The sequence below is a fragment of the Chenopodium quinoa genome, unplaced genomic scaffold (assembly GCF_001683475.1).
Source record: "Chenopodium quinoa cultivar QQ74 unplaced genomic scaffold, ASM168347v1, whole genome shotgun sequence".
In the NCBI taxonomy this organism is placed as follows: domain Eukaryota; kingdom Viridiplantae; phylum Streptophyta; class Magnoliopsida; order Caryophyllales; family Amaranthaceae; genus Chenopodium; species Chenopodium quinoa.
This window is the reverse complement of record NW_018745533.1, coordinates 2,115,003-2,187,091: the sequence shown is the minus strand read 5'-3', so window position 1 is coordinate 2,187,091 and position 72,089 is coordinate 2,115,003. Positions and strand designations below refer to the sequence as shown.

General features: G+C 34.4%; 5 protein-coding genes across 5 annotated transcripts; 1 reads left to right on the top strand and 4 right to left on the bottom strand.

Annotated features, from left to right (window-relative positions):
* Positions 1-25,532: 25,532 nt before the first annotated feature.
* LOC110715901 lies at positions 25,533-27,347 on the bottom strand. Its single transcript, XM_021894522.1, has one exon. The coding sequence runs from the start codon at positions 27,345-27,347 to the stop codon at positions 25,533-25,535; it is 1,815 nt and encodes a 604-aa protein (XP_021750214.1).
* Positions 27,348-30,775: 3,428 nt separating this feature from the next.
* LOC110715751 (putative invertase inhibitor) lies at positions 30,776-31,878 on the bottom strand. Its single transcript, XM_021894359.1, has one exon. It carries the CDS (start codon positions 31,459-31,461, stop codon positions 30,916-30,918), a length of 546 nt encoding a protein of 181 aa, XP_021750051.1. The 5' UTR covers positions 31,462-31,878; the 3' UTR covers positions 30,776-30,915.
* A 3,384-nt stretch (positions 31,879-35,262) lies between these two features.
* On the bottom strand, positions 35,263-35,703 carry LOC110715900 (putative invertase inhibitor). Its single transcript, XM_021894521.1, has one exon. It carries the CDS (start codon positions 35,701-35,703, stop codon positions 35,263-35,265), a length of 441 nt encoding a protein of 146 aa, XP_021750213.1.
* A 6,522-nt stretch (positions 35,704-42,225) lies between these two features.
* LOC110715712 (oligouridylate-binding protein 1-like) lies at positions 42,226-50,847 on the top strand. Its single transcript, XM_021894307.1, has 12 exons — positions 42,226-42,597; positions 43,561-43,622; positions 43,995-44,097; positions 44,214-44,290; positions 44,379-44,440; positions 44,535-44,622; positions 44,723-44,798; positions 44,903-44,933; positions 45,072-45,191; positions 48,059-48,144; positions 48,860-49,033; positions 50,249-50,847. Exons 1-12 carry the CDS (start codon positions 42,484-42,486, stop codon positions 50,519-50,521), a joined length of 1,266 nt encoding a protein of 421 aa, XP_021749999.1. The 5' UTR covers positions 42,226-42,483; the 3' UTR covers positions 50,522-50,847.
* A 1,804-nt stretch (positions 50,848-52,651) lies between these two features.
* On the bottom strand, positions 52,652-54,268 carry LOC110715710. The gene is made up of 2 exons (XM_021894304.1): positions 53,457-54,268; positions 52,652-53,253 (listed from the first exon to the last, which is right to left on the bottom strand). Exons 1-2 carry the CDS (start codon positions 54,074-54,076, stop codon positions 53,085-53,087), a joined length of 789 nt encoding a protein of 262 aa, XP_021749996.1. The 5' UTR covers positions 54,077-54,268; the 3' UTR covers positions 52,652-53,084.
* Positions 54,269-72,089: the final 17,821 nt, after the last annotated feature.

Sequence of the window (72,089 nt, the reverse complement as noted above, 5' to 3'; positions counted from 1 at the left end):
ATAAACTGGTCGACTCAACAGCCGGCCATGCTTTGATGAGCTTTATGGACGCCTACTCTGGTTTCCATCAAATTCCTTTATGGAAAAAAGATCAGGAAAAGACGGCCTTCGTCACTGATCAGGGGTTATACTGTTACACGGTCATGCCGTTTGGTCTTAAGAATGCCCCGGCCACTTTCCAGCGAATGATAAACACTGTGTTCTTTGATCAAATTGGGAGAAATGTCGAGGCATATATTGATGATATGATTGTCAAGTCTAAACTTCAGAAAGATCATCATTCGGACCTCCGAGAAACTTTCGCCACACTCAGGCGGCACCATGTCATGCTCAATCCCAAGAAATGTGTCTTTGGAGTTAAGTCTGGGAAATTTCTCGGATTCCTTATCAATCAGAGAGGAATAGAGGCGAACCCTGAGAAGGTGCAGGCGGTCATTGACATGCAGTCGCCTCGTACCATCCGAGAGGTTCAGAAGTTAACAGGTTGTCTGGCGGCCTTGGGAAGATTTCTAAGCCGATTAGGCGACAAATGCCTATACTTTTTCCAGGCAATTAAGAAAAAGGCAAGGTTTGAATGGGGGCCGGATGCTGAGGCGGCCTTCCAGAAATTGAAAGTTCACTTGCATTCCTTGCCGAGGCTGGTCAGCCCTTTGCCCAAAGAAGTACTCTACATGTACCTGGCCGTCTCTAATCATGTGTTAAGCGCTGTTCTCCTTGCTGAAAGAGACGGCTGTGAGCTCCCGGTCTACTTTGTCAGTCATGTACTGAAAAATGCCGAGTTGAGGTATCCCTTAGTGGAGAAATTTGGTCTTGCACTCTTCATGGCTGTTAAAAAATTGAAGCCCTACTTTTTGGAACATGCAATCGTCGTGTATACAGACCAACCTATCAAGCGGCCACTGACCATCATGGAGTCGTTAGGACGAATGATCAAATGGGCCATAGAAATACAGAGCCTCGAAGTTACTTTCGAGCCTAGAAAAGCAGTGAAGGGGCAAGCCTTTGCTGACTTTATTGTTGAGATGACTCGTCCTCCGGACTCTCAAGATACAGACCAAGTCTGGAAGGTATATGTGGACGGAAGCTCTACTTCAAATGGTTGTGGAGCAGGAGTCATATGTCAGTCGCCAGAAGGCGACAGGTACGAGTATGCTTTACGCTTCAGTTTTCAGGCCTCAAACAATGAGGCAGAATATGAAGCTTTACTAGCCGGAATCCGCATGTGCAAGGCGGCAGGAGTAAGAAAAATAGACGCCTGTTCCGATTCACATTTGATAGTGAGTCAGTACAATGGCGAATACGAAGCAACCCATCTGGCCATGATCAAGTATTTACAGGCGGTCCGACAAGCAGTCGGCTCCCTTGAGGATTTCCATCTGACCCAAGTGCCGAGATCAGAAAATAACCAGGCGGATGCACTTTCAAAATTAGCATCATCCGCCTCCTGTGATACTCCTCGAACTGTTTTTTGGGAAATAATGGAGAGGAAAAACATTGAGGAAGAACCTATTGGAATCTTAGACAGAAGCTCAACCTGGATGGATCCAATCAGGGCATATCTGGCAAATGGTACCCTGCCGGATGATCATCAACAGGCGGCAACACTGAAAAAACGAGCAACCAGTTTTGAAATAATAAAGGGAGAACTTCACAAAAGGGGGTACCTTCAACCCTTCTTAAAGTGTGTTACTCCAGAAAAGGGGCGAGAGATACTGGACGATCTTCACTCTGGTTACTGTGCTTCCCATATAGGCGGTAGGACGCTTGCTCAACGGGCAAGGCGGCAGGGCTACTTTTGGCCTACTTTAGAAGCATATGCGATGGTGATGGTGAAAAAATGTGACAAGTGCCAAAGGTTTGGCAAACTAATTCACCGTCCGGCTACTGACCTCACTACCATTCATAGCCCACTACCGTTTGCTAAGTGGGGCATGGATATTCTGGGTCCATATACGCCTGCTACAGGCGGAAGGAGGTACATACTTGTTGCCGTCGACTACTTCACTAAATGGGTAGAGGCGGAGGTTGTAAAGGGAATCAAGACGAAGGATGTAATTTCATTCATTTGGAAAAATGTCATCACTCGGTTCGGGGTTCCCATGTCTATGGTTTTTGATAATGGTCCCCAATTTGAGACGCCTGTTCTCAAAAGCTGGTTGGGTGACCAAGGAATTGCACACTACTTTGCATCTGTCGGCCGTCCACAGGCAAACGGCCAGGTAGAAGCCTTTAATAAAATCATCTCAGACGGTCTCAAGAAAAAGATTGAACGTGTAGGCGGCCTATGGGCGGATGAATTACCACATGTTCTCTGGGCCATTAGGACGACTGAAAAAGGGGCGACTGGAGAAACTCCATTCCTCCTAACTTATGGTGCGGAAGTTGTTCTTCCAATAGAACACTACGAGCCGACTCTTCGAGTAATGCTATATGACGAAGAGGCAAACTGGGAAGCCATGCGCGTGGAATTAGACTCACTTCCTGAAAGGAGGGGCAATGCTGTCTTGCGCCATGAAATTTACCGCCTGAGAATGACTAGATCATACAACAAAAAAGTACACAGGCGTCCATTCAAAGTGGGGGACTTTGTACTTAGAAAAATGGAAGCAGTTGGTAGGGCTAATGAGTCTGGCAAACTAACTCCCAACTGGGAAGGACCCTACCGAATCTGTGAAGAGGTCAGGGACGGTACCTACCGTCTGGGAACACCAGACGGACAACCGTTGCCTCGAACTTGGAATGTAGATAATCTTAAGAAATATTTCTTTTGAATGATGTAAATAGTCAAGGGCTACTTAATAAAAGTTTGCATACTTAATATTCAATTTTGTACTAAGAGGGGCACGCCTACTAACAAACAGTCGGCTACTCTCCATACTCAGTTTTTATTCTTACTTAAGAGGGGCATTCCTGCTGAGAAACAGTCGGCTACTCTCCATTGAGTATTTTACTCTATCTTCAGAGGGGCATGCCGTCTGTACCTTTACAGTCGGCTACTCTCCATTTAGTATTTTACTCTATCTTCAGAGGGGCATGCCGCCTGTACCTTTATAGTCGGCTACTCTCCATTGAATATTTTACTCTATCACCATAGGGGCATGCCGTCTGGACATATAGTCGGCTACTCTCCATAGAAGAGGGCCGACTGGTTCCAAACACACATCCACCCCCCTTATACTTAACTAAAAATGATCAGGGCCTGGCCGACCCTGTGCCTAAACAGGCGGCTACCCTCCTTTTAATTAGCACCTACGTTCACCAAGAACTAACCAAGGCCACAGGCCGAATGATCAGACCAGGCGCCAAGCCAACTGATCCAATCTTCATTACTAATACGACCTGTCCCAACATCATAGCAGGCGTCCGGCGGCATCCCTCCGGATGAAATCCGTCGCAGAGAGCCGCTCCCTTTTGGGTGGAACATTGCTCTATAAACTAATTACACGGCACCTATACGACTGCCCCCAAGGGCAACCACGTAGCCGTTTTTGAGACAAGGATAACTCTATCACTAACCAAACCAGTGGTAGCAGTTGGCATCTGAGTCAGATGACCTCCTGTATTACTTGGGATAAATGCAGGGGGTACCTCTTGAGTTAATAGCCAACAAACATTGGCGAATCAAAAGGTTCAGCCGGCCTCCGCCGCCTGGTACCTTTACTACTCAAGCAGGAGTGACGGCGACTGAGTAACTCCAAAGTTAACTCATAGTCACTCTCTCAAACTTAGTATGGAGCCTAAAAGGTATGAGTCGTCCGCCTGTTTTTAGCAAACAGGGGCTCTCAACCACTACTCCTGCTAGGTTAACAACTTATGAGTTAAAAGCCAACAAACATTGGCGAATAAAGGGGAACAATCGGTATCCACCGCTTGATACCTCTACTACTCAGTTACTTGGCGACTAGGTAACAATCATGTTTACTTGGTCACTCCTTAAAAATTTTAGTATGAAACTAAAAAGGTGTTCATACAGCACCTGTTCACACTAGATTAAATATGGCGGGAAACAGTCGGCCTAGACGGCCTAAAGTCTCTAGCCTAAAAGCATGACAAGTAGGAAACAACTTTCCTACTTGGTTAATTTTACAAATGACAGGACCGCCTGCCTAAAGGGGATCCAGTCTTTAAAATGGTTCGAATACCGATTGGATAAATGGCCGACTGATCGTCTAGCCTGGAAACAGACAACCAGTCGTCCAGGGGCATAGGCGGCGTGACTAACTATTCGTACCTGTCTGCAATTATCGGCCATGTAAAACGGTCGGTATAGTGTACAATTGGATATCAGAATATTCAATACTTAAACAAATTTGAAGCAAAACAAAAAAATTCATTAAAAAGAAGCCGGTCATTAAAGACCGGCAAAATATTCAGAGCCCCGGCCCCCTGGCCGGGTAAATACAAACAAACGGCACGCAGGCCGTGGGAAGAAGACATAAAGCTTAAGAAGGGGGCAGATCTTCAATATCAGCAGCTGCCGCCTGGTCAACACTCTTCTTGCTGGACTCGGCTTCATCTGCATCCTTCTTTGATGCATTACCCCCAAGCGGCACAAGCGCCACTACCGGCTGCTCCTCCTCCTCCAACGCCTCCTCCTCAGCAGCCACCAGGATCTCTTCATTATATCTATCAGAACACTAGCGGTACGTTTTTTCCCATGAGGAAAAGTCGGCATTGGGGAAGAGGCGGCCCCAAGTCATGCGCTGGATTTGAGCAGAGTCTTCCATCATCTCCCGGACCAGCTCTTTCTTTTCTTGCTCGGCCTTTTCCGAGAGCTCCTAAGTAAGACTCTTCTCCTGGGTCACCAGGCGTACCTTTACGCTCGCCAAGGATTTCTCCAAGGTTTCGTATGAGGACATCTTTTGGCGAAGAGGTCTCAGCTCGGCCTTGAGGTTGTTGATGGTCGCCTCCAGCTCGCTATTCCTCTTCTGGGACGCCTCTAACTGAGCCCGGATAGCGGCGGTAGCCTGCGCCTGATAATAAAGAATATCAATGGTCAGAACTTCATTTTGGGCAATTTGAAACATTGCCTTATCACAGTCAGAGGCGGCCATAGCTTTTGCAGCCTTTACCTCTTTGTTCTTCCAGTCAAGCGGCTTGCGAAGGCCGTTCACTCGGAGCAGGGCCTAAGTAAAAAGGGGAACATGCGTCAGTTTCCAAACAAAAAGAAAACAGGCGTCCTGGAATTCAAATACTCAAAAATATGCTAAGTATACCTCAGCAAGGACCCCTGCAATCCCGTCTAGGTCAAGGGTGCCGACACCCCTGACCGCCTCCCTTTCAGCTGGAGGAACGACCTTGATCATAGACTTGGCCACCTCGACCAAGTCAGGCTCCTGAGGGCCGGCTGCATCAAGCATAAACAAACGGATTAGACCTAGTAAAGAAGGGAGCAAGTCTAAAATTTACAAGGACAATTTCATACTTCTAGGTGGCCCAGCTGGAGTTTTAGAAGAAGTGGCCGGCTGTTTCTCAGCCGCCGCATGTTTCCTGGCAGAACCAGGAGAGCTCGCAACAGTCGTCCTCCGGGCCTTGGGGTCCGGCTATTGGGAAGAAGAAGCTCTTGGAGCGCCCGTCTAAAAAAGAAGAAAAGAGTCAGTATATGCATAAACACAACTCCAAAAAGAGGGTGAAAGGTTCGAAGCCCACCAAGGGTGCCCTTTTGTTGGGGGAGTCGGTTGAAGACTGTTGCATGATGGAGGCCCGCAACATGGCCGCCGCAGTCTTGGAGGCGGTAATTTTGCTCATGGCGTCCGCTGCAAAAACAAATAGCAAAGTTAATAAAAGTCATAACAAGAAATGCACGGAACAACAGAGTATTTGACAGGCCGGCTACCTCTTGAGCACCGACTGCTGAGGCCACAGGCGGCCAAAAAGTACTCGTCGTAGAGCCATTTGAAGCTCGGAACGCAGTGCAGGGGTACTTGCTCTCGTACCCCTGAAGTAGAGTTCACCTTCGACTCTACTTTGAAGAGTCCTTTATCTAGGATCTCTTTCTTAGCCTTGGGGGGAACAGGCGGCATGCTGCGGCCGCCTGCAAGAAGGGGCGGATTCCTGTTCCACCTGTTAAAGTGCTTGTTCAGCTCTGTGTCTGAACTCTCAATGATAAGGAAGGTGCTCCGCCAGTCCTTCCATTTGTTTTCTTTACCTCTCGTCATGAGGTAGCCCCTGTGGCTCGTCAATTGATACCAGCCGGTACCGCCTGCCTTAGGGGTCCGGCTGAGGTAGTTCATGTGGGAGAAAGCCTCGAAGCTCGGCTCCACCCCGTGCAGTTCGCACCCGGCCACATAGCCGAGTACGTTGACCTAGGAGTTCGGGGCTAACTGCCATAACCCCAACTCATACCCATCCAAGATCCGCTGAACAGCTGGATGTAGTGGGAAGCGCAACCCAGCCTTGATGGCCGCCTCGTAGCAGCCAAAGCAGGCGCCATCATAACTGGTACCAGCCGGCCATACGACTGTGTCTTCTGGATCCGGCACCAACACTAAAAAGCCGGGGCCCATTGTGTGGTTTGCGATAAAGCTCTCCACTTTCTCTTGCATGGCCGTGATCCGGCCCCGAGGTACCGTGCAGTAGTAGGGGGTATTTTGCTCTCGGTGAGAGGCGGATGGCTCCGCCCAATCGTCCCCCTTCTCAACTACGTGAGAAAGCCTCGCCTCTTGTAGGCGACTGTTTTTCTCTTCTGTGTCCAGGGAAGCATGGCCAGAAGAGCTAGACTCGGAATCGTCCTCTGACGAGTCCGAAGAGGACGACTCTTCCCCTCTCCCGGAGGGGCCCGCCTCCTCTCCTTTAAAAGGAGCAGGAGAGAATGTAGAATTGTCAACTGTAAAATGGGAAGGGGTCACTTTGACTCCTCCCTCAGAACTGCCGGCTTTCAAGCCGCTTTGTTTCACTTCCACATCTGGCGCCTGGTCAGATGTTTCACTAATCGGCACCCTGTGGGAGGAGCCGTCTGAGTTTGAGATCCTGGCAGTCTTTTTTGTTCTGGCCATCATGCTCTGCATAGACACAGATACAGTCGGACTTTGTATAAAGGGCAAAGATGGGTCCAGAAAAGGGCAGGCGGCACTCCTAGTCCTAGATTCAGCCGTCCCCGGTGACCGGCTGATCACTAACCTAGGTCGTGTCGTGTGCTTCCGTGGTGCCATTTCCAAAAAGAATAAAGTAAAGAGAAAATTAAGAGTAAGAGAACCGACGGTTACCTGAACGAGTGACGATTGATGAAGTTCTGAAAATCCTTTGCAGTCGGCTTGTCAGAGCAGGCGGTAGGCAGAAAGGGTGAAGTTCTGAAAATCCTTTGCAGTCGGCTTGTTAGAGCAGGCGGTAGGCAGAAAGGGTCCAAAATGTCAGAGCAAGTTCAGGGGTCCGAATGTTCTCTCACAAAGTTTTCAAGTGTGAAAATGACCGAAGTCAACACTCCTTTATATAGGCAAAGTGAGAAGGCGAAGGGTCACTTCCAGAATTCAAAATTTTGGCGGGAGAATCTCTCGGCCTCTCGCCGAGTGACACCTGTAGCAGGTCGTCGCCTGTTACAGGGCGATACCTGTCACAGGTAACACGTGACCAGTCACGTGCCACCTGTGAGGGGCAAATGATTAGGGGATTTTTCCCCACCAATCACCATCTGACAAGTGGACCAATCAGGTTCCGCCATGTGTCCGTCACATGGGCCAATAGGAGCCTGCCACGTGTCAAGCAATGATCCGTCCACTATGGACCAATTACGACACGACACGTGTCCTTCCCATGACACCTGGGATAACCGGTCACCTAGGCCCAACTTCCGAGGGAAGCCCAATCAGCCCAAGGTTAACCTAAACCTAGATTGGCACGTTTCCCGAGGTTATAAATACCTCCCTTAATCCTCATTAAGGGGGGGACGCAAAAAAAAACGCAGATTACACACATTAAACACTCTCACCTAGAGAGACCCAATCACTTTAATTTCCGCATTAATTACTCCTTAATCAAGTACTAACTTGACCGTCGGAGGCGGAACTCCAATCATCCGGAGCATCCGTTTGTTTTGCAGGTACAGGCGTCCGGTTCCAGTCTCGGAATTGTAACTCTCCCACAGGACATCAGAAAACCCCGAAACATCAAGACTACCACAAATTTATACGACGATAAGAGATTTCAAGGTATTGTTCATTTTTTCATGTATATTAATGTCGGCTAATATGATTTTTTTTTTTAATGTGTATGATAAATAAAATTTACATATATTTATGTGATTATAATGGCAGATCAGACAATGGATATGTTCAATGTGTAAAGGTGTAGGACACAATTCAAGGACTTGTGCTAAAAAGAAGAGATCTGAAGGGGAGTAATATAGGTATGTAAGAGTGGGTTTTTGTTCAAATTTATAAGCTATATATATATTTATCTTATTACTACGTATTTTAGAGGTATATGCATAATTATTAATACACTATTACCTTCTATTTGCAGCTTGATTTGGATGTCTTTTCTCTTAGAAGAAACTTTGATGTTCGCTATTTCCGGAGCAAATAAAATGATTCTATGGTCTAGAGTTGTATAACTCTAGTTATTTATAATCAAGACTTGATTGGTCCTTTAGACCTTAATATATTTCTATCTTTATGTGTTAAAAAAATAGTTGTATTTTTTTGTTTTTTTTTTCTTTTGTTAAAATGATTCTATGGTCTAGAGTTGTATAACTCTAGTTATTTATAATCAAGACTTGATTGTTCCTTTAGACCTTAATATATTTATATCTTTATGTGTTAAAAAAATAGTTGTTTTTTTTTTCTTTTGTTGATTGGAAGTTTGGATCAATTTTTTGGGTAGTTTATTTTGTGTAATTTTTTTAAAAATTGAGAATTGCTGCATATATATTATGTTAATTGTTATTGTTCAAATTAATAGGATATTTTAAACTATGGCATTAGAATTTTAATAAAACCAAAAAAAAAAAAATAAGCAACTAATTCTTTTTAAATAAAAACCAAAAAAAAAAGAGAAAGAAAGAAGGTGAACCGAACCGGTTCAATGGAAATAATAAGAAATAAATAATATCCTTTCAAATCAATAAATTTAGCTAGTTTGGGAATTAAATTTTATAATTAGCCGTTTTGGTAATACTTTTGTCAAACTAGCCGTTTTGGTAAAAGATCCCAATATCTTTAATTGTGTAATTATAAACTTTTAAAAACATTATTCATTTTGCCATTTTTGAAAATGTATATTGAGAATAACATAACAAAACTTTATAATACTCTTTAGTAAAGGTAGCCAAGCATAATATATGTAGTAATATGTCTCCTATAAATTAGAATGAGACTTAAAAAAAAAAAGTTTGGGAGAAGCTTTAAACTTAGAGCTAGGAAATGTTTCTATATTTTCACCTAAAACCAACTCATCTATTGTACAACTAATATAAATTAACACAACATATTACATAACTAAAACCAAGGAGAGGTCAAGGCCCACCCCAACCCTCCTTGGTTCCGCCTTTAGGCCCATGCTACATCCACATTTCAAGTCCTTTCATATGAGAGAACATGATAATAGAGTTGGTCCTTTAGCACTTGATAAAGTTCTTACCTCAGATTTACTGGGGATAGGAATTTCCTTACCCCTCCTCTACTCTCAAAGTCTCAAGAGCCTACCCTGCAAGTATTAGACTAAAATAACTGTGAGATTTTTTTTAACGCAAGGATTGAGATCTGATTAGGGTTCTCACCGATTTAAAAAAAATAAAATATCACGTAAAGTACTTTGTATATTTTAAAGCAAATAATGGAGATTTATATTTGGGGATGTGTATAAGTCTATGATGAGGGCATTTATTATAGGTGTCCATTGCTTACTTTATACGTGTCACTACTATCATGAATTCATGATTGATGATGATTTGAAGATATCTATCGTTTACATTTGAGGGAATGTCATAGAGTAGGATCAACTTTACTTCCTCTGAATTTCAAGGGATTGTTTGGTTAAATTGAGTGAAGAAGAATAAATGAGACATTATATGAACATGTTTATATGATGCACTATTTACTTATATTTATTTGCTTATTGAGTGAAGAAGAATAAATGAGACATTATATGAACATGTTTATATGATGCACTATTTACTTATATTTATTTGCTTTCGTATCGTACTAATGTTTGATTAGTGTTGTGATTGACTATGATCGACTTCATTTTGTATGTCTAGAGCCTGGCTAGGTTGTCTTGTCATATGTTGTTATACATATTTCGTTCTATAAATATTGTAATACTTCATCCGTCCCTAAATTACAATTCTATTTTTAACATTTATTCCTCACATAATAAAAAGAGGTAGGAATGTAATTTAGAGACGCAAAGAAATATATGATTATTCAAGTATATTATTTGACTTTCTATTATAAAGTACTCTGTAGGATTTATAAGGAATTGTTTTAAAATCAAAATCAATTCAAAGAACACATTCTTTAATTGCAAATATTAGTAATTTAACATGTGCCACCTTTCGATTGGCTTTATATAACATCAACATTATGTCCAAAAGGGTTGTTGTGGTATACAATTATTTTTTTGAGGAAATTGTGGTATACAATTATTGGGTGCTTTAATCCCTTTTACACTAATTAATTAACCCATTTTGAGTCTTGAATTTGAGGCTTCTCAGTTCTCACACCTGAATTATTATTAATAATTCAATCAAATATATAGTAATTTTTGTTGACTTTTATATCAACTTTTAGATATTTGTTTTGTTTCTCATTCTATATTTGTTTATGTACAAAAGGCAAACCCAAAAAAAAAAAAAAAAAAAAAAAAAAAAGAAATGAATGCATAGTTGCGTAAAACCTTATGCACAACCATTATATATGATCACATACTACCTCTGGTTCAAATTACTCGTAATTTGAAGTATTTTTATATCTCACAAATAATACCCCAAAGCTGCGAGTAATTTGGACCGGAGGTAGTATTTTTCTATAAACCTTCAACCTTCTTACCTCCCAAATTTCCACTTTTCATTTCTTTCCACAATCACCGTAGACACCGCCACCTCTTATAATTGGGGACTTTAACGATTGTACCAAATCCAACCCTCACGATTAACAATCCAGATTTTTATGATTTGAGGTTAGAAACTTACCAAAAGAGCCAACAATCTAACACTTTATTGATATGTATTCACATGACTACTTCTTACGATTAAAAAATAACGAAAGAAAATATCTTTAATGCAAAACAACATTGCATCACACAAGCTTGAAAACTTTCCTATCGCAATTTCATAATAATTATTATCTACTCGTACATTCTACGGAATAAAATACAACTAGGAAAATACAAGTACACAAGTCTAAATGTTTAATTTGTGGACATAAAATGGGATTCTGTATGATAATGAAAATGGGGCCCGCCACCCCGACAAGGCATGTGAGGTCCATAGATGTACATGTACATGCTCAACGGTAACCACCTCTCATTTTTTTTATTATTTTTTTATAAACCACCTTTCATTATTTTTGCATTTTTTTTATTCCATATCTAATTTGAGAACGTGACAATTTATATTATTAAATAAAAAAGAAAAGGTTTGTTCTTTCTCAATTAGTTTGACCATTAAAAATAAAATTTGTAGGATATCAACAACTTTACACACGCATTCACCTACTCTTTTTGCCTTGACTCGTGCCGACTACCCATCTTTTTACTCCCTTTTTTAAGTGGTCCTAGTCCTAGCTTAATTATGTGGATTTTTTTTATAAAAAAATAAATATTTGTTGTGTTATAAAAAATTTAAAAATAAACATAATACCTTCTTTTGATATTAATAAAAGTCAATAAATTAAAATCCATATTTATTGATTTTAATTTAAGTGTCAATATGTTAATTAAATCCAAAATAAACATAATTCATGAACAATATGTTGAAAAAATATATTGATTTTTGAACCCTCTCAAACACAACTTAATAAGGTAATTTAATTTATAATCTTAATCACTATCATAGATTAAAAAAAAGTCCTAGGTAATTAGTGGATAATGTTTTCCTAATTTGTGCGAAATGTCATTATCATCAAAATTAAATAATTAATTCTATGAAAAAGAAATATAGTCTACAAATAATTGAGCACAAGTATGAAAGATTATTGAAAGAACATGCTAATGTTGTCAGTTGAACAATTCAATCTAAAAAGGGTCAATTATTAGATATTAGATCTGGAAATTGCCTATGTTGAGATGTATGGATTATGGACCAAAATATCTACTAAACTTTATGATGGTTAAATTAATCTTAACCCATTGTTGCATGGTCCAAATACAAAAAATTATTTATCATTATTGGATCTGAACACCAAGCATTATTATCAAGAATTAAAATCAATAAGAATCAAGACTCTTACGCCTATGTCAACATTTTACTGGCGTATCACTTTTATATTACTTGTACAAAGTATGAGTGTATCGGTCTTAAATATTTTTGTTTGATATTTGAACTTATACTCATGAACTTAACTTGTTTGAATTTCATTTAGTCTCCTAATTTCATGAAATATGCGTACTTTCAATTTTATGTTTTTGTAATGGAATTCTTTCTACTATTTATTTTAGAATAAAGATAACAAAGGTTCATTTGATTGATTATCCAAATAACAAATTAATATATATATATATAAGAGATAAATATTGTTTGGCTAAATTAGCTACACATGAGCCCACATTAGAAGAGAGCTTAACTAGTGTTTGACCCAATGAAGGATTAAAATGAGGCCTTAATAAATCTTGAAAAAGGAGGGCAGAGGGCTCCTTAACATGAAAAATGAAAGTTGAAGAGGAGTTGATATTTTGTTTAAAAAAAAGTAACTAATAATTTTGGGTGAGTTTATTCACATTATTTATTTTATCTTATATTACTCCCCTATTTTGATTGATTGTTCTAATCCAAGAGTTAATGGTCCTTTTCCTTTACATTGTAAAGAAATTTGGCTTTCTCACCCTGATTTCAATAGTTTTTTTTATTAGTTATTGGATGGAACCTTGTGATGATTATGTTTTAGGTATGTCGAATTTTCACAGTAAGATAAAGAATCGAAACCATAATATTTTTGGAAATCTTAAATACAAAAAAGATAGACTTTTGGCTAGAATAGGAAGTATCCAGAAATTTTTAGCAAGTAAAAACTCGGCTTTTTTGATGAATTTGGAGAAAGATTTATTAAAGGAATTAAAAGATATATATGATAAAGAGAGAATAATATGGGCTCAAAAGGCAGGGATTAATTGGCGAAAACATGGTGATTTAAATACTAAATACTTCCATATTTTGGCCAAAATTAAAAAAAGTAGAGGAAAGATTTTGTGTCTTAAGGATTCGAATGATAATTGGACCACTGATGATTCAATTTTAAAAGATATGGCTACTGACTTTTATAAAAATATTTTTCAATCTAAAATTAGGAATAGAGGTGGTTCTGGTTCTTTTCATCCCTCTAACCATATATCTGTTGATGATAATAGGTCTTTAGCTAATTATATCCCAAGTATGGTTGAGGTTAAAAATTGTTTATTTAGCATGGAGCCTATGAAATGTCCGGGTCCTGATGGAGTTCTACCGAGATTTTTTCAAGCAAATTGGGATTCTTTTAGTCATATTCTTCACAAATTATGTGTTGATAGTTTTACTAAGGGTCCGGATATCAATAAATCTTATATTTCTTCCTAAGATTGATAATCCAATTAATTTGACTCAATTTAGACCAATAAGATTGTGTAATACAGTTTATAAGTTGATAACTAAGTTAATTTATTGTAAACTTCGATCTTTTTTTTTTTGAATAATTTGATTAGTCCCTTACAATCCAGTTTCATTCAAGGTAGGGGAATTGAGGATAATGTGATCATAATTAAAGAAATGTCTCATATTTTTCATAAGGCTAAAATTGGGAAAAATATTATGGATCTTAAGCTTGACCTAACAAAGGCTTATGATAGCTTGGAATGGAATTTCATTGAAGACACCCTAATTGGTTTTAATTTTCCCATGAATTTTGTCAATTTGATTATGTACTACATCACTTCTCCTCAAATTTCTGTCCTTTGGAATGGAGAAATGACTAGTGAGTTTACTCCTTCGCGAGGTATTAGACAAGGTGATCCCATGTCTTCTTATATTTTTGTTTTATGCCTTGAAAGGATTTCTTTGATGATAGAAAACAAAGTTAATCATAAACTTTGGAAGCCGTTAAAGGTAACAAAATCAATTTCTTTGTCTCATATTTTTTATGCGGATGATGTTTTCCTTTTTGGATTAGCCTCAAAAAGTAATATTCAACTAATTATGCAAGTTTTGCAGGATTTTGGAGATATATCTGGTTTAAGAGTTAATCAAAATAAATCAACTGTTATATTTCCAAGGAAAATGAATCATAATATAAGTAAAGATTTGATCACTGAATTTAGTTTCACCTCCACTACTTCTTTTGGTAAATATTTAGGAGTTGAAATTCACCCTAACAAAGTAAAAAAAAAAAAAAAAAAAAAAAAAAAAAAAAAAAAAAGTGATTATTTTGGTTTGCTTGATAAAACTTTTAATCAGATTAAAGGATGGCAATCCAGATTATTGAATATGGCAGGGAGATGTACCTTGGTTAAATCTATTTTCTCCACTTTTCCTGCCTATTTAATGCAAACTAGTATTCTTCCGATTGCTATTTGTGATGATATTGAAAGGAATTGTCGAAATTTTTTGTGGAATAAGGTTGATAAAACTAGATATTCAACAAGAATAGCCTGGAATCATGTCACTAAGCCTATGGAAATAGGGGGTTTAGGGGCGAGGAGATTAAAATTGTGGAATATAGCCTTCATGGCTAAATTAGGATGGACTATACTTACAAAACCTGAAAAACTTTGGGTTAGGATTTTCAATGAAAGATATCTCAAGAAAGTAGGTTTATTTGATTGTCATGTTAGTTCTTCTAATTCTCAAATTTGGAAAGATATTTTGAAAGGGAGGGAATTACTTGCTTCGAGTTTAAGGGTGGGGATTGGTAATGGGTCTTCTACCTCTCTATGACACCATCATTGGTTAGGTAATGCTCCCTTGAAAGATATCATGATTTGTGATATCCCTCCTCACATGATCAATTGGAAGGTGTCTAATATAATCAGGAATAAGGCTTGGTACTTGAATGATATAGAACATCTTCTTCCACAACATATTTTCAATATGATCAAGGCCACTCCTTTATCAAGGTTTGCAAATCTAGAGGATTTCATCACATGGGATTTGAGCAAGAATGGTATTTTTAATATTAGATCAGCTTACCATCTTCTTCTAAAGGGGAAGTGTTAGCTTCTTCTAATTTAAATTCCTGGAAAATTTTATGGAAAATTCAGATTCCTTTTAAATATAGAATGTTTTTTGTGGAATTGTGCTCACTCGATTTTGCCAGTGGCTGAAACTTTGGCAGGTTACATGCCTTTAATTTCTCCTATATGTTCAAGGTGCAATCTTTTCTCAGAATCTCACATGCATATCTTTAGAGATTGTTTTGCTTCTTCTTTCTTATGGAATGATATCTTTGGAAAAGTTTATCTTCCTAAAAATTTTGATTTTAATATTTTTAAAAATTCGACTTGGAAGATTTGGATTAATTATAATCTAAGTTTGGATAGGAAATGGAAACTGATTTTTGGTACTGCTTTGTGGCACCTCTGGTTACATAGAAATAAAACTATTTTTGAGAATAAACAAATTGGTCCGATTTCTCTTTTTACTAAGTTCTATTTGGATTATAAGATTTCTATCTCTTTGTTACAGGTGAATAACAAAAGGAAAAGTAACGAGTCAAGTTCCTCTGCTACAGTTTGGGAAGCACCTAGGGATGGCTATTTTAAAATAAATACTAATGGTGCTTGGCTCAACTCAACTGTTTCTTCTGGAGGGGGTGTCATTAGTAGGTCTGATGGTTCTTGGTATGTGGGTTTTTCCTGCAAATATGATGCTATTTCTCCCCTTTCTTACTGAGTTGTATGCCTTGAATGATAATCTTTCGATTGCTGAGGATCTAAGGGTTAAGAAAGTGATCGTGGAAACTGATGCCAAGGTGCTTAGAGATATGCTCATGACAGCAGGGCCTAATCCTCATCACGAGTTAGCTGCAGCAATATGTGATGTTGCTACTGTTCTTTCCAAGTTTGAAGTGGTTGTGTCTACTCATATCCCAAGAGAGGCTAATGAATTAGCTCATCGCCTTGCTGTTTTTGGAAGAGAGATGACGGTTGGGTACAAAACTCACTACTTAGTTCCTGATTGTGTTTCTGAATTGTATGAAGCAGAAAAGGAGCGTGTTGCAGCGGCATCAGCTGATCACTAGTCATGTGGGTATTCTTCTCTTAGTCTTGGATGTCTATAGCTTTTGGGTTGGAATTATGGCTGTAAATAGCTGTTAGTTTAGTTTCTTGGTGGCAGGAAGCTTTTGGGTTCACTACTGTTGTACATATAGCTCCTTGTACAAGCTTTAACTCGGATGTATTTATAGCCTATTGCATAGGCGTTTTTTGCTGCAACATCGATCTTCATTGTAATTATTATGGGATGTTCATTGTAAATATTAAGGCTATAGCCTTTTAATCTATATATCTACTAGTTATGTTAAAAAAAATTATTTTATCTTATATAAACTTATCAAAATTTATTATGAAGTAGAATTCATTTTATTTGTAAATTGAGTTCGATAAATTAAGCTTGCACAATCCCTTTTGCCTTATCAGACCGTATATAAACTTATTTTTTCTTTTTCCCGAACTTATTTGAAACCCCACCCAAATAAGTCAAAAGGTGAAGAACTTTTCTTAATTTAACTTCGGAGTAGGGATTTTCTTACTCTTTCACCCTTAAACTCTTAAAAAATTTTGTCTGTTAACCGGGGTTGAGTTACTTATTTAAAGTCCACATGTACTGTTCTAAATATAATCTATGTGTTTATTTGGAGATGTGTCTATGCATACAAGACATGTCCATTTCCAAATATTGAAGACGTGAGGTGCTCTTTTTTAAAAAAGTTTTGTTTGGGGGGAAGGAAATTGGAATCGGGGGGAATTAACATTTATGGATTGATTTAAGGCGTGCTTAGACGAGGGGTAATAAAAATCAAACCAAGGAAAATGAAGACGAGTATAATCTAGACTCAGTGGTAGTAGTTGAGGAAGGCAAATTATAAGATGCACCATAGTGCATATAGTTCTATGTGAACCACCAATTAAAATATTATCTTTATTCTCTTTCCTTTTCTGCTTTCCTAATTTTTGATTTTTCTCTCTTTTATTTTCTCTCTCCTCTATTTTTCTCTCTTTTTATTTTTCTTTCTATTGAATTCGTTCATCATCCTTTTAATTGAATTCTTTCATATTGTTAATCACCATAGAGTGAATTTCTTCATTACAATAGATTAAATTCAAATTTTGTTTTCTTCAACCTTCGATTTGAAGCTTTGTTAATGGAGTTTTACAATGAAGTGAAGCTAAAAATGGTGTCGTCGTCAAATAGAAGGTGGTTAAGACGATGGTGAGATTATTTTTCATGAGATTTCATTATCTAAATCACCATGGCTAGGTTTGAGTTTTGAAATATGTAGCTTTTATATTCTTTTGATTTTTTAGTGATAATTGTGCATTTTGTTATGAACAGTTCTGTATTTGATTATACTTTAGTATTTTGAAGATTTTAAGTTAAAAATGTGAACGTATGATACGTTTTCTGTAAACACATAACATGTATTTTTGGAATTTCGAACATCTTTATTATAATTTTGAACATACGATAAATTACTTATGAGCTTATTTTTGTTTTAAATCTATGTATTTTTAATTTTATTAAAATATTTGTCATTCTCTACTTTATAATTTATAAATTTGAACATTTGGCATTCTGAGCAGTGTCTTCAAGTGTAGAAGTTTTTAAAGGGTGTTCAGTGGTTTGTGGTTGGGGTTCAGAAGTTTTTGTAGGGGGTTCAGAGGTTCATCTAGGGTGTTCAGTGGTTTATGGTTGGGGTTCATAAGTTTAGGTTTTTGTAGGGTGTTTACTAGTTTATGATTGGGGTTCAAAGGTTTTTGTAAGGGTTCAGTGGTTTGTGGTTGGTGTTTAGAAGTTTTGTAGGGGATTCAGATATTTTTGTACGATGTTTAGTGGTTTGTGGTTGGGGTTCATAAGTTTTTGGGGGTTCAGAGGTTTTTGAAGGGTGTTCAGCGGTTTGTGATTGTGGTTCAAAAGTTTTTGTAGGGGGTTCAGAGGTTTGTGAAGGGTGTTCAGTGGTTTATGATTGGAGTTCAAATGTTTAGTAAGGTTTCAGATTAGAAGTTTTTGAAGGGTGTTTAGTGGTTTGTGGTTGGTGTTCAGAAGTTTTGTAAGGAGTTTAGAGATTTGTTGACTCGAATGAACAATACAAGAGGGGGGGTGAATTGTATTGTGGAGGAACTAGGGTAATTTTTGCGGAATTCTCAAAGAAACTTAAACAAAAAATTTAAAGTGCAAGAGATATTTTACGTGGAAAACTTCTTGGCCCTAATCAAGAAGAAAAACCACGACCACAAGGGATTTTAAACTCAACTCTTAATAATAATAGGGCAAACAACCTATTACAAATTAAGACTCTAAACTCAAGTTCCTCAATGAACTTAAGTTCCCCCTCAACTGATCCCTCAATCAGTTAAGCTCTCGAATCTGTCTCTTTCTCCTTGCTTCACTCAAAGCAATTACACACTCTAGAGTTTACCCAAACTCTACCCCAATACAACTCAAGATAAAACTTCTAAGATGCTAAGTACAAAGACACTCAAGGATTTAAGTGGATTTTTGACTCTTTTAGAAAAGCTAAGAATTGTAATGCTCAAGTGTGCTTTTCAAAACAAAAAACTAATCCTATTTATACAGAAGGAAAGCAGTTGAAACTTTTACGTTTGCCTTAACTCCCACTACACCACAACTTCCATTAATTTAGGAAGTGTAGTTCGTGGATGCTTGGGCAGCAAGCTGAAGCATATACAAGGAAGTAGTTTACTGCTCCCTTAATTTTCTCAACCTCCTTGACCAAGTAAAAGATCCGTTTTTTTAAAAGAGTTTTTACCAAGTCAGATTTTCCAAGATAATAGGATAAAATCAAAACAGAATATCCTTTGATAAATAAGATATTTTTGACTAAAAAGATAATTTTCCGAAATAGTATTAAAACCAGTTAAAGTATGGAAAATAAAATCTTTTATGAAATTAAATCCACTTAAATCCTATCAATTAACAATGTACTTTAGCAAAAATACAAGAAGCCTAAAAGATATACAATAGAATCCTTGAAATACTGTGAAGCTTCGACTCTGGAGCTTCAGTTCCTCACTCAAGGAACTTGGCTTCTGATTGTCTTCTATACTTATCCACAGCTCTTCCTTAGACCTTGTTCCATGCTCCATTCTGACTCTAGAACCTTGTTGCATATAAGAACCTGTCAAGTACATCAAAGCTAATAGACAAAAATTAAAGCTCCTATGGGTTTGCTTAGGTTCCTTGAGTCATCATCAAAACTTAAGATCAACAATATTCCCCCTTTTTGATGAATGACAAACCTAAGCAAACTCACAAAATAAAATTTAAAAGACAATCAGAAAAAGAGAAAACTTTAAAACGAAAATGAACTAGCAAAAATTAAACAAGGAACTGAATGAAAGTTATAGTTATACCTTCTAAGGAAAATGGATGGAGAGCTTGTCAACAATTGAGTTTGCCTTTCTTTTCCCCCTTTTGGCGTTCATCAAAATTAATGCACACAAAGATACATATCTAAACACAGCACCATGATAATGGTTTGTGTCCAAAGCAAAGAACAAAGCACATACAGGAAGAAATAGTATGCAAATAGTCATAAAGCAAACAAGCATCATCCATAAAAACAAACTGACGTTCCTCCATAACATCAAAAACAAAAGAAAATACCTTGTTTTAAGTGTTTACAGACCAAAAGAAGCAAAATGAAACAAGTTCAAGTCAGATCAAGTGCAAGAAAATAAAGTTTTAGAGCTAAGACAGAAAGAAAACATCAAGCTTTAGGGACAAAGGACTGGGTCTCTTCTTCAACATCATTCTCTGGCACCTCCTCAATGACCAAGTCCTCTAATTTCTTCAACAAGTCAGCCTGCCCTTTGGAAAGAGTTGATGTGTTCTGGTGCATTGCTGAGGTGAGCTCTGTGGAAGCTTTCACCAAGTCTGACACTACCTTCTCAAGAGCTTCAATCCTTTGAATTAACCCTGGTTGAGTATCAACTAGCTTTTGCACTGTCTCCTTGAGAGCCTTAAGTTCCAAGTTGGAACTCACTGTGCTGAAACCAGCAAAACCTGAACCTGTAGGAAATGTTTTTTTCAACAGAAGCTTGAAGGATGCCCTGTTCCCCCTGAGAACCAGTTTTCTCTTCAAGGATCCCTTGATCCCCTGGTGCACTGTTTCTCTCTTCACTCAGATCAACCACTGCAGCAGACTCAGCCTTGTCCTTCCCTCTTGGCCTTATAGCCAACCTAGTACTCTTTCTCTTCCCAGGGCTTTGAGTACCCTTTTGGTTTGACGGCACAATCACCTCTTTCCTTTCCTGTTCACCTTCTTTCTCATTGTCCTCTTCCTCCAACCATTTATCCAACTCTTCGTCCTCCTTTTTCTTCAAACTACTCTCATCCTGTTTAGGCTTAGAAAGGGATTTTGAGAGAAATTGAATAGTTCCCTCAACAACAGTTAGGTTTCGGGCTTCAAGTGTTTTGGGTTGGACATAATGGTTGGTTTTAAGCTTAAGGGATTCATAGTTAGTCATGGAAATTCCACAACATTCAAGAAGAGTAATTATCAAATTTGCATACCCAACCTTTAAATGATTGGCAAGACAATGAGTGAGGTGCTGGATCATCAAGGATGGAAAATTTATCTGTATTTTGTTTTCAAGGCAATACATAAGCACGACATCAAGGTGATTAGCCTCATGTCTATGCTGGGTTCTCGGAATGATAGCTAGGTGAACAAAGATAAACAACTGCTTTTGAATAGGTGAAAACAGATTATGATTGGTTCGGACTTTGGATGCTTTACCCCAATTGAATCAACAATTTTTTCAATAGGAACACCCTCAACGCTTAATTTAGTTTCATCCTTAAAATACTCATCAAATCCCTCATTAGGGGTTCCAAACACAGCAGCTAAATCATCAGCATCAAAACTAATTTTCTTGTTTTTAACTTTGCTAACACAAACACCATTTATATTCTTAAAATTCGCACAAAATTCCTTTAAAGGTGCATGCGCAATCACATTGTCATAACATTCACTAAACAACTTAATCCAATTTTGTGCTTCAAGAATATCAAGAAGTTCAGAGTACTTACTCGATTCGCACCACTTTAGATTTATACAAAACCCAGGAATGAAACGTTCAGAGCTGGCTTCAAGCCTTTTGACAGCAGCGGTCTTCGACTTTTCCCCTTGAATTGGTTCACCCAGTTCCTCATATTCCAATTCTTCTTTAACCTCTATCTTCCTTTTTTTCGAATCACTGCGAGCCATGGGTTTATTTTGGGGGTTTTCAGCAACGGTTTTGACTGAAGTTTCAGTCTCTATTTCCATGGGTGATTCCTTTTGAGGAGAGTTTTGAATTTTGGGTGAGATTTCCATGGGAATTGGAGAGGTGTCACTAAATATGAGTGTGTATTTTACGGAGTGAGGTGGGGAGGAACAGTGGTTAGGGTTAGGCTTCATTTTATAGTGGTGGAATTTAGAGGGGTGAATTTGGTCGGTGAAATGGTGTAGAAGGTTAATTAAATGGGGTAGGTGTTGATTGATGAAGAATGGCACAGAACTTTTCACTTGGTCAGATTTTAATGTGATTTGACATGAAGGGTTTAAGTTAATTGAAGATTATTTTTGGTCAGGAACTTTGAATTGAATGCAAAAGGTCACGGGTATTTAATCAACGATTTCGAGGAATGAATTTGAACTTCAAAAGATAAGCAATGGAGGATAATTCAAAATAAAAGATAAGATTTTAAGAGATAAAATTAATCAACTGATTAGTTAATTAATTCTCAAAAAGATAGAACAGAATCTTATAGATTATTTCGGAGGAACTAGGAAAAAGTCAACATAGTTTGTTATATCACAGACATGCCTAACTGCAATTTGATTTCTTCACATACAGCCACAATCCCATATGCAATGCCATACATTCTAATGCTTAGGACTATGTTTTCACATATACATATTGTGTAAGATACATATAATGCATGCATGATTGACTTATACCTTGGGGGAACTTGAGGTCTTCTTAACTCAATTGTATCATACCAAGTTCCATGCGCATCTTTTCAAATTTGTCCCTGCTCAAAGGCTTAGTAAGAATGTCAACAATTTGATTTTCAGTTTTGCAAAAATCTAACTTAATTAAGCCTTTTTCCACATTATCCTTAAGGAAATGATGCCTTATGTGAATATGTTTCACACGAGAATGATGAACTGGATCTTTTGAAATGCATATGGCACTAGTATTATCACAATAGATAGGAATGCAGTTAAATTTCATACCATAATCTCTTAGTTGTTGTTTTATCCAAAGTACCTGAGAACAGCAGGCAGCAGCTGCCACATATTCAGCTTCAGCAGTTGACAAGGCCACTGTGTTCTGTTTCTTGGATCCCCAAGAAACTAGGCAAGGCCCGAGAAACTGAATCATTCCCGAAGTACTCTTCCTATTCACCAAGTCTCCTGCATAATCAGCATCTGCAAAACCTTTTAAATCAAGAGTATCACTTCTAGGATAGAAGAGACAAAGATGGTCAGTTCCTTTGAGATATTGGAGGATCCTTTTTACTGCTGTAAGGTGTGACTCCTTAGGATTAGATTGAAACCTTGCACATAATCCAACACTAAAAGCAATATCAGGTCTGCTAGTAGTTAAGTATAAAAGGGATTCAATCATACCTCTGTATTTGGTTTGATCTACACTAGTTCCTTGTAGATCTTCATCTAACCTTGTGCCTGTTCCCATTGGTGTATGGTTGATCTTTGCTTGGTCAAGGTTATATTTCTTCAGAAGTTCCTTGACATACTTTTGTTGGTGAATTGCAATACCTCTTCCGTTTGTTTGATTTGTAGTCCAAGAAAGAAGTTGAGTTCCCCCATCATGCTCATCTCAATTTCACCACTCATTAGCTCAGCAAAGTACTTGCACAAGTTTTCGTTAGTTGCTCCAAAAATAATATCATCAACATATATTTGAACAACTAGTAAGTCAGTTCCTTCAGATTTTAAAAACAAAGTTTTATCTACTTTACTTCTTTTAAAATCATTTTGAAGAAGGAACTTAGAGAGTCTCTCATACCAAGCTCTAGGTGCTTGTTTCAACCCATAAAGAGATTTATCAAGATTAAAGACATGATTAGGAAATTGGGGATTTTCAAAACCAGGAGGTTGTTCCACGAACACCTCTTCTTCAAGAAAACCATTTAAGAAAGCACACTTAACATCCATTTAATATAGTTTGAAACCCATAAAAGAGGCAAAAGCAATTAAGATTCTAATAGCTTCTAATCTAGCAACATGAGCAAAAGTTTCTTCAAAGTCAATACCTTCTTGCTGATTATAGCCCTTCACAACAAGTCTTGCTTTGTTTCTCACAATTATTCCATATTCATCCAGCTTGTTCCTGAATACCCACTTGAGCTCTATAACCTTTTTGTGTTTAGGTTTCTCTTCAAGATGCCAGACCTTGTTCCTCTCGAACTCATTGAGTTCATCTTGCATGGCAATTATCCAGTCAACATCCTTTAGTGCTTCATCATGATTTCTTGGCTCAATAATGGATAGGAAGGCTTGAAAGGCACATAAGTTCCTCATCTGTGATCTGGTCTGAGTTCCTCTACCAATATCACTTATAATAAGGTATGTTGGATGAGAGCCTTGATATCTGAATGGCTTTGGTTGAAATTCTCTGGCAGGAACTCATATTTGAGGCACTTCTTCTTCAGTTTCTACTCTATTTTCCTCGTTGCCAGATTCTCCATGATCTTGTTCCTGCGGGTTTTCTTGATTAGGAACTTCAACATTTTCTTGATGTTCTTGCTCAGGTTCCTCTCTTACTTCCTTGGTTTACTTGGAGGTTTCTTCATCTTCTTCCCTGTCTCTAATCATACCAATTTCATAATCATTATTGTCTTGTTCCTGCACATTCATAAACATATTAGATTCATCAAATATCACATGAATGCTTTCTTCTGCACACAATGTATTTTTATTGTAAACTCTGTAAGCTTTGCTATTTGATGCATAGCCAAGGAACACAGCTTCATCACTTCTTTCATCAAATTTTCCTATGTTCCTTTTCCCATTATTATGAACAAAACACCTGCATCCAAAAGCTCGAAAGTGAGAAATATTGGGTTTCCTGCCCTTAAACATTTCATAAGGAGTCTTATTGATGATTGATCTCATCATAACTCTGTTAATAATATAACATGCAGTATTAATAGCTTCAGCCCAGAAGTTCCTTGGAAGACCACTTTCTATGAGCATAGTTCTTGCCATGTCTTCTAGAGTCCTGTTCTTCCTTTCAACAACTCTGTTCTGTTGAGGAGTTCTTAGGGCTGAAAAGTTATGATCCATGCCATTTTCTTTGCAGAAGTCATCGAATCTTGAATGCTCAAACTCGGTTCCATGATCTGATCGAATGTGGATAATTTGATTTCCACTTGACTTTTGTACTCTCTTGGCAAAGGACACAAATTCATCAAAAGTTTCATCTTTGCTAGACAGAAAAATCACCCAAGTAAATCTAGAAAAATCATCAATAATAACTAAAACATATTTCTTTCCACTTCTACTTTGAACACGCATGGGACCACACAAATCCATATGAATTAGCTCCAATGGCTTTGTGGTGCTGACCATGTTTTTGCTTTTAAAAGAAGACCTGACTTGCTTGCCTCTCACACATGCATCACAGATATGTTGTATGAGGAACTTGACTGAGGGAAGCCCTGTAACCAAGTTCCTTGCTCTAATTTTATCCATGAGTGAGAAGCTAGCATGTCCAAAACGTTTATTCCATAATAAGGGATCATCATTAATGGCACTCAAGCAGGCAAGGTTGTTCCTTGGAACGGAATTTAGATCCACAATGTATGTGTTCCCTTTTCTAGTTCCTTCAAGAACAACCCTTCCTGTTTTATCATTTATGATGTTGCATGAATCAGAGGTAAAACTTACAGAATTTCCTTTATCACAAAATTGTGATATGCTCAGCAAATTGTGCATCAAACCCTCGACCAAAAGTACATTTTCTATTGAATGAGAACTGGACCTTCCTACTTTTCCTTTAGCAATTACTTCACCCTTTTTGTTGTCTCCAAAGGTCACAGTTCCTCCTGGATAGGCCTCTAGTGAGAGAAACTTTGATTTATCTCCTGTCATATGCTTTGAACAACCACTGTCGAGGTACCACGTGTTGTTCCCCCTCACTAGGACCTGCAAAAGAACTTATTGGTTTGATTCAGGAACCCAGGTTTCCTTGGATTCCTTAAACGTTGAAGCAATATCAGATTTCTTTACCCAAACTTGCCTAACATTCTTTCTAACAGACTGTTCCTTCTTGTTACACGTGGCAACAAGATGACCAATTTTACCACAGAAGGTACATACTTTATAAATAGGCAGGTCTACATATTTTTTCTTGCCCTTATGCTTAGAACGAATGAATCCTAGACCTTCAGTTCTTTTGGTTTGAGAATTCTCAATCCACTTAGGAATTCCAAACTGACTAATGCTTCTTTCTCTTCGAAGCTCAAGTTCCTTCTCCAGTTTTACCTTTTCAATTCTTAACTTGTCAAGATCATATTTTAATTTTTCAAAATCCTCATTAAATTTAGGCAAAGATTCAGAGGAGGAACTTGGAGACACTTCAGCATTAGCAAGTTTGTATTGAGTCAGTTCTTCATTAACCATGATATTCTCAAACTTGAGTTTCTCATTTATTTCTTTTAAGAGAAGATTTTTGTCAAAAAGTTCAAAAAATCTACTTTGAACATCAGTTTGTTGATTCTCAATCCACGTACTGTGTTCCTTGCAGACTTTGAGAGCTCTTTGACATTCACCTAGACGAATACTAGTGTGAGTCCAGTCATCTTCCAATTCAAACACCAAATCAATGAGAGCATCTTTAGTATAAGTTTTAAGCACATTAGGATCAAGGAATACCTCTTTAGCAAGCTCATCGTTGTAAGCCTTTTCATCACGTTTGGCCATCAGACAGAGATGAGCTGTTTCTTCTTCAGGTTGTTTCTCTTCATCCTCACTTTCAGAATCTCCCCAGGCAGCAATCATAGCCTTCCTAATGTCTGTTTTATTGAAAGGAGTTTTGTTGTAGTTGTTCTTAACTTGTTCCTTTGCCTTCCCTTTCCCTTTCTCTGTATCCCAAAGTGGACACTCACGAATAAAGTGTTCTAGAGATCCACATTTGTGACAACCAGAGTCAGCTTTTGAAGTAGAGGGTTTCTTGGTGAAGTTCCTTGACTTGTTGTTTCGGTTAAACATTCTTTTGAACCTTCTCACCAGCATAGCAGCCTCTTCTTCATCAACTTCGGAGTCTTCTTGATCTCCAGCTTTGAGAGCCAAGCCTTTTCCTCGGTTTCCTTCACTGTTGCTTGTTCCTAGGTGCAGCTCATGAGTTATGAGGGAACCAGCAAGTTGCTCAATATTGAACTTTGTGAAGTCCTTTGTTTCTTGTAAGGCTGTTACCTTGGCTCTCCATCTCTCATCTTGAGGGAGGCTTCTTAGAACTTTTCTGACCTGCTCATCAATAGGGATTTGCTTTCCAAGAGAAACAAGCTCATTAGTAAATCTAGTTAACATTTCCTGAATTGATTCTTTTGGTTGCATTTCAAACCGTTCATATTTTGACATAAGCAAGTCAATTTTAGAGTGTTTCACTTCGTTAGTTCCTTCATGAGTAACTTGAAGTAAATCCCAAATTTCTTTAGCATTTTTACAACCCATAACACGGTTGTGTTCATTGGGTCCAAGACCACAGTGAAGTAATTTAACAGCAAGTGCATTAATTTCCATTTTCTCAAAATCTTCCTTATCAAATTCAGACATGGGTTTAGGTACTACCTCATTTTCACCAGTAGTTTTGGTAATTTCGAAATCATCAACTTCGATCACTCTCCAAACCTGGTAGTTGTCGGCTTTGATAAAAATCTCCATCCTGTTCTTCCAATAGGTGTAGAATTTTTCGTTGAACATAGGAGGACGCTGCATAGAGTAACCTTCTTCCAGTTTCTCGTGATTGTTCATCTTGATTCCAGGAACTTAACTCGTCAGGGTTTCCTGATTTCTTCGAGGAACCAGCTCTGATACCAATTGTTGACTCGAATGAATAATACAAGAGGGGGGGTGAATTGTATTGTGGAGGAACTAGGGTAATTTTTGCGGAATTCTCAAAGAAACTTAAACAAAAACTTTAAAGTGCAAGAGAGATTTTACGTAGAAAACTTCTTGGCCCTAATCAAGAAGAAAAACCACGACCACAAGGGATTTTAAACTCAACTCTTAACAATAATAGGGCAAACAACCTATTACAAATTAAGACTCTAAACTCAAGTTCCTCAATGAACTTAAGTTCCCCCTCAACTGATCCCTCAATCAGTTAAGCTGTCGAATCTGTCTCTTTCTCCTTGCTTCACTCAAAGCAATTACACACTCTAGAGTTTACCCAAACTCTACCCCAATACAACTCAAGATAAAACTTCTAAGATGCTAAGTACAAAGACACTCAAGGACTTAAGTGGATTTTTGACTCTTTTAGAAAAGCTAAGAATTGTAATGTTCAAGTGTGCTTTTCAAAACAAAAAACTAATCCTATTTATACAGAAGGAAAACAGTTGAAACTTTTACGTTTGCCTTAACTCCCACTACACCACAACTTCCATTAATTTAGGAAGTGTAGTTCATGGATGCTTGGGCAGCAAGCTGAAGCATATACAAGGAAGTGGTTTACTGCTCCCTTAATTTTCTCAACCTCCTTGACCAAGTAAAAGATCCGTTTTTTTTAAAAGAGTTTTTACCAAGTCAGATTTTCCAAGATAATAGGATAAAATCAAAACAGAATATCCTTTGATAAATAAGATATTTTTGACTAAAAAAATAATTTTCCGAAATAGTATTAAAACCAGTTAAAGTATGGAAAATAAAATCTTTTATGAAATTAAACCACTTAAATCCTATCAATTAACAATGTACTTTAGCAAAAATACAAGAAGCCTAAAAGATATACAATAGACTCCTTGAAATACTGTGAAGCTTTGACTCTGGAGCTTTAGTTCCTCACTCAAGGAACTTGGCTTCTGATTGTCTTCTATACTTATCCACAGCTCTTCCTTAGACCTTGTTCCATGCTCCATTCTGACTCTAGAACCTCGTTGCATATAAGAACCTGTCAAGTACATCAAAGCTAATAGACAAAAATTAAAGCTCCCATGGGTTTGCTTAGGTTCCTTGAGTCATCATCAAAACTTAAGATCAACAAGATTTTTGTATGGTGTTCAGTGGTTTGTGGTTGGGGTTCAGAAGTTTTTGGTGGTTCAGAGGTTTTTGAAGAGTGTTCAGTGGTTTGTGATTGGGGTTCAGAAGTTTTTGTAGGGGGTTCAGAGGTTTTTGAAGGGTGTTCAATGTTTTATGGATCGAGTTCAAAAGTTTTTGTAGGGGGTTCAGAGGTTTTTGTAGGGTGTTCAGTGGTTTGTGGTTGTGGTTCAGAAGTTTTTGAGGGGGTTGAGAGGTTTTTGTAGGGTGTTCAGTAGTTTATGGTTTGGGCTCAAAGGTTTTTGTAGGGGTTTAGGAATTTTTGAAAGGTGTTCAGTGGTTTGTGGTTAGGGTTCAAAATTTTTTGTAGGGGTTCAGAGGCTTTGTAGGGTATTCAGTGGTTTGTAATTGGCGTTCATAAGTTTTTAACAATTGGTTTTTTCTTAGATACATCATCGAATTTTTTTTTTTTTTTGGTGTTCTGATGTTGAACATTTGACTAATTGTACAATTTAAAAACAAATTGCAAACTTAAACAATAAATTACTTACACATCTTTATCCTATTCGGTAGGAGCAGATAATTTTGATTTTCAACAAAAAAAAAATTTAAAAAGTCAAAAAGATAATTATATAGTAGAATATAGTTTCAATTTTACAATTTGTTGAATTATATTAGCAAATTTATTTAACATAAATATAGGAAAATCAAAAAAGTTAAGTATTGTTTATTTTTTTGAAGGTGTTTTCGTATGTTTTTTGTCTTTTGTCATGGTAGATTGCAATTTTTAGAGAAAGAAAAATGGTGAGAGGGGAGAGAAAATACAAAAGAATTCATTGAGGAAGGTTTTTAATTTATGAGAGGAGAGAATTTTTTTTTTTTTTTTTTTAAAGAAGGAGAGAGAAATTTTTTAAAATGAAATAAAAATAGATATGACATTTTTTTTTTTGAACTTAAATAGATTTGCCAGTTGGAGAGAGGAGGAACTATTATTAAAAAAAATAAAAATAAAAAAATAAAAAATACTTCGTGGGCTTCTTTTGTTTGGGCTTCTTGTGTCAGGTGTGAATTGGGCAAGGTGCACCTATTTCTAGGTACACCATGGTGCACATAATACTAATTAGTTGAGGAACTTTCACTTGGGCTAGGTGCAAAAGTTTCAATGATTTTAGTGGGCTTAAACTTGTTTACATAATAGCTGGGTGATGGCCCAGAATAGACAGCACAATAATATAATGCAAGAGTTAATGTCTATTAGTGCTACGGCCTTATGGGTGTGTTTGGTTTGATGTAAATATATTTATTATCAAAAAAGGGAAAGAAATATTGCATCTATTACTATTGCATCTATTATAAAATAGAGGTAGTGTACAAAAAATAGTCATACAGTCTATTATTAAGTTATACAATATTGTTTTTAGAACACTATGCGTAAGAAACCATGCAAATAGAAATAGAAATTTACGAGATAGAGAGAGTACAATGTTTAAGCACATGAATATAAATTGATTAATAGATAGACTCAAGGATTTACTACACTGGATAATTAATTTTCACTATATCCCTTTTGTTAGGTGTATGTTTCATACTTTGCTTCATGTGAGTACCAAACATAATCTCCTAGACACATTGATGTTTGAAACACCAATTAATTAAGTAATCATCAAGAGTACTAAACTCAAAGGAAACTAGACAAAAACATGAAAAATCATGCCCTTAAATTAGTTAATTACTTTTATTATACTTCACTCTTTTCCACACTTTTCAAAAGATGCAGCCCCTCAAAATTAATGTTTTCCTCAAGAAAACTATTTTATCTTATAAAACAAACAATTATTCTCCATCCATAACAAAGCCTTATCGAATTTATCACTAACACTTGATACCATGATATATTCTGAAAAAGGTTAGTTATGTATATTGACAAATTTTTTAACATAACGTTAAACTGCATAAGGTTCCGGAGCACTAAGGGCATATTCTGTTCAGCTTAATATCAGTTAAGTTTAATTCATTTTAGCTTCAATCAGTTCAGTTCCTAATTTCCTTCTCTCATAAACAATTCATGTAAGCTATATTCAGCTTAGTTACGCCCCAATTCAGTTTAATTTAGTTGCTTTCAATAAATCAGAACAGGCCCTAATTCTAAATTGATTATGACTAGATATTTCCATCGAAAAAATTAGTATAGGAGAAACAATAGAAAAGAGTTACCGAGTACAACAAATTAAATGTGATCCTTTAATATACAAGTATATTTTTTATTTAAACTCTTTCAAGAATTTGAATGATCTAATAAGTTAGTATCTAAAACAAACCCTTTCCACAAAAACCAATATCCATATTAATTTTCAGAAGAATGTAAAATGTTCATAATAGAGAGTGCAACAGCAGACAACTGAAAAATACGATTATTTTCTTGTGTCAAAGGAGACACACCAACTTCTTCAAACCCATCTTCACAAGTTGTTGAAGCTTCCATCACGGAGCTCACCTTCACGTTAGCATCCACAAATCGTTGTGCTCGAAAATCCGATACCACCTCACTTAACGTAGAGAGTGCATCCGAGTAAAGTTCCAAGCAATCCTTCAATACACCCTTGTATCTTTTACTAACCTTTTTGTCCTGCAATAGTTGCTTAATCGAACATCGAGTGTCCGTAACGTTGTGTTTGATCAATGTGATGGAGATTAGGCCTAGACGGGTCGTGTTAGCACAATGGCTAGCGGGGGCAGATTGGAGGGCGTATACACAAAATTTGTAGTTGATGTTTGGGTCGTTTTTCGACGAGTTTTTGCATGTTTGGTTGATTAGATTGCTCGCTTTGATAGCATTGAAGAAGAGGACAAGGGTGAAGAAGAGAATGTAGGGAGAATTCATGGTTTTCATTCAATTACAATGTGTTTTTTTTTTTGTTAGTTATATGATTATTATTATTATTGATTTTGTTACGTTTAAGTGTATTAGAAGGGTGTTATAAGAACAATTGGCCCTTTTTGGTTTGTTGCTTAATTGTTTTGGTGGCGTGATAAATGCGCCTCTATTGAAGTTAGGAAGCCCACATTATTGAATTGGTTGTACAAGTGTACGATTATTATGGGGCATGAGCATGATTACAAAATAAATTCATTAAGAGGAACGGTTTATGATTGAAACTGATAAGACTAATCTGTATTTGGTTATCGGAATTGAATCATACAATAAATATATGATAAGTATAGCTAGATTAGGTTGGTGTTTTTATGAATTTAAACTAATTAAATAAATAAAACTTCAGAGCCAAATCAGTAAAAATAACGGATTACACAGTATAACGGGGTTACTGGTTTTGTCAGGGTTACTTGTATTTTTTTTTCAAGAGTTACTTGTATTTTTTTTTTCAGGGGTTACTTGTATTTTTTGTTTCAGAGGTTACTTGTATGGATTATTTATTCAGGGGTTATTTGTATTTTTTTTTTTCGGGGTTACTTGTATGGATTACTTATTTAGGGGTTACTTGTATTTTTTTTTCAGGGGTTACTTGTATGAATTATTTATTCAGGGGTTACTTATATTTTTTTTTTCAGATGTTACTTGTATTTTTTTTTTTCAGAGGTTACTTGTATGGATTACTTATTCAGGGGTTACTTGTATTTTTTTTTTAGGGGTTACTTGTATTTTTTTTTTTCAGGGATTACTTGTATGGATTACTTATTCAGGGGTTACTTGTATTTTTTTTTCAAGAGTTACTTGTATTTTTTTTTTCAAGGGTTACTTGTATTTTTTTTTTTTCAAGATTTAGTTGTATTTTTTTCAGGAGTTACTTGTATGGGTTAATTCAAGGGTTACTTGTATGAGTTATTTATTCAAGGGTTTCTTGAATGAGTTAATTATTCAGGGGTTACTTATATGAGTTACTTCAAAGGTTACTTGTAAGAATTACTTATTCAACGGTTACTTGTAAGCCACATACCAAACCAGTAACACCCTACAAGTAACCCTTGAGCAAAACTAGTAACACTCCACAAGCAATCCCTAACCAAACCAGTAACACCCTACAAGTAACTTTTGAGCAAAACTAGTAACACCCTACAAGTAACCCCTAACCAAACTAGTAACACCCTACAAGTAACCCTTGACCAAAATCAGTAACACCCTACAAGTAACCTGACCAAACCAATAACACCCTCACCAAACCAGTAACACCCTACAAGTAACCCCTGACCAAACCAGTAACATCCTACATGTAACCCCTGACCAAACCATTAACACCATCACCAAACCAGTAACCCCTGACCAAACCAGTAACATCCTACATGTAACCCCTGACCAAACCAGTAACACCTACAAGTACCCATAACCAAACTAGTAACACCCTACAATTTTTGACGTAGAATGTTTGATCTAAGATTCCACGAAGAAAACGAGCTCACATTTCTTTGGTTCTCATCAATTTCATTACTTCAAATGTTGTTGATGATTTTAAGGATAATTAATCACAATTTTTCACAACAATTTAACACCCAATTTCTACAATTTCGGGCTTTAATTGCAGCAATTTGGCAAAGAGGAGAGAAAAAAATGGGTGGAGTAGATATATGGTTGTTGGTAATGTGTGGTTTGGCTTGAAAAAGAAGCTAAGAAAAGAGGAGAGAGAAAATGGGTATAGTAGAGATATGGTTGTTGGTAATGTGTGGTTTGGCTTGAAAAAGAAGCTAAGAAAAGAGGAGAGAGAAAATGGGTATAGTAGAGATATGGTTGTTGGTGATGTATGGTTTGGAGAAGAAGAGATAGAAGAGTTGTGGTATTTTTGTAAAAATAATAATAATTGTGGTTGGCCACACCGTGTGGCCAGCCACATACAAAAATTTGTGATAAAACTTACCCAATATTAATAAAATTTGATAAATTCATTCAAAATCAAGCATTAAGGGTTTGTTCTCATTGACTGAACTCAGCTGAATTGAACTGAGCTGAGCTGAACTGAACTGAACCGAACTAAACTGAACCGAACTGAAATGAATATTTTATAAGAGAAGGAAATTAGGAGCTGAAATGAATTGAATTTCAACGTATGAGAACAGACCCTAAGTTAACGAATGAGACTATTAGTCTATTAGGGGTCATTTGGTTGGGGTATTCATCAAAGGGAATGGGAATCAACTGCCCTGATTTCCTTTGTTGTTGTTTGTTAGACACTTTTTTTTCATTCCCTTTACCCTCTCCATTACCCCAAATCCTTCTAACATGATTCCCCACCCCACCAGGCTTTTCCATTCCCTTTCCTTAGCCACACCTCCACCACCACACCCACACTAGCCACCACCCTTTTACCATACCCCCACCACCCAACTACCACCCAGTCGCACCCTCCACCTCCACCGCCATTGCCACCCCTTCCCCGACCATCGCCACCCACCGATAAACCCTCCCCTCCCCTAAAAACCTCCCCCCACCGCATAAATAACCCATTTATTTAACTTTCTAGCCACCACCCGACCATCCCACCGCCTAGCCACCACCCAGCTACCCTCGCCGCAACTCATCTTCCTCTCGTCACCTTTCTTCGCCGCCCAAAATCCCTCCCCTCCCATCCCCTCCCCCCGAAAACTTCCCCTACCTCGAAAAACCCTAGAAATCTCGATCTCCTCCCTGTAAAAAACCGTCGGCCACCCTCGAAACCCTAGCCGGCGGTTTGTATAGGGAGAAGGAGGGCGGTTTTTACAGGGAGGATGAGGGAATTTTTAGGGTTTTTTTTCGAGGGCAGGGGAGGGTGGGGCTTTTGGCGGCGATGGGTGGGGAGGGGCGGCGAGTGTGACTAGGTGGTGGCTGGAAATAACAAGAAATGAGTTGTTTATGTGGTGGTGGTCTGGTGGCTCCATTCCTTTTATTTTGTTGTAAAACAAACAATATACTATATGGAATGGTTTTTATTCCATTCTCTTTGAATCTTTGTTCATTCAATTCCATTTATCCCGTACAAACCAAACGGCCCCTTAGAGTATAAGTTCAAGCAATTAGCTAACTCGGCTTTAGTGCTCAAACTCACCATAAGGCCGTATTTCTATATTTCATTCCACTCTTCTATTTTGTTGTAGCCTTGTTGCAATCCCATAGGGCCGTATTCTCTTTCACGGCCCAGATTAAAAGCCCAATTACAATACTACTGCTACACTTTTTTTTTGTTGACGTGGTATCCAATAATTCGAGAGTTGAACAATTCAAATCAAATTTCACGCCTAAAAATCAAAAACAAAGTCCTACAAAAAAAGAAAGTCATCATCATACTCATCAATTATCATCATCCTTTGGATTACTTTACAATTATGGTTTCCCTTCTACCTCCTCCTAACCTTACTGTCTTTCGAGTCGAGTCCTAAGAAATATATCGATATTATGTAGGTCAATTTTGATACAATTTTTTTATAAGATCTGTTTTTCCAAGTGTAACAAATTACGTACAACATAACAAGGAAAAAATTGTACTTGGAGTATCAAAGATAAGATTATAATGTAAATCACTTTCAATTAGCAAGCCAATTGATTGAATTACAGTAAAATTATATATAGGTTGCATGAATAATATACCATAGTAATTTACTAATTCTACAATACAAGATCATTTATAACCCAAACAATACATATTTGGTTAAATATATATTGTTAAATTAAAATAAAAAATAAAAAAATTATACATGTAAAAATAAAAAATTAAAGCATACTCATAATACTAAGAGCTATAGCAGACAATTGAAAGGTATCATTGTTTTGCTTAGTCAAAGGAGAAATAACACCAACATTTCCAAAACCATCTTCACAAGTTGTAGAAGCATCCATAACCGAGCTTATTTTCACATTAGCACCATTAAATCTTCTTGCTCTATAATCCCTAGCCGATTCCCTTAACGTTGGGACCGAATTCGAGTAAACTTCCAAGCAATCTTTCAACCCTAATTTCGTAGAATTATCCACCTTGTTGCTCTCTAGTAACGTTTGTATCGAAAAAGTTGTACGTGTAACGTTATGTCTAACAAGATTGATGGATATTAGCCCTAGACGGGTTAGGTTAGCGTAGAGACTCGAGGGGGCGGTCCTAAAGGCTTTGGTGCAAAAGGTGTAGTTTATGTTAGGGTCATTGGTTGATGAATTCATGCATGTTTGGTTGATTAGGTACGTGGACTCGGCCGTGGTGGTGGTGGTGGTGAGGAGGAGGAGGAAAAGAGGGAGAAGAGTTGAAGAAATGGAGGAAGGAATAAAAATCATGGTTGTTGTTTTGAGGTAGGGACTTTTGTGTGTGTTAGAGATAGTGTGGTATAGATGATTTTGTTAGTAGTGGAAGAAAAAAGGGTGAAACTAACTTTTTGTACGTTGGAAATAAAGAGTGTTAGAGTCGTTGAGAAAACAGAAAAAGGAATATCACAGTCTATATATTATACTATTGTTGCAATTAATTCATCTTGCTTTATTTTAAGCAAAAACATGAAGTTTAGTCTAACGACACTAACGTACACTTAGATTATTAATTATGTTTGGGTTGATTGTTTATGGAATTTTAAAGAATTGATCCTTCTGTTCTTATAATTATTTTTTTATTACGGAATTCCCTTGTGACATTTTTAATAAGGATAACAAAATGAGTCCGAAAATTAAATTGATTTAGACATGCTTATTGTGATTGCATAGTGTTCAATGGTTTTTTTTATTATTCATCATTACTCGTTATCATTATCACTTAATAACTTCACTCAATAACTTAATGGTGTAACTGACTACGTATAAGAATTTATAAAAGTCAAAAGATAAAGAAATTTAAACAAAAATTATTGTGTGGCGACATTGATTTATAAGAGTAATCTTCATTTATATGTAAAGTAATCTCATTTTTTTTCAGAGTAACCCACATAAGTGACTCAAATGCATTATACGAGTGAAATCAAGTAATTTAGAAATAAGTAACCCCATTTGTTCATTCGAGTAACTCTTAATATTTTGTTTTGAAAATGAAAGAATAATTACACTTAATTAAGAAAATAACCCTTTTTTCTCATCTAAGTAACCTACATATGTCAAAGTAACCACATTTGCTCATCACCGTAACCATCGTATTACGGAGTACTTAATTAATTGTCTTATGCGTAATTATGTGAAATGGCCACACCATAAGCCACATATAAGACTTTGTGTACTCGGTATTATTTAATAATATCCAAAAACCTTTGATAAAATGTCGTTTGCATCCCTATCCTGAAAACACAAAAGGATCAACACAATCATATTTTTCTCAAATCTTTTTGTTTTGGTAGCTTTACTAGCTGGATGACTCTTTTTCCTTGTGGTATTTGGCAGAAGATGCACCCTTTAGAAAATGGTGAGCTCTTATGGCTTTTGTAAATTTCAATATTCATCCTAACTTATAAAGAAACATTGGAGGACCCTACCTCATATTGGTAGGTAGTCCATTAATACCAAAGCCCATATAAGTACATATAAATGACATAATCCAATGACGAAATAAGGTTGGTCCATGTAATGAGAACTATTATAAGATTATTGCATATGTAACCCACAATTTTTGGGGGGTTTTCTAGTCAATTAGAATTCATGCTTGAATGATGAGGCCACCATTTTCCAAACCATTGTTTGGTTTACATGAGAACATCTCATGTTTGGTTGATAGTCAAGAACTTGTAAAATTTCAAAATTAGGATGTATCCATGTTGATGTTATTGCATGATATATATTTTTGCCAAAAAAGTTGAGATATTAGTTGTTGGAGAATAGCGAAGTTAGATTGTTAATGGAGTGGCTCCATTATTTTTTAAAAGTGGATAGATTTAAGGGTTTGAGTTTTGGTACAATTAGGTTAATATTAACTAACTTTTATATAGATGTTGGGAGGTAGGAGGGAAACATAAATTCTCGTGTTTTTGGAAGATTATTTGGCCTATAATTTTAAGTCCCCCTAGTTTTTTTTCTTTCTTGTGTACATGAAACATATATTCAAATTAGCATCTCTCATGAGCAAAATTCCGACCAATTATTTGATGATGTATAGTATCAATTAACAAAACTAAAACCACTTACATAATTGTAATATATCATTACTCAATATGTCACTAGACGAAGGTAAACTTAGATTAGTTTAATAAGTGATAGCAGATACATTTTGACATAAAGACATTACCAATAAAATTGATATAAAAAATTAAAATGTTGGTTGATTAGTTGATCTATCTCACAAAAAGAAATTTAATTGATTTAACACGCGACAACGGATTAATTTATTTAACACGCGACAACAGATTAATCGTGACATAAAACGTTACGAAAAAAGGCGGTGGAGTAATAATTGGATTGATTCATTGATCCTATCTCTAGAAAAATATAAAGTTTAATTGATTTAGCGCATGATAGCAGATAAATCGTGACATTAAACGTCACAAAAAAAAAAAGTTGGTAATAATTGGATTTATTCCTTAATCTATCTGCTAAATAGTAAGTTTAATTAATTTAACACGCGATAGCAAATAATTCATGTCATAAAACGTTACGAAAAAGGTGGTAGAGAAATAATTGGATTGAGGGCCTGTTCACATTTACTGAAATGAGCTGAACTGAATTGAACTGATTGGAGCTGAACTGAACTGAACTGAACTGATTAGAGCTGAACTGAACTGAACTGAAATTAAGTAAATATGAACAGATTCATTGATCTATCTCTACAAAATACTTTGTAGTAGTGTTTAATTAATTTAACACACAACAACAGATAAATCGTGACATAAAACGTAACGAAAAAAAAGTGGTAGAGAAATAATTGTCTATCTCTAGAAAAAAAGTAAAGTTTACTTGATTTAACATGCGACAACGTCATATTTTTCTTGACATAAAATGTTGCGAAATGGATTGATTTGTTGATCTATGTATCACTAGAAAAAAGTAAGGTTTAATTTATTTAACACGCGAAAGCAGATAAATCGTGACATAAAGTGATAAAACATTACAAAAAAAGGTGGTAGAGAGAAAATTTGATTGATTCGTTAGTCTCTATGTAGAAAAAAGTAAAGTTTAATTGAGTTAGAACACAACAACAGATAAATCGTGACATAAAGTGATTAAACGTTACGAAAAAATGGTAAATAAATAATTAGATTGATTCGTTGATCTGTAGCTTAAAAAAACAAAGGCTAAAGTTTAATTGATTAACACGTGATAGCAGATAAATCGTTACCAAAAAGGGTGGCAGAGAAAAGATTGAATTGATTTGTTCATTTATCTTTAGAAAAAAGTAAAGATTAATTGATTTATTACGCAAGAGCAGATAAATTGCGACATAAAACTTTACAAAAAATAGCTATTAGCTAGAGAAATAATTTGATTGATTCATTCGTTTATCTATCTCTAGAAAAAAAATATAAGTTTAATTGATTTAACACTCCGCAACTGTTGCACCCAAAAATCAGAATTTTGACTTTTGTATGACCTTCTTGACTTTGACTGAATATAAAAGGTTTTAGAGTCAATAAAAGGTCTTTAGGCTAGCTAGACTAATACAAACATAAAAGGAAATGGGCCGATATCACATAAAGGTCTAATACATTGAGGTCGGGTTAGGGGGCTAATGGATATAATTTTAATTTTTGAAGAAATGTTGGCGCCAAGAAGCATAACCGTACAACGGTTATGGGAATCATCCATAACCACTTCATTTCGTCTATAAATAGAAGTGCAAGTATCAAAGCTAAGAAAGATATCAACAAATCAATCAACAACAAGCATTTAATTTCTTTTAAGCTTTCTTCTTAGCTTTCGTAGTTCCCCTTGCCTTAGTAGCTAAGTTTATCACGTAGCATGTTTTGAAGATCGTTTGTCTTTTCCCAACTGTATGATCATTGGGATAATCTCTCCTTCAACTTGTACAATTGTAGACCTAACTCTATCCTTTAATTAATGGAGTGCATTTGTATCTTTCGTTATGTGTAAATTAATCGTTTCTTTGAGCAATCTAATTTGTATGTTTCAATTCTTTTGGGAAAGCTTCCTTATTATTTTGTTCTTACATTAGTAAGTCTTTGAAACCGATAACTCGAGGGGCAACCCCTTAATACTCTAGAATAAAATATACTATCTAACTTGTTGGTAAAGAGCAATATTTACCTCAATAGCAGCAAATAAGTTGTGATATAAAACGTTACAAAAAAGGTGGTGGCGAAATAATTGGATTTATTCGTTGATCTATCTCTAGAAAAAAGTAAAGTTGAATTTATGTAATACGCAAAAGCAGGTAAATCGTGACATAGAACTTTATGAAAAAGTGGTAGAGAAATGAATCAAATAATTGGATTGATTAGTTGATTTATTCCTAAAAAAAGAGTAAAGTTTATTTGATTTAACATGCGATTGCAGATAAATTATGACATAAAACGTTACAAAAAAAAAGTAGCAGAGAAATGATCGAATTGGTTAGTTCATGTATCTCTAGAAAAAAAGTAAATTTTAATTGATTTAACACGCAATAGCAGATAAATTGTGACATAAAACGTCACGTAAAAAAAGGTTATAGCTAGAGAAATTATTGGACTGATTTGTAGATCTATCTCTAATCTTAAAAAAAAAAAGTTTAATTGATTTAACACGCGATAGCAGATAAATTGTGACATAAAACGTCACTAAAAAAAGGTGGTAGAGAAATAATTATTCCTTCCAATTGCAAGTTTTGTTCAAAGGTTAATAATTCTTTTATTTAATTAGAAACTTATTGGAGAGTGAAACCTATTCTATCTCTTGTCCAGTTTGAGTTGTTTATCCCAATTGTACTACATCTCTATGAAACATTTAATATTTTGCCTAAAACATTATCTTATCCTCATATGTGTGCGGGGTGAAACTCTTGCCCCCAACAATGGGATTTCTTATGAAACGACACATTTTTACTACTTCAAAACTCTTATGTATTGTGTTTTACGTATTAATGACAATGTGTTAGATTCCAAGCCTCTTCCATGTATGAGATACCCTTTTAATGCTTTCCTAGAGTTAACTTTATAATTTCTAGGCCTTAGATCCCGTTATTGTGTTATTGTCATCTCAGTGCTCACTAGAGATTCCATGCATGAACAGATGAACTATTTAAAGCTCTTTAAAGGGTGAATGATTCAATGAAATCTTAAGCCTTCTACTGAGTGTTGCTTTGCTATTATACTTGTTTGTTGTTATACCTTTATACTTTTTTAGATATTGTGCTTTACTTGCATAATAGCTCTTCTCCCTACTAACTTGATGCACTAAGAATTCGTGGTTCGGATTCGCTTGTGTTTGCTTTGAAGTATTGGCCCCCAAGCCCCCAACCGCTCGCACTTCGTCGCCTAATCGATGTGAGTGCTTTTGAGATTTTAATTGCTCACTACATCGCTTGTGTTGCTTCGTGATCACAAACCTCATTTTCGCATTAAGGCTTGCACTATTGCCATCAAAAGACTAGAGCGCGCCGCACATTCTGGTGCTCAAAATCCCGAACTATGACACAATATCTTTTGCAATAGTCCATAACTTTTTTTTCTTTTGTATAGCATTATTAGTTTTATACACTTGGGGGTAATATATTAAGGGGGGTAATAAAAGTCAAACTTGAAAAACATAAGTAATTAGATCGAGTGTTGTAGCCTTGTAGGAGATAAGGTGATTATAAATGAAAAAAAGTAGTTATGTCATGAGGAAAAGAGAGACATGGAACCCTTGATCATTATTAGAGTTGGTTTGGTTTATATATGTTAATGTTGTATATTTGTCGAGTTTATCTTTTTAGTAGTTTGGGCTAGTTAGGTCTTGATTTGTATTGCATATGTATATGTGGTTCTTACTAATACAAAGATTAAGCCGTTTTCTCCAATATTTTTTGACTTTAACATGGTATCACAACCTCTCTAATTTCTAGAGAATTTTTTCTTCGAACTTGGTTAGTTCTTCGATTGATATACTAAAAGGGTAATAGTTACCCACCTTCCCCTAGTGTAACTATTACCATTAAAATGAGGGTAATAGTTCCTCTTTCTTCACTTCATAACACACTATTATTACATAATTTTCCTTACAATCACATAATCATTATTTTTTTTTCTAACAACACAATCATTATTTCTTTCTTCCCTATCCCTATGTTCACTTTCATTTTGCCCAGTTTGACTTTACTACCCTAATACTCTGTAGTATACTTATTATATCCCTTAATCCAAACATACCATTAAACGAGATTGTATAATTCTTATTGCCATTTTATAGAGTACTTATCTACCCATCAAGAGTTTCAAGAACCAAATAAAAGTGGTCAATTGTCTCATTTTAATTCCCCTCATTAATTGGTTATACTAGTACTAGTATTATCACTTATTGATGAGTTAGGGATACCTTTTGATAAAATAGATTTAGTTTATGTTACTAAGATTCCCCACATGAATCTTTAAGAATCTTGGTTGTATAATTTATATCCTTAATAAACCTTTTTTTTTTTTTTTTGACCTCGTACCTCACTTGTTAAATTAACCAAACACAATCCAACGATCACAAAAATAAAAATACCCCAAATCAACGGTCGAAAAACCAATCTCACAACTCCCAAAAATACAACCAACACACACACAATAAAACCAACCTTTTACAATCATCTTCTTCATCAACATCACTTTCTCTCTCCTCATCTTCCTATCATTTTCTCTCTCCTACTCTTCCTTTTTTTCTCCTCTATCCCTCGCTTTCGAGGGCCCTTTTTTTTTGCCATTTTTTTTCATTTTTATTTTTCTAAATCTTCCAATTAATTTTTCAATTTCTTCTTCGATTTTGATTTTTGCTCATCTATCTAATTTTGGGAAAATTTCCCCCAATTTCGACGTTTTTTAGAAACCCTAAAATTCTGATTTTCGTCGGGAAAAAAATATTATGCATCAACAAAGATTGAAGCAACAACAACAACAACAAGCGATGATGCAACAATCGATCCTTCAGCAGCAAGCTTCTCTTTATCATCCCGGTGTTCTCGCTGCTCCTCCCCAGGTTATTTGATTTCATCGATTTTTTTATATATTTGCGAATTTACCTGAATTTTTATTTTGATTAATTATTGAATTTTGTTATGTTCGAGTGTCCAGATTTGATTTTTATTGTTAAAGTTGCGATTAATATGATCCTTGGTTTTTATTGTGTATTTTGGGTTTGATTGAATGCGTATTTGGTGATCAATTTTATTTCTGGAGATATAATTTTTCTGCATTGGTTTAAAATGGTTCGAAAGTTGATGATTTTAGGGGAATTTGAATGATGGGGTGATTGGTTTTGGATTATTATTGATTGAATTATGTTTATTATTGTGGATACACTAGATAATGGATTAAGAAACTAAATATTGATGATGTTAATTGATTATAATGTTTCGATAATTCCTTCAATATGATTTGATGTGATTATTAGTGTGTTGTAGGAGGGTTAAATTTATGTGAAAATCACCTTCAATCCAAAAGGACAGATTATGTGCTTTTCTTTGAATTTTCAGTGTTTGCAGCTAAGTAATTTGGGTGTTGTTGTATTATGAGGTAAATGAGGATTCTGGAGCACTTTGTTTAGATGTCTTGGGTAGTTGGGTATGTGGGCTGATTTACCGGAATGGGATTGTCGTCTTTTCCTACGAGGCTAAGGAAGGGAGCTCGTTTCTCTAATTGACTGTCGGATGGGAATTTTTTGGAGCTTAGGTGTTCTCTTTTGAGGATAATGGCTGGAAGAAGGGAAGTTCAGAGGATCCTATTTCTAAATGCATGTCTCGGCTTTCTGAATGCTCACTATGGTTGGCGTGCTAGTAGAATTAGATGTTTTCCTAGATGGCATAATTTGTGCCTTGGTATCTTCATAGTTCATATGAGGATTGTACAGTTGAAATTATATTGAATTAGGATTTTTTTATTTTTATTTTTTTTAATTTGTAGGTTTTTTTTTTTCTATTGTTTTTACATTTTTATTTTGCAGATAGAGCCTATCTTGAGTGGAAATCTGCCACCAGGCTTTGATTCAAGTGCTTGCCGCAGTGTGTGAGTGCCTATTAGATTTTTTTTTCTTTTTTTTTTTTTTTCTTTTTTTTTTCTTTTGAACTTTATTCCTATGATTTTTAGAGATTTTCTTTTGCTTCCTATAATCCTATGTTGTTGACCTTGGGGCTGGAGGGGACTCTTTTATCGAGAGTATTAGATGTCTACCCTTTTTAGCTTCCTTGTAAGAGGTGCCTTCTTTTTAGAGTATTATTAGAGGTTTAAGTTCCTTTTAAGATGTCAGTTTGATGCTTAATATAAACCTGTAACTTTGAGTCTGTGCTAAGTATGTGTGCTGCAAAGGACTTTGGGGTATTTCTACTTGCGCTGCTATTGTCATTCTTCAGTAGTCTTATGAGGGAGGCATAATTGTAGGTACGTTGGGAACATTCACCCCCAAGTCACTGATCCACTTCTTCAAGAAGTTTTCTCTAGCACCGGTCTTATTGAAGGATGCAAGCTGATTAGGAAGGAGAAGGTTGGTTACTTTGTGTTTATCAGTTATTATTTACATCTGTTTGACTACCCTGAAGAGCCCTCCTTTTTTTTTAAAAAAGAAAATAATAATATGTCTCTCATCACTTGTGCTGTCAGTCCTCATATGGCTTTGTGGATTACTATGACCGCAGATCAGCTTCTCTCGCTATTGTTTCCCTTAATGGGCGTCATCTGTAAGTATGAAGTGCATTGTATCATTAAATTGTTCTGATTGTCTAGCTTTTAGTTGATTTGACCATCTGTTATGCATTAAAATTTCAGATTTGGGCAACCTATTAAAGTTAATTGGGCATATGCGAGCAGTCAAAGAGAGGACACTACAAGTACGTATACTCTTGTGCTGTTGATTTACTTAGTCTGGCCTTTTCATTTATACTATCTGGATGTCTAATGGGTCATGTTCCTGCTCGATTTCAGATCATCACAACATATTTGTTGGAGATTTGAGCCCTGAGGTTACTGATGCTACATTGTTCGCTTGCTTCTCTGCTTACCAAAGCTGCTCGTAAGCCGCTTTCGTCCCTTGATCTTACCATATAACCAGCTTTGTTCATATCCCTCCTGGTGGTGGTCACTGTAAAGTTGACTTCTCTTGTTCATTGCAGAGATGCTCGAGTAATGTGGGATCAGAAGACTGGACGTTCTAGGGGTTTTGGTTTTGTTTCTTTTAGGAGCCAGCAGGTATATTGCTGTTTCTTATTTATTATTTTTTTTTAATGCTATGAATGATAATAAAGTGTAATTTCATAGTTTATGCATTATTTAACTGTGTTATAACTTTACAGGATGCCCAGAGTGCAATCAATGACCAAAATGGTATGCCCTGTTTATTGATGGTCATCGGCAAGATCCTTGAATTTTTTTTTTTTTTTTTTTTTGAAGTCTTTTAAAATTTATTGTTGTATTTGTATATTTTGTGATTTTCTGTTTCTTTATTCTTTCAATTGTTTACAGGAAAGTGGCTTGGAAGTAGACAAATTCGTTGTAATTGGGCTTCTAAGGGTGCTGTAGGCGGTGATGACAAGCCAATCTCAGATACTAATAGTGCTGTGGAACTCCCAAATGGATCATCTGGTTAGTGTTACTGTCAGACTTACTTTTTCTGCAAATTTTATGTTTGTGTAGGGAACTAGAATAATGTGATGAATAGTAAAGCTGGTGAGAATACCACCCCCCCTCCCCCTCTTCTTTTCCCCCCAAACCATGTCCTGTTTTGAATTGTTTGTTTGGTTCACTCCTTTTCAAATACGATTTCTTTTATTGTATCTATGGATCTTTTTTTATTTTAAAATTATGTTACTGATCAGAAAAAGGGGAAGTATCATAATTCTCTCTTTTTTTTTTCCTTATTCCCAACTCCTATCAGAAATGGGGTATTTGTTCATTAATTCGAAGCAAGAGCTGAGGCAATTTTTACTTAGTAAACGACATTTCTGCCTTTTTCCAGCATCAATGTTCTTTTTGCTTTTCTATTACACCTCAATGGAATGAGTTGCCTAGTTGTTGGAAATGGCCAATAAACTACATCTATGCTATGAGTAATATTTTAAGTATGAAGCTTTGCTACCATAATGTAGTAACTAACATGTCCCTCTTTCACTCATTGTATTTCTATTTTGTTTAATAATCATTTTCACTCCCTTGTTTTTTCAATTTTTTTTTTCTAAACCATCACCTATCTTTGTTTTTATTGGTTTTAAATCCTAATTTCATGAATCTCAAATTCACCCTCTTTCATTGTTTAAACATTTCATTTTTCATTACCGTGATCAATCAATTGCAATTTCACAGGTCATATTATAATTTTTCTGTGTATTTAATATATGTGTTTACATTGATTATTTATTTTTTTGGAAGGTTGCATTGCCTGTTTTTATTTTTAACTTTTATTACGGAGTATTACTTTATATACAATTTTCTATCTTCCTTACCTTCTAAATTATTAATATTTTCATTTTTTTTTTAAATGAAAATGATATATGCAGTAGTTTCTTAGTTTAATTTATTTTCAATTTAAATAGCGTCCTATATTTTAATGAGCATATTAGCAAAAAAATTTTAAAAATATATGTATACTAATAATAAATTCAAATTAATAACTTGTACATCCCTTTTTTGCCACTTCGGTGTAAACTGTAAAGGCTCAAGGTGAAACATGGATATGAAGGATTTTAAGTACGCTGTGGTTGCTGTTCACTTCCCTTTAATCTTTACTAGTCCTATGTGCATGCGATATGCTACGTGCGTAATACCTTATTCTATTCACCTTATACTTGTTGAACTTAAATTTGCTTTACTGAATTTGAATTTTTTACTCACTAAAATCTGTTATTGGTTATAACTGAAGTTAACCAATCAAAAATATTTTTAGTGATTTCATTTGTTATTTGTTCTTTGAAGTTACTGGTTTTCCTTTAGAAATTAAGATATGGAGTAGATTCTTACCAAACATTATATATTTGTAACTATAATAGTTTTACTGATTAACTTTTTATTTTTGTTTTTTTTTTATGATGAAAATTTTAGGGCGTACATGTACTTAATATTGTTTGGAAACATTATAACTATTAATGATCTGTCATAATATGCAATATGTAACATTATTCTAGTTTGCCTATCCTTCTAATACATATATTAATCTTTTATATGAGTACAAATTGATTTTAAATATATTAGGGCTGTTAATTATTGGGTACCACACTACCACTTTGTCGATTAATGGAATAGATGGCCCATGACCTGACCTGAGAACATTTGGTTCTTTCAATTTCTGGGTCTTGCTTTGGATCATTGGGGCATGGAATAATCCAAGGATTTAAATTGTTAATTTGTTGCTGATTTGATGGCTCATTGTTAATTTTAGTTGTCAATATAGATGGGTAAGGATGTGAGATTTTAGTGATTAGGTTATGAGGTGCTTAGGTGCTGCTAGATCTGGTGATGGTTGCTGTAGAGTACAATTTTTCAAGAAATGCAATTATCAAGCTTTAATTTGTTTACTAGAGTTGGATGTGAATAAAATTATACTCTAGTTTATCTTACTTGACAAAAAAAAAAAAAAAAAAAAAAAAAAGGGAAGTGAACAGCATACATAGTCAATAGTCCATCGAAATATTTGGTTAAAATCTTGTTTTTATTATACTTCCTCTTTTTTTTTTTTTTAATCGTAACACTTCTCTTTTCACGCTTGCTGATGCATGTTTTCAATCGTTAATATCTTTAATTAACAATATGTAAAAATTATATACTTTTGATATTGAAATTGTATTAATTGAGACGAATCTAACAATATCCCACATTATTATATTTTTACTCAAGTTAAAATCGTCAAAGCTAGTCAAAGTGAAAAAGATTAAAAATGTAAAAGTCAAACTATTGCAATTGTTAAAAAACGGAGGAAGTATGTTTCCATGGACTTTATACTAATGTGGCAAAGGCATGCTAACTTTTCTCATGTGGTTAATAATAGCCCCGATGGAATAAGTAATTTTACTTTCCTAGTTTTCCATTTAATTGTAAAGGTTACCTGCAAGTTAACTTTTGTGGTGTTTTTTTTTTCACAGTATGTACTTGATTTGTAAAGTCTCTTTTAACAATTAACATTATTATGCAAACTCTGACATAATTAAACTTGAATCTGCGCACTACATAAGAGATAATTTTGTGAAGCAAGGGAAAGGTTTTGACTTCAATATTGAGTTGATGACCTTTCTAGCAAATATACTGAGACTGTGAAGGATACTTTATACAATAACATGGTTACATGGGTATATAGCTATAAACTATTGAAACTTTGTTTTGGACCGAAAAGCATGCAGATTTTTCGTAGAATGGCCTAGTATGACACTTGGACGTGTAGTCATGTTTCACACTGAGCTAAGTCTGAGTGCTTTTATCTGCAGTTCGTGATGGACTTATATTATTTTGACTGTGATGTGCAGAAGAAGGTCAAGAGAAGACAAATGATGATGCTCCAGTTAACAACCCTCAGTATACTACTGTTTATGTCGGCAACCTTGCTTCTGAGGCAAGTTATCTTTGAGTTGATTGAAAAGATGCTATTATATGTATTGATGCCATAGAGATGCTAACCCTCTAGGTTGTGATCACACATTCGCACTCAAGTTATGTATGCGACCATCTATTGTTGCAGCATTTAATATAGTAGTCGCTCTCTAACCAAAAATTGCCTGAGTTGACCAAGCTATATTAATTTTTTGTCAATTGTCTGCAGTGTGTGTGTGTGTGTGTGTGTGTGTGTGTGTGTGTGTTTTCACATACAAATACATCTTTCTGTTCAAAAATTGCACCCCACTCCCCACTGGAATGATGCACGTGCCTCATCCCGTGCTTTAAGATTTCCAAACACAACCTTTATTTATTTGCGGTTGTGTTTGTTGGGGTGGGGGGAAGAAGGATACATTGGAGTTTGAGGGGCTTAGGGTTTGTGATTTACTTGGATTATGAGTGTACATTCATTCAGACAACACCCCTTCTGCCCTTCTGGCTATCTTTGTTAAATAAGCATTTAGTTGAAAGAATATTTACCCCTAGAAATTATTTCTGCTTGACATGTTATGGAGTGTCTAAGAAGTTAAGAGCAAGTACAGTTTAATAATGTTTATATACCTGGACACACATGATTGATTGTTTTAGTAAAGATAAGATGATTGAAGATCTATGAAAATGTGTCGCGGAAGATTTTTCTCTGTTTCTGTAAATTAATGTTTGCCAATTTGCAGGTTACATCAGCTGACCTTCATCGTCAGTTTCACGTTTTAGGTGCTGGTGTTATCGAAGATGTCCGGATACAACGAGACAAAGGTTTTGGTTTTGTGAGATACAGCACTCATGCAGAAGCTGCCCGAGCTATCCATCTTGGGAATGCACGGGTCCTCTGTGGAAAACCTTTAAAGGTAACTATCTAGGTGTATATGATATGTCTTTTCAGGGTAGTGTGGGTAGTTGTTTAATCTACATTGCTTATCTTGGCTTAATGTGGTAGGTGGGTTGTAAAATTTGATGACATTGCTTTGTGACTGCAAGTATGTTAAATTGCCTTTTTTTTGCTTAATTTTCTGGGCTGGAGGGTGTTATCTGGCATTTGTCTATCCAAAGAGATGGCTTTATCCAGCTCCGATGATTTTTTGATTACTTGTTCAAATATTCTGCTCTTATGCTTTCCTTCTGCAGTGCTAATAAATTACCCCGGCTCTCTTTCTTTTTTTTTTTTTGAAAATTAAATGGAATTGGAGTGATGATGGTAAGTTGTTTGCCTTGTTTGTTTGTTAGCCTAGTAAAGCCCCTTTGCCACTAAACGTCTTAAGTATCACTTTATGTTTTCTTTTTGAGACGTCTACCAAAAAAGCTTCTTGTTATTTTAAATCGGAACTTAACCCTACTCAACACTTGTGACGTGGACCCCCTCCTCCCAATCTCTATCTTTCTCTTTCCATATTCCTTGTGATGTGGGCCATCCAACTCACCAACTCTATTTCGATCAATTTTTTATTTATAATTTTCCCGTAGGCCCTTATATACAAAGAAGTCTATACATCTTAATGCTAACTAGAAAATAGAAACCTTAAATTATGTGCCTAAACCTATGAGGAAGGTTTAGACTGAAGGATCCAAGTAGAGAAAATACAAATTTATCATCATGGTAAACAAAAAGGCATGTGTGGGTGAGGAGGTTTTTTGGGTGGGGTGGCATGGCAAGACCAATGCAAAAGAAGACAGAATGTGCATTGAAGGAATTGGAACAATAGATGGTGACATAAATGATAAGTCATAAAACTGATGACTTTTTAAATAAATATACAGAATAAAGAAATTAGTTGGCTCCTTGTTTTCTGGAGTGTTATTTTTTCAATTATGTTTCTCAAGGATTCAGAGTATCATCCTAGGTGAATATTTTGATTATTTGTAATTGCCTGGCTACTTGTATAACCTTTCCGTTATTATATGTTTCAAATTGGTTTTGTCCTATTTTAATCTTTGGATCTAATCTTAGTCATGTATCAATAGTCCAATTATTGTTATGAGTGTGACATATACAGAGAGATGCACATGCTTTATAACTTATTCTAGGAGATTGGTATGTATAATTATATTCATATCTTGTTTTGCAGTGCTCTTGGGGCAGCAAGCCTACTCCACCTGGAGCAAGCTCTACACCACTTCCTCCTCCACCTGTTCAGGCATCAGGTTACACTGCCGCTGATCTGGCTGCCTATGAGCGGCAGCTTGCTCTAGCCAAAATGGGCGGTGTTCAGGCTCTCATGGGTCAGCATCCGCTTAAAGCTGCTGCTATGGGAATGGGTGCTCCTGGTGCCAGCCAGCCAATCTACGACCCTGCATATCAGAATCTTGCTACATCACAACAGCTAATGTATTATCATTAAAGTGTTCCTATCTGATAACCTTTTCTTCTTCTTATTCCTGATGGATGTAATGGTATATTAGCCTTTTACCCTCTCTATTTTCCTTTTCTTTTGTTTTTCAAGTCATAGTATTATGATTTCCTTCTTTATATACTTACAGTATGGAAACGGTAGAAAGATGTATTGATATCACAAAATATGTGCACTTGCCTGCATATATTTCAGAGCTTGTATTATCGGTTTTACAACCTCCTATTACAGATGTAATTTATTGAGATCTTTGCGACAGATTTTCGTTCCCCCTTGTTTTCTCTAATGATGAAGTATATTATTCTCGAAGTCGAATATATTTGGATGCTTAAACCTTAGGTTGCTTTAGATTTGAGCTCAGCACTGATATGTGCATGTGCAGTTTGATTCTCTACGCATTTGCTGAGTTTAGGTCTGATGTACTACAACAAATTCCTTACACAGTAAGATTACCAGAAACGTTGGATTGCTTTCTCTTTCATTTGAGTTTCCTTCTACTCTTTCTGGTTTTTGGCTCTTCTCTGTTTTCAATTGTTTTTTTCTGGTAATAAGCTTTCAAGTGGGCAGATGCCTAATTCTCAGAAAGCCAATTGGTTGTCCCAAATGTTAACCAAACATTAGGAAACTAGAAAGCTCCAAACTTGTTTGCATCAGCAGAGAATGACCAATATTTTTTTTGAAATAATATTATTAGGTCCCGTTCAAAGAAAAAAAAATTATTAGATGGCATATCTGAACACGCTAAATTTTTTACTCTAATATTCTGTAAGGAGTTGGTTTTTTCTATATATAAAAAAAAAAAAAAAAAAAAAAAGGTCAAATGAGCATGTGCAGGAAGAGGAAAAAAAAAAAAAAACTTAAATTCGATGTGCATATTTTCTGTACATTATGTGCACAATTTATTTTTCCCATAAACTTGAAAAAATAATAGGAAGGTTGAATACTAAATATGCACATTTAGCTTAAAATATATGCATATGCATTTCTATCAACATTCATAATGTAGGGTCTGTTCTCTTACGTTGAAATTCAATTCAACCCAGTTCAATTCAGCTCAGCTCCTAATTTCCTTCTCTTATAAAATATTCATTTCAGTTCATTTCAGTTCAGTTCAGCTCAGTTTAGTTCAGTTCAGTCAATGAGAACAGACCCGTAGTCAAATTAATATATTAGACTAGATTGAATAAATTTATAGTAAGTTGTTTAAATATATATATATATATATATATAGTAAGTTAATTGGTTTATTTTGTTGAAATTAGATTAAAATATCCTATAAAGTTCAACTGTAAAGAAGAAGCTCTAAGTTACATGCTTACATCTGACAAATTTCTAATATTACTATATTTGACCTTTTTCTCGCATAATTCAGTGCAAAGAATAATAGAATATTATTTTTTTTGACACAAATAATAGAATATTATTGAGGTGAGGAACATTTCATATTAGTCATGCTATATTGATTGTATTATGGGTAAATTTGAATCATATTCAAGTGAGAAAGAAACATAGGAAAAATATTGGATTTTTTTTTTTTTTTTTTTCGTGTGAAAGATGAAATTATGAGTAGGTTTTAATTCCGTACAAAATGTTGAGATGTTTATCAAAACTTCTCATAAAGGTACAATATTTATGAAACGAATGAAGTGTTTTGTTCATTATTAATTGTGAATTACTATATTATGATGTTCTAATCAATCTAGCTATCAATTTCTCGGTGGGTCAATTTTGCTTCGCGTCAAAATCATGTATAGTGAATAATTTATTTATTTATTTATTTTTTTTAATTGAATATAATAATTCAGAATAGGTAATTGGGAATGGGTATGTTTTACACTAATGTAAGCATATATTAGTAGAAGCGGTAAATTGTGAATTTGCGAGTACTTTGTAAAATGGAGACTTGCATATCAAAATTTATTAAGTGGTCCTACAAAACAAAATTCTTAAACACAAAGAAAAGTGTATTCTACATTCATTCCCAAAAAAAAGAAATGAAAAAAATATTAAAATAATAAAAATAATAAATAAATAAAATAATAATAAGAAGAAGAAGAAAAAAAACAAAGAATAGGTGATTTCTGTAGCAGAGATTTCTGAAATACTTTAACACTGATTTTGTTGTTGCTACAAAATTTCTGTATATTTCATTCAGCATCTAACAATATCAGCAGATTATGTCTTTTCCTAGATTTAATCAGAATATCAACAGCATATAATAATTTGTAAATCATATATAATAATAATACTTTCTGTAATTCACATCAAAATTTATGATTCTCATTACAGTTACAACTAAGCTCAACCCAACCCAACCCAACCCAACCCAACTCAACTCTGACTTCTAATTACAGTTGAGCAAAATTCTCTTCTTTTTTTCATTTTTTTTATATATGTATAGTCACAGATTTGGAGATTTGCCGGTTTTTTTTTTTGTTGTTGTTATTATTAATCTAACCTATATTATTATTCTACATTATATATCTTTACCAAGATAATAATAATAATAATAATAATAATAAGAGAAAATTTATTCCTAATGATGGTATTTATATTAAGCTGCTACTATCCCAGTCGAGAAGATCTGGCCTCTACTAGAACAACCGTAAGGCGAGCTCGAAAGCTCGCCGGATCGCGGTGTTTCCGACCTGCATTTTTCCTTCCTCTCTTCAATCCTTATATGTCTTTGCCTGCATTCAGCACTACAAAATGCCTTTTCCCCCCTGTTTTTACATACCATAAACATACATATTAGTATTTTTATTATTATTGTTAAATTCTTATTATACGATAAAAAAAAAATATACTATCTCCATTAATAATTATCTGTAATAAAATAGTATGATTTGTGAGACATAAAATATTCCTTTATTGCACATAATAATTAATGAAGTTAGTATTAGAAATACATGTAATGAAATGTTACCTGTACATGTAAATGTCCTTGCCTTGAAGACCTTTCCTACAAGAGTGACATGAACTAAGAAAATCCGAATCCGAACCCGAATCACGAAAATCATCGGAGAATCTAGCCGGCGAAGATATGTTAAAAACACCGATTTTCTTACTAATTTTCGGTCCCATGGACCGTTCATCACCACTATAGTAAACTCTAGTCGTGGACTTGTTAGGTCCACGACATGTAACATATGTAAACTCCTCTTCTAATCCGTCCATCATTTCTTCTTCCTCGAGTCCAAACATACCGTTCTGGTTTTTTGTCTCTTTATTATTCTTCATCTTACTAGATTGAGTAACGTTGATCGGATTTGAACGACTCGAAAATTGGCTACAAATAGCATATTTTGCTAGGATTTCACCACCACATACCACGTTACAACTATTAGACTTGTTATCAAGGGCTACAACGATAGCCAACCCGATCCCGCCATGTTGATCATAATAATTGTTATTTTTTAGACCCCGTGGAGATTGTAACGACCTACAATCTAATGGACCTCGTGGACTTGTCATCGTGTGGACGATCCCGGACCTTAGTACTCCGGCAAGCTTACTAATTGCCGGCCGGGATCGCTTGCCCAACATAATTGATTGATTGATTGAAATAGTTAGAAAAAAAAATACTATATTGATTGATTATAGTATGGAATTGTGGGTGGGAATTTTGAGTGGGATGATATAATTGTTGTTCTAGTGAGATGTTGGAGTACACCCCTCTTAGATGGGTCTCTCGAATAAGCACTTGAAGAGGGTTGTCAATTTATGTATGATTGAGTGGTTAGACTTAGCCCACTCCCCTTTTTTATATTATTTTTTTTGTATAAATTTTTTTTATTGTGGGTCCCACTACATTATTACTATATTCATGATTTGTTTGCTAAAAAAAAGTACCCACTTCATTATTAATCTAATTATTTTATTCGGGTTTTTATGTATGTAAATTAGGGTCTTATTTTATTCAGTTTGTTTTTAATTTTTTAACTTCATTCGTCATTCAAGTAGAGCATACATTTAGTAATCTGTATATAAAACTATTTTTTAAATGTTAATTATCATAAAAAAAAAAAAAATCAAGTGTTTTATAAGTTTTATGTATAAGTTGATTAAATCTAAGCCTGTTAAATTTCGAAACAATGTGAAATGGGTCTAGGCAACCCGAACAAGGAGGATGAGAGTTTGGTCCACAAACAAGGCTTTAGAGCTTCCATACTAAAACCAATTGTCAATAGTATGAGTAACTCCTCTACCTTATAAAGTGGAACCACCTCCCCTCTTTCTCCAATGTGGGACACAATGGGTTTCAACACTCCCCCTCACTTGTGAGTGTCCTTAGAACTTAGAGCACACCAGAAGGTACAATATAATCCTCATTGGGAATGAACATCCAATAGAGGCCCCTTAACCAGTGGCTTGACAAATACCCAGTTTTTATGAATGGCCCAACAAACCTGGGCTCTAATACCATGTTAAATTTCAAAACAATGTGAAATGGGCCTAGGCAACCCGAACAAGGAGGAGGAGAGTTTGGTCCACAAATAAGGCTTTGGAGCTTCCATACTAAAACCAATTGGCAATAGTAGGAGTAACTCCTCTACCTTATAAAGTGGAACCACCTCCCCTCTTTCTCTAATGTGGTACACTCACAAGTGGGTTACAATGGGTTTCAACAAAGCCAATAGTATCAAGTATAAGGAATGGTTAGATATAAAGATGATAAATAAAATATACAAAATGAACCTAATTATAATAGCCAATGAAATTAGAATATGTTTTCTTTCTTTACAATACAAAAGAAACACCGAAATTTTTTAGAACTTTAATTATAAACAATATGGAGTACATAAATACTTAATTACCCCTACACATTGTTGATTATATGTTGAGTATATTATACTTGTACTATTTTAAACTACTTCTTATCAATTTAACCATGGCAATTCTCTAGTATTTAATCTCCATTCCTATTTTAAGGACTTCCAATGACAAGAACCTTAATAAAATTATGTTTCTAATAATTACACCTTTTTTTTTTGTTGGTTTGTTACACTTTTGAATGCAATTAAATGTGGTTCTAGAAATTGAATGAATCTAGATCATATAGATTTAGATGAATATTACAAATAATAAAATCCTACATGATAATGTATTTATTGTATTAAGTGCAGATATCATATAAAAGTGTATTAAAATAGAAGATAGAGGTTAGAACAAAAAATCAGATCATATCATATCAGATCTTATATGCTCTTCTTTTCTTTTTGTTTGTCGCATGTGAAACCTTCAATTCAATCGTAAGAGATCTTCAACTATGAAAAATCTTAGATGAATACATAGGGGAAAAAAACAAATAAATTCATGTAGGATCTGGTTTGATTCATTTTGATTTATAGTTTCAAAATAGTAGTATCAAAGTGTCCATAAAAAATTTATTTTTCGATTACGTGCCGAAAAATGTCCCACAAAGATTTTGGTGATAATTTTGACCCTTAAAGGACCTAAATTGACCTCGAAACAAGAAAAAACAATAGCGTATATGATTCATTTAGCGTGTTATAAAATATCTTGATTTGCGTGTCATTGTTTTAAAGCTGAATTAAGTCATTTACTTTATTTTTTGCTTGTTTCGAGCTCAATTTGGATATTTAAGGGCCAAAATGACCCCCGAAACCTTTACGGGATATTTTTTGGCACGCAAATCGAATAAATTCACTGGCTTCAGCAAGAATAGTGGCCGAAAAACTCACTAAAGGTGCGCTTTGCACCCAAATTATTAGTTTGTGGTGTTTTGAACTTTTGACTATTAAGCAAAGTACATGGTGCATCCTGCACCCAAGCCCATAGTTTAGAGTGTTGACTATTGAGGCCAATTTTGCCTAAATTTTATAGTAAACTTTTTAAATCTTTGACCATAAAAATTCACTTATATAAGCATCAAATAAACCCTATAATGTTGGGTATATACATGGTCAAAGTCACATTGGAGACAATAAAATTCAAAACCTTAAAAATAAAAAAGAACTTAAGAAGTAACTTTTAGTCATTTTTTTATTATTACTATTACTATTACTATTATTATTATTATTATTATGCTCATACAAAACTCTCTTCGTTTCAGAAGAATTGAACCCCTTTTAACTTTCCCCACTTAAGACTTAAGAGTTTTGAGCACGGTTTTTATTTCCAAAACCCAACTTAGCCCTATTTAACTCATACTTTTGTCTAAAATAATTTTATTTTAACTGAATTATTTTACTATATCTAAAACTCTTTATTTTGTTTTGTACGAACTTATTTTAGTTAAATTTTATAAATATTATTTTTTTAGGGTATAAACGTTTCTACAAATTCTTAAATGGACCTGGTTCACACTAATTTATTGTGAACCACCAATATTAGAGACAATATGGTTGTTTTATTGATAAAAAAAGGTCACTATATTAATATAAAAGTTATTATTTTGAAATAAAGGTTATTATGTTGAAATAAAAGTTAGTATGACATTATTAAAATTATAAGAAGTTAATTTTTTTAATAAAATTTTAATACAATGGTAAATATGAATAATAAAGATCACTATGTTAAAATTAGGTCACTATTCAATATAATATCGTACTTTAAGTTCATTATAACATTAAAGGTCACACAAGTTTTTAAAAAGGTTACTATGTTGAAAATAAGGTTACTATATTGAATATAATGTCAGTTATGCGTGTATTAACCTTGGGTCCACAATAATATTATTGTGGACCAGGTCCACGCAAGATTTTCTTTTGAAATAAGATTAAATAACTTAAATTAAGATGGAACAAACAAACACTGAAAACATAACCTCGAATGAAAAATATATATATATATATAAAATAGTGTCCCTTCTTCTCCTTTCTCTCATCTTCCCTTTAAGGGTTTATAACTTTTTTTTGGCCGTATAGGCTGGACGGATATTAGACTATTGCCGACCACTTTTTCTTGTTTTCCTATAGTGTTACAATTTAGATTCCAATAAATCTACACAAGTAATGTAGATATTTGTCTGTCTTGGTAGAGTCTTTAGTTTTTATTAATTTAATTATTTGATTTTTGATATTAAGGTTTATATGCGTATCAAGGCTTATATAAAACAAGTAATCATCTTGTGCTCTATTATCAGCCCGTTGGCAAAAATTTCTCCCACTTTATTGCATGAGTCTTGTCAAAGACTTTCCTCAAGACCCCAAGATTGAGGATGGGTCAGAATATTGCATGAACAAAAACAAAAAAAAAAAACATTATGAAGGAAACACAATGAGGAAAAAAAAAAATTACTCCCTCCATTTCTTATTGATAGTTTTTTGTGGGTAATTTTTACGTGAATTAATAAACATAAATTAAAGTAGTAAAAGTACATTAAAAAGATAAATTTATATTGGGTATGCGAAAAAGTAGAGAAAAAAAGTAATAAAAGTACTTGGAAAAACAAAATTTACATTAAAAAGTTAAATTTACACGAATATTATTGCGAATTGAAGGTAATTTTAGTATAAATTTGATATAGATAATACTTGAAAATAGCAAATGAAACTATCAATTTAGGATTAAAAATTGACATAAGGAACTATCAATAAGGAACAAGGGAGTATGAGAATAGTTTGTTTTATTTGAAGTAAATTTATTTATTTTTTCTTAAAAAAAGTAAATTTAATTTAATTTAAAGTAAAAAATAAATGAAATATAGCCTAAAAAGGTAATCACGAATATCGAGATCAAATGATTCATAAAATGTCACCTGTCACAGGACAAAAATTAAAAAATTGTCCACCTTCAAAGAAATGGGACCCACTTAAAAATAAAAAAGAATCTTGGCCCACAATTGCCCCCGGAATCTGACACCAAAAGGGATACTCTTCAAGGGCATTTTTGGAAAGTGGGCCCATTTTTGTACGTGTCATTCTTTCGACGGATGGGCTCAACTTGATTATGACTGGAAACCACTGTGGGCCTCAGCCCACTTCATTTCTGGGCCCACTTTCTTTTGTAATTTTTTTTTTTTTAATTGGTTTTAATTTTTTGAGATGAAAATGACTTTTGGTGGGGTTTTAGGTGCCGGTGTTGTACTGCTACCTTGAAATCAGCCTGTTTTTTACTGATTAAATAACCAAAATACCCTCCATTTCTCTCTCTAATAATTTAGAGTGTCAATGTGTCATATTAAATTAAAAGTAGGAATCTATTATAATTACGTTTTTTTTTTAATTATTGTTGCCTTTTTTATTGGGTACGCAAGAATCTTATTTATTATCATTATTTTTTAGAGATGATTTTCATTTTCATTATTATTGGGTAGCTTTCATTGCCAACTTGCTTCTCCTATTTTATTCGACCTAAACTAGATATGAACAAGTTCCTATCAAATTCAACAAAACGTAGACTTGCCTTGAGTCAACATTGGGCAACCAAATTACCTTTTTTTTTTTTTTTTTCTTCATAAAACACCTTTTATTTAATTTTCATACCTTAGATATGACAATCCCTCAATTTGATTTAATGTACAATTACAAATGTGTGGTTTTATGAACGAACTAACAAGTTCCTCGGACTACATAATGAAATTATGAAAATCGTCTCAATTCAGCTAGTCATATCAGCTAGTCGTATGTAAAATTACTACCTCCGTGCCTCCGTTACATATTATTTGCAACGATTAGACATTTTTCCTCTCTACTTTATGTCAAATCGTTGCAAATAATATGAAACAGAGGTAGTATAACTTATCTAAAACGATTATAATTTCTTTGAAATAACCATTAATTTTGTATGATAATTAATTATTGTAATTTCGTCTTACTTACAACTTTCTTAATTATACAAAGTGAGAACAGATTGATGTCATTAGCCCATTCATCCATTATTTAATACAATTTCTTTATCTAAGGTATCAACATTAACATTTTCATTAAAAAGTAAAGAAACAAAGGTCTCATGATTCATAAATTGCACTTTGGCCATGTTTGGTAGTAAGCTTATTGGGGGTATATTAGCTTATTTGACTAAGTTTAGCTGATTGACTAGGCAAACAAGCTAATACAAGTGTTTGGTAGTAAGCTTATTGAAAGAGCTTATTCCACTAAATAAGCTCTTTTTGAAAAAGCTCATTTTAGGAGCTTTTTCAATTAGCTTATTCATTAATTATTGTGAAATGACATTTATAACCTCATTTAATTTAAAATCCTATCTAAACTACCTACCCCACAATTAGCTTATTGGTCATTTCACATACTCAATCACCTTTAAGCTATCAGCTATTTATCAAACACTTTTATATAATCAGTTAATACAATAAGTTAGTCAAATCAGCTAATAAAATCAGCTAGTCAAAATCAGCTAACTCAATCAGTTTCATCTTTTAGCTTTCAGTTTTCTCCCAAACAGGGCCTTTATCTAGCTTGAGGCTGTAAGAGTTGAGGAATGATTGGAACTGAGCCTCCCTTCCACCATGGGTATGTATATAGGGAATAGGGATTGGCACAAATCATCAATCTACTAAAAGCGAATCTAAAAGAACACTTGATAATATGTTATAATAAAAATTTCCGCCAAAATTACTTTCTAAGAAAAATTCCTTATTATATAAATATAAGGTTTGTATCTAGATTATGATCTTTATTTTATATAATTCTAAAGTAAACTTCCTAAAATATCAACTTGCATGGTATAACTATTACATATTTATATATTTTTTATCACATGTTTGCGCCTTTGCGGTGTTTTAATACTTGATTGGTCCATTGATATATGTGTGTGTGTGTGATAAACAATATGAGTGATCCATTTTTTCACACTATAAAACATTTCGTACTCTAATACCTACAATGGAAATAATTTTTAAAATTTTTAATCCAACCTTAAATGAATAATTTTCGAGAAACTATAAAATAAGAATAAAAATTATATAATTGAAACTAAAAATTTGATAAATTAAAAAATTGTTAATAATAATATTTTATAGCAAAAATAAAGTAATATAATTAATTACTTGGAAAAAATACGTCAATTATGAACTATATAATTTTTTTTACAGGAACTATATAATTATTAAAACATTATAGTATTCATATTTCAAACGAACACTGTAGAATTTTTAAAATTTATTAAGGTGTTGGGATATGAAATTGATAATAATATACAACTAATACCAATAGTTTAAAAATTATATGAAATGCCAAATATGTCCACTGTTGCCGAGTTTTTAGCGGGCTAACCCTGTGATCGAGAGGTGTTGATTCAATAAGGATTTTTTTTTTTAAAAAATCTAAATATAGAAATGAAAATTATTAGACCAAAAAAAATTATCAAAACTAAAAACATACTTTCTCTATTTTCTTTTACCTATAATACATATAAATTAAAGATATATATAGACTTTTAAAAGCTGATTCCTGATTGGTAAACAATGTCTTTATAAAAAAAAAATTCAACACAATTCAAGGAATGAGAAAGGTAATGTACTATGTAGTTGAAAAAACTATATTGATTAATTTGTTGTTTCTATCATCTAATCTCTTCAATAAAATGCGTGTCATGAAACTGTGTTCCAAATTAAAAGTAAAATAAAATAGAAGAAATATAATTTAAAAATTTGATTCTAATAATTGCACCCTAAGAACTCTACTAAATTAGTTAGTCTCCCCTACCTTGTGTAAACATTGCTCTTACGAATGACATCTCCATTTTGTATGTACATGTTGCTTTTACACGCATTCACACACCATCAAAGAATATTTATTTGTTTCCATATCATTCGTCTATGATCCTTTTTCTAAAGTTAGTTTTTCAAGCACAATACCAACAACCATGAACAAGAAAATATATTATACTAAAACTAAACACGTAGTATATGTTCCAAGAGCAAAGTTTTTTTTTTTTTGTAGGAAACTTATTAGCCTATCACACATTAGAAACCAACTCGTGTATGTGATGTAAGTTCAAAATCTTTATTGTTCCAATTCGAAATACAGGGCTTAATTCACCTTGTGATTTTGAGGTCACGAATTTAAGACTCACTAAGCACATTTGTTTGGGAGTAGGGGATTTCTAAGCTTCTTTTTTTTTTTACTTTCAAGTGTTGACCGATATTTCCGACTTAACTTGTAAAGCCCCGTTCACTTCACCTTATTTTTGCTGAACTGAAGTTATTTTTATTGAACTGAAATTATTTTTGCTGAACTTAAATCTTTTTACTGAACTGAAATTATTTTTACTGATTTTCTATTATATTTCTACTGATTTTTACTGAACTGAAATTATTTTTACTGAAGTGAAATTATTTTTACTGATTTGAAATTATATTTGCTGAATTAAACTTATTTTTACTGAACTGAAATTAACACCAAAAAAAAACATACAAAGTATATTAACCAAAAAAAAACATACAAAGTAAATTAACAAAAAAAAAACATAATTACTAAACTTATCTTTATCTTATCTTAAAAAATTGCAAGTAGAAATATTTTCTATCATTGTTTCCCATGCATAGTAGATGTAGTAAACTGATCATTCATTCATACAAAGTATGATGTGAATGCCATTCATTTTTTGAATATACTAAGGGCATGTTCCGATTGACTGAACTCAACTGAACTGAACTTAACTTAACTGAACTTAACTTAACTTAACTTATTAATTAGTGATTTTTAACTACGGATTAGTGATCTTTGATTATTTATTGATTATTTATTACTATACATATATGTATATACAAATGTACATATTAAAATATTTACGAAAAATATACTATATAATTATAAAATTTATGGAAAATATATTAAAAACTTGAAATCTCTAAACATTTTAAACACATATACTATTTAATTTAAAAATAAAATAGTATTATGACAAAAGAACACAAAACACTTACATGTATCTAACCCATTTGAACAATGAATTGTATCAATATTATTATTATTATTATTATTATTATTGATTATTATTATTATTATTATTTATTGATTATTATTATTATTATTATTATTGTTGTTGTTGTTATTATTATTATTTATTGATTATTATTATTTCAATTATTATTATTATTATTATTATTATTATTATTATTATTATTATTATTATTATTATTATTTTTTACTTATTGATTATTATTATTATTATTGTTAATAATATTATTATTATTGTTATTATTGTTGTTATTATTGTTGTTAATAATATTATTATTATTATTATTGTTGTTGTTGTTGTTGTTGTTGTTGTTGTTGTTGTTGTTGTTGTTGTTGTTGTCGTCGTCGTCGTTGTAATAAGAGCTTAAAAGAATGAAATTTGGTTTTATATAATTAGCAATATCATTAGACATAAATTAAGAGCTGAAGTGAACTGAACTGAATTTCAACGGAAGAGAACAGGCCCTAAGTTAATTCCCGTGTCATACCCGTTATTTTAATAACCATTACTTGTATTAAATTATCATTATAATTAGTCTTTTTATAAACAAAATAAAAATCTTTTGTTGACAAATATTGATCAAAATAAAGTGTTGGGCCAAGTCCATTGACCTGAAATTACGAAAACACCCCTCCATGAGTCAACCCATCTTTAATCAGAGTAAAGTGCGGATTTACCCTTAATTTGTCCAATTAAGTACAATTTCTGCCACCTGAAAGTACATCTATAAATAGCTCTCCAATCACTAATGATGGTAATTTTTTCCTAATTCTCTAACCTTCTATCTCTCTCTAAAGTACACTTTCTCTCTCTACTTTCTATCTCTAGAAAGTGCATTCGCTGACTTAAGCATCGGAGGGGCTTTCCTGGGTTTCACCCCCGGGGCAGTTAACCTTCTTTCTCTTTTGCAGGCCTAGCTCTCGGACAGCAAGACATAGTGGAGGGAAATTCGGATATACATTGGACATATTTCTAGGACATCTAGATTACCCTAATACCGAGGAGTATTCTGTTTCCAGAAACATAAAGAATTGCGAAAGATTTGTCCAATATAAAATTATATATTATGATAATAAATTTAAATGCTGTAGAATTATGGATTATTTTTGTAGAATGTACTGCAATCATGTTAAGAATGTTTTTTTTAATAGCATGTCTTAAATATGTGTCAAATCTTTTTTATTTTAAATAATTATAATTATATAAGATTAGAAAATTATTTTTGTATAAGATTTGTTTTGTATTAGAATTTTATCAAGAACAAAAAAAAAAAAAAAAAAAAATAAAGACACACCAGTAGATGACTTATGATTACTAATATATCTTTTAATATATAGTTATTGATTGATGCATGGATGACAGGGTGAGGACTAAAGAGCGAGGATACCTTCGGGTCAGGTACGACGACTAGGATACATGTCCATTTGAGTAAGAGTCATGCGTACATATTTTCTAAAGTGGTCTTTTCGCTCTTTGAGCAAAGTCATACTTGAACTTATATTGAATGATGATTAGATTATTTTGTGGCAAATCAATATTTGCTATATTTGATTTTAATTAGTTAGATCAATTTAAGAATAAGATCAATTTTGGGTCAAATAATTTATAAATTTCAATTACAACCCGGATTAATTTGGATTTGAATCATCCGTAATGGTTTTTATATGTATAATAATTTAGATAGAGGCATTCATGTCTGTAGGGAATAATTTCAAGCGTTAATCCCCTAGCTTGAACCCCACTGTGATCATACACTAAAGTACGATGGCGTCCAAAAGGGAAGAAGATAGAGCAAAAGAGTCGCCAACAAGTTTTAGGAACTTGTAAACCGTTCACAGGGTGAAGGTTACACCCCTTAACGATCCAAGAGATCGTCAACTCCATAAGGTCTTGAACCAAATAAGGGTTCGGGGATGAAGGTACAAATCCATCCTAAAAGAGATTGAACCTGCCCTAATAATAGGCGTCTACTTTATTCTGATCGTATTCATGTGCGCTTTCTGACTAACATACAATCAATAGGTTTACCCTAAACCTGTTTATCTATGTTGGTTGAATATTAATGCACAAATAAAACTATTATTGGCGAACACTTGAATTATAATCAAATTAACCCTAAACAAGATTATTAATTATCTTATTAAGCGTGGTTACAAGTACCAAATTCCCTTTAAACATGCATAAAAGGCGTGATCAAGCAATAAAAATAAATATTAAGCAACATAATAATAATCATCAATAACAATAATAATCATCATTATAAAATTATAATCATGATAAAAATAAATTATAATTAAAGCATAATAATAGCAAGATCCTAGGCATGATACTAACAAGATTAATAACAAACCCTAGCATGTCACTAAGCAATAAAAATCAAAGCTTTAACCCTAACATGATACTAACATGATATTAGGAAAGAACATAAAAGGCATCATACTTTTAATCATACTTGATATTAAAGTTACCCTATACATGATACTAGGAATCAAAATAACAATCTAAACATGATTTCTACATAATAACATCAATTAAACCATTAAAATACTTACTTTGATGCCTCGTACCTCTTTCTAATAACAAAATACACACGTTAGTAACTTCAAGGAAAATAATAAACAACAATTAAATTAAATAATTGAAAGAGAGATTTGGGACCAAACCCTCAGAAATTAAACCTTTCACGTCTAGGGCGAAGGCAACTTCGAATATGGCTAGGTGTTTCTAAATCTAGTGAATGCGGAATTTTGTATGTAAAAGGCTAGTTTAGAAAAAGAGAAAGAGAGAGAGAGCAATCAAGAAAATCTTGATGAGAGTTGGTAGATTGATTATAGATGAAAACTGGTTATAAAATAAGAGTTGATGAAAGCTGGTTATAAAATAAGAATTGATGAAAACTGGTTATCGAAAACGGAGTTTTTAGTACGTTATTTATAGAAAAAATCAGCCAAAAAGATAAAATATCAAAACAGAGTCTGGCGCTGATAAAACTGGATTGGCGCCAGGCGCCAATATCAGCGTCAGGCGCCAAGCGTAGCGCCAGGCGCTACATCTGGCGTTTGGCACTGATTCAGAAAATCACACGTTTTCTTAAAATCAGATAAAAATTGCCGTACAGGAGGATAAAATCGTATTTTCCTCAAAAATGCTCTTTGATTTTAATTAAAACTCTGAAAAGTTAATTTATCAATGCTAATTGAAGTAGGAATGAAAAGAACCTTCTAGAAGAATCTAGAAGACTAAAACCATTCCTAATTGCATTAGGAATGATAAATCATATTAGGCCCTCCCCTAGATCATTGGGCCGCATATGACGCTCAAACCGGGCCCAGTTCAGTAAATTGGCCATAACTTCCTCAATATTCATCGGAATTGGGCTTATAATATATCGTTGGAAAGCTCTTGTCAAGCCCCATCCAACTGCACTACTATTGGACCCATATCATGGACCAACCAAACTGGATTGACTATTTTCTTAAAATAAGTTTTCAAAAACAGAGAGAAGAGAAAAAAAAAAATTAAAACTATCCGCAACACTAAAATTTCTACACTTTCACTTCATTCGATTATGATTCGATGTGAAAGGTACTCATCACCGAGTTTGATTTTGGGGAGACACAAATGGGTGTCTACAATGTCACATTTATATATTAAACCATGCAAGTATATTAAGGGTCTGTTCATATTTACTGAACTGAGCTGAACTGAACTGAACTGAACTGAAAAATTAAAATGCATAAAATTGAACTGAACTGAACTGATTAGAGTTGAACTGAACTTAATTTAACCGAACTGAACTGAAAATAAGTAAATATGAACATGCCCTATATTAAGTTGTTTACACTATAACTAGTTAACTACTCTCAAGGTTCACAGTTAAATGAGATCATTCAAGATTTGAGGCATCTATGAATTATATGATGGCAACTTTCATATATTATTCTATTCTTTCATTACCTTTAAGAGAGCTTTCAAAATTTCTAAGAAAAGTCCTTTACTCATCTTAAACCACACTTTAGCACTTATATATTCTCATTTCTTTTCAAGTACATCATGAAAAGATTTTTACACTTGAATTCTTGAAATATTCTATGGACTCGTGTTAAAGAACCCTAATTAATTCAGTTACATGAAAAGTCCTTTGCAATTTTGTTTGTTAGTTGTCACTTAAAAATTTTCAGTTACATGAAATAACTTGCCTAGATCATCGGAGTGTATATTGGTAGGGGTGCAAATGAGTTGTTTCATACTACATACTTCCTTTACTCTTTTTTCCTTAACCTATAAAACTTTAGCGATCAATAACTTAAATTCTCCATAAATGAAAATTATAAAAGTTACTGGGTATATATTATGATAATACTTAGTGAGACAAATTCAAAAAGATCCCACATAAATGTATTTATTTTATATATATCATTTACAAAAGACGATCAAATGAGAGGTGGTGAATAATGTAAAAGTCAAAGCGGGTCAATAAAAAAGAACGGAGGAAATAATAAACAATAATAGAATATATTCCGTGAATATTAAAGTTGCTATGCTTAGCAATATATACAAAGTGTATGAAACGACTTTGCCGCTAATTAAGCTATAAACAAGGAAAGGAAATTATCCTAAGGCTAAATACAAGGTAACTGAAATATATAAGATATTCACACTTATCTTAACACACCCTCACAGTCGAAGCGGGAGGTGGACGGACACTGAGACTGTCCCTAAAATCATTAAATAGAACTCGTGGTAGACCCTTTGTAAATATACACTCTATTTAAGTAAACTAGGGTTTAATTCAATCGTCTTTCGCTCAACCCTAACACTCTGTTTTCCGCCCTATACACTCTATTTTCTGTCTTCTTCTCCCCTCCGGCAACCTCACGATGTCGGACAAATCTTCTTCCCTTCATCTTGCTTTCACTGTCTCAAACATTAAGAGCAATATTCCGGTTGTCCTTCCCATGGACAATGCTCAGTACTCCACTTGGGCGGAACTCTTCAAAGTTCACGCACGCTCTCACAAAGTTCTCCATCATATTATTCCTCCGGCCAAAGGCAAGGAGAAGGCTCCTCCCTCCACTGATGAGGAGAAGGAACTATGGTTAACTTTGGACGCTACGGTTGTCTCGTGGATATATTCTACCATATCTAATGATCTTTTGCAAACCATTCTTGAACCCGATGCTACGGCTATGGATGCTTGGAATAGATTGCGTGATATATTTCAAGATAATCAAAATTCCCGCGCCGTCGCTCTTGAACAGGAGTTCTCTACCACAACAATGGAAGATTTCCCCAATGTCTCCTCCTATTGTCAACACCTTAAAACCTTGGCTGATCAGTTAAGGAATTTTGGTGCTCCCGTTTCTGAAAGTCGAATGGTTTTGCGCTTGGTAGGAGGTCTTTCAAAGGCCTACAGTGGTGTCGGCACATTAATCCGGCAAAGTGACCCTCTTCCGCCATTTTATAAAGCTTGTTCCATGCTCACTTTGGAGGAAGCAGGAATGGCTAAAGAAGCCTCAACCGAGTCTGCAATGGTGATGACCGAATCTCCGCAATCTTCTGACCAGGCAGTGGGTTCGAAAAATAAAAATTCAGGTAGCAACCGGCGTAATTCGGGTGGCAGGCGCAATAATGGTGGCATCTCCGGAAATGGTGGAAACTTAGGGGGTAACCGCGGTTCCGGTGGAGGGAAACCCGGCAAAGGACAACAGTCGGGCAGGGGGTCGAGTGCAGCTCCTAATTCTAATTTGGGTTCTGCTCCTTATTGGCAGCCTCCCTTCAATCCTTGGGGGTGGGCCTGGCCTCCTTGTCCATACCCAAATCAAGGATGGGCCAGGCCACAGCAGCAGAAGGGCCCAGCTCCAGGCATCCTTGGTCCACGACCTATGGGACAGCAGGCTCAAGCATACACTGCTTCTCAGTTCGGGCAGTCCGCAACTCAAACTCCGACGGATCTCGAGGCCGCATTGCATACCATGACTCTCACTCCACCGGACCCGTCTTGGTACATGGACACTGGTGCAACTTCTCATATGACTTCTTCTTCCGGTAATCTCTCGTCTTATTTTAATTTGAGCACTCATCCTAATAATGGCATTCTTGTTGGAAATGGCAATACTATTCCTATTGTTGGCTATGGAAAAACCACTTTACCTACCCCAAATCCTCCCCGTTCACTAAATAATGTCTTGCATGCACCCAAATTAATCAAAAACCTCATATCTGTTCATAAATTTACAACTGATAATTATGTGTCTGTCGAATTTGATCCATTTGGGTTTTCTGTGAAGGATTTTCGGACGGGGAAGCCAATAATGAGGTGTAATAGTCATGGAGACCTTTACCCTATCACCACCTCTACCAACAATCCAGCTCCTTCCACTTTTGCTGCCATCTCTCCTAAGCTTTGGCATGATCGTTTGGGTCATCCGGGGGCTCCTATCTTAGATGCTCTTAGGAAAAATAATTGCATTGATTGTAATAGTTTTTCTAATTCTAGTATTTGTGGTTCTTGTGTAATGGGAAAACACATTAAATTACCTTTTACATCTTCTTTGTCAAGTACTACTATGCCTTTTGACATTATTCATAGTGATCTTTGGTCATCTCCGGTTTTGAGTTCGTTGGGTCATAAATATTATATATTGATTTTGGATGATTTTTCAAATTATTTGTGGACTTTTCCTTTGTCTCATAAATTGGATGTGTATGATCATTTCATGGCTTTCAAAACACATATTCTTACCCAATTTGAGCGTCATATTAAAAATATTCAATGTGACAATGGTAGGGAGTTCGATAATAGTTCCTTTTGGGGTTTTTGTAAAGCTCATGGCATGTCTTTTCGGTTGTCCTGTCCTCATACTTCTTCACAAAATGGAAAAGCCGAAAGAAAAATAAGATCCATTAATAATGTCACTCGTACCATACTTGATCATGCTTCTCTTCCCCCATCTTTTTGGCATCATGCATTGGACATGGCAACATATCTTCTTAACATCCGTCCTAGCAAACTTTTGGGAAATAAGTCTCCTCTTGAAGTTCTTTACAATAGGATTCCTTCTTATTCTCACTTACAGGTTTTTGGTTGTCTTTGCTATCCTCTTATCCCCTCTGATACCATAATAGAATATATTCCGTGAATATTAAAGTTGCTATGCTTAGCAATATATACAAAGTGTATGAAACGACTTTGCCGCTAATTAAGCTATAAACACTAGTAGAAAAATACAAAAAGGCAACCCCCAAATGGCACCGGTTCAGGCCAAACCGGTGCCAAAAATAGGCTAAAAAAAGTGCGGGTTAATGAAACAAGACATAAGGCACCGGTTCACTTCAAACCGGTGCCAAATACTTAAAGGCCACCGGTTTGAACAGGTGCCTTTTGAACCGGATCCATAAAAAAAAAAAAAAAACCGAACCACTCTTTAAATCCCCTAACCCTAATACTCCTCTCCTCTCATCAGATCAGTACCCTTCTCTCTCCTCTCATCCTCTTTCTCTCTCCTCTCCTCTCCTCTCCTCTCCTCCTCTTTCTCCCTTAGATCTCGATCTCCTTCTCCTCCTCCTCTTTCAATTTATCTTTCTCGATCTCCTTCTTCTCCTTCTAAAGCTATCTAGGTTTATGAAGACAACATGCAAGATCGATGACTTTGCGAATTTATGGGATTTGTTTTAATTTTCCGGGTTTTTGTTTTGATTGATTTTTTTTTATCGATTTTTTTAAAATTGTAATCAGTTTAAATTCTTTTTTTTTTCTGGGTTATTGTTTTGATCGATTTCAATCGAATTTCTGGGTTATTGTTTTGATTTCAATCGAATTTTTGGGTTTTTTTTTTAAATTTTAATCGATTTTAATTAGAATCGAATTTTTAATATATTTTTTTTTATTTTAATCAATTTCGATTTTGATTTTTTTTTTTCAGATTTTAATCGAATTTTTTTCGATTTAATTTTTTTTTGTTTTCTGGGTTTTTCGATTTTAATTTAATTTTTTTCTGGGTTTTTTCGATTTAAATTTTTTTCAATTTCTGGGTTTATTCGAATACTGGATTTCAAATATTTTTTCGTTTTCTGGGTTTAATTTTATTTTTTCCTGGGTTTTTTTTCGAGATCAATTTTTTTTTTCTGGGTTTTTTTTCGAGTTCAAGTTTTTTTTTGGCTTTTTTTTTCGATCTCAATTTTTTTTTCTTTTTGTGGGTTTAATTTTTTTTTTTCCTGGGTTTTTTTCGATTTCAAATTTTTTTTCTTTTTCTGAGTTTAATTTTTTTTTCTGGGTTTTTTTTCGATTTAAAGTTTTTTTCCCTGGGTTTTTTTTCGAGTTCATGTTTTTTTTCTGGGTTTTTTTTCGATTTCAAGTTTTTTTTTCTGGGTTATTGTTTCGATCGATGTCGAAGTTTAATTATATTAATCGATTTTTTTTTGGTTTTAATTGGTGCAGGTATGAATTCTAGATCTGAAATCGAAGAAGCAAGATACAAGAATGAATGGGGTTTTTTTTTTGATTTATATTGTAATTTGGAATGTTAATTTATATTGTAATTTTTTTTTATTTATATTCTGTAGTCGAAGTTTTTATATGTTGTAATATTTTTTTGATCATATATTGCAAATTTTGATGATGATTGATATTGGTTTTATATTTTTCTGTTGTTATTTATTTTAAGCTATTTAATTTTTAGATGGAAAAAACAAAAACAAAAAAAAAATATATATATATATTTTTGGGCAATTTTGGCACCGGTTAACCGGTGCCATTGCCGAGTTTTGGCACCGGTTTGAACCGATGCCTTATTAAACAGCTATTGGCACCCCCCCACATAGGCACCGGTTCAAACCGGTTCCTTAGGGCCGGGTTTGAACCGGTGCCAATTACATTTTTTCACGTAGTGAAACAAGGAAAGGAAATTATCCTAAGGCTAAATACAAGGTAACTGAAATATACAAGATATTCACACTTATCTTAACAAACAAGCTTAAGCAATTATTTCACCTTCTAAAAATCGAGCTAAATCGAATAGTTTCGTGTTTGAATTGTTGTTGATGTTCATGATGGAAGACTTCTAATGTTCAATTTGTCTTTGCTTTTAATTTCTTATAACTTCTAATGTTTTATAAGGTAATTACTTACAATTACTTTTGTTAATAAGGTATTTTTTCTTAAAAAAAAATCTTAAATTTAAGTATATATACAAGCTTAACCAACATGTTAACAGTTAAAATTACAAATACCGTGGATTAATATTGCTCTTATGGTCATCATCAAAATACTAGTAAATCCAAAAACCGCCCGGCCAATTGAATTCAAGCGTCGACGATTATTTAGAAAATGAGGAAGTGTATAATACACTACCCGTATTTCATTTTACTTGCAACACTTTTTATATCAATATATACCATGCCTGTCATTGTACCATTTCAATCAATTTTTTATTTTTCTTAATCAATAAGTAAAAATTATATGAATCTAATAAGATTCATATATTCATTCTTAAATATAATTAACTAAGGCTAGTCAAAGTGAAGTATGTGAAAACTCCTTTGTAATTAAAATTATAGTTTTACAAGTAAAAAGAAAAGGAAGAAGCAATTTGTATACGATATTACAGAGAGAACCTAGTCGTACGTCACTGCTGTTTTATACAAGTAATAGGTTTTGTTCCTACTCGTTAAG

Excerpts from the sequence above, each read along its gene's own strand:
- LOC110715900 (XM_021894521.1), bottom strand. The coding sequence starts at position 35,703 with ATGAATTCATCAACCAATGACCCTAACATAAACTACACCTTTTGCACC.
- LOC110715901 (XM_021894522.1), bottom strand. The coding sequence starts at position 27,347 with ATGAACAATCACGAGAAACTGGAAGAAGGTTACTCTATGCAGCGTCCT.
- LOC110715751 (XM_021894359.1), bottom strand. The coding sequence starts at position 31,461 with ATGAAAACCATGAATTCTCCCTACATTCTCTTCTTCACCCTTGTCCTC.
- LOC110715710 (XM_021894304.1), bottom strand. The coding sequence starts at position 54,076 with ATGTTGGGCAAGCGATCCCGGCCGGCAATTAGTAAGCTTGCCGGAGTA. Across the intron at positions 53,254-53,456 it reads AAGGACATTTACATGTACAG|GGGGGAAAAGGCATTTTGTA; the intron begins GTAACATTTCAT and ends ATGTAAAAACAG.
- LOC110715712 (XM_021894307.1), top strand. The coding sequence starts at position 42,484 with ATGCATCAACAAAGATTGAAGCAACAACAACAACAACAAGCGATGATG. Across the intron at positions 42,598-43,560 it reads TTCTCGCTGCTCCTCCCCAG|ATAGAGCCTATCTTGAGTGG; the intron begins GTTATTTGATTT and ends TTTATTTTGCAG. Across the intron at positions 49,034-50,248 it reads TCTGTGGAAAACCTTTAAAG|TGCTCTTGGGGCAGCAAGCC; the intron begins GTAACTATCTAG and ends CTTGTTTTGCAG.